Genomic DNA, 72,089 nt, shown 5'->3' on the forward strand with positions numbered 1-72,089 from the left:
CTTTGGGCAATGTTAGCTTATTTTGCAAAAAAACAAAACAACAAATAGGCACTGCATCTCAATATATAGGTTGTAAGAAAAAAGCCCAAAAGGGTTTACAGGTTGTCTCACTTAATAATGTGTGATAAAAAAGTTAAGGTAATTTGTCATTTCAACCATAAACAAATACAGCTGAATGAATTATTGTTTCTCTCAGGACCAGGATTTGAAAACCAACAAAACATTAAACAGACATCAAAAAGTCAACCAAATAACCTGCAGAAAAACGAAACATAAAATATTTTCTTATTTTCCAACAAAAAATCTTAAAAACACACTTATACTCAAAATGAGATAAATTTATTTTACAGTAACTACGACTGATGTGCTTCTCTCCAAAAAATCTTGCGCATGTCGCAGTCTTTACGGTAACCAAGAAGGAAATCCCAACACGTGATTGGATGAGCGGCCAAGTTCTTTTACACTGCGTGAGAGTCTCCTCTCCTCACCACCAGTCCCTGCTACATCTGTGGCGACGAACCAAGAGGTCAAACAACAGCAGTTTTACAGCCAGATCAAGGAGAAACATGCTTTAAAAACAGTAACCTGTCCAAAGGAACTAAACGCAGTATTATAATATTCAATAGAAGGTAAGCCGAGCCGTTATTCTCTAGAAAATGGAAAGTCTGTGTGTCATCTAAGAACTTCCCCTATCTGAACCAAGAATTAGCAAGCAGGGGAGGTCTGAATGAATGACAGCATGTAACTCATCAGTCTAAAAATTTTCGTGTTGGAGTGCTGTGTTCAGTTTAACAAACATTGGGGCTGTGGGCCTTTCTGTCGTTGACACGTTTGCTGAAACCGGCGCTCAAATAACGACACAACTTGGTCTATTTTAACCTTAGTTGTAAGCTAGCCAAATGTTAGCTTGTAGCAGTTGTTAGCTGCAATTTGTTTGCGAGATAGCTAGGCTAACAATTTAGCTTACCACTGTAACGAGTTGCAGTTGTTTTGACATGTCCATCATATTTTTCTGTGTAAATGTAGTTGTTATATGTTCACAATTAGCAGTAGCATTCCTTCCCTCCACTTACATCTCCAAATAGAAGATGGAGGCAGAAATAGTGTGTGTGTGTGTGTGTGTGTGGGGGGGGGGAAATATCTCTTCAATGTATTCATTGCGCATTAAGTACATAAAGACATAACTGATGTGACCAAAGCTTTTACTTTTCCTACTGTGGTTATTACCACATTTACAGCATATGTTAGTATGCAGCACAGCAGCATACTAATAACAACAATATTCCACATTTTCTTTACTAAATAATCAGTTCAAATGTCACTCAATGTCAGGTTTTGCATATATCTAACTGCTACAGATGAGCTTTGGCATTCAGTGGCCAGACACTGTTACTAATGAAGATACAAGCGGGGCAAGTCTTTGTGTGTCAGAGAAAAGGAGAATAATAACACCTGTCAACAAAGTCACATATAGCTGTGTAATAACTAAGATTAATGTCAATTAGCGGTAACATAATTATACTAATACTCTGTTTAAATTGCTTTTGCTTTATGCCATTGTACTTTGATCTCTGTAAAATTCACCTCTAAGACCATAAAGCGTTTACACATAAAAGTGTGGGTGTGTGTGGGTGTGATTGATTGCTTGTTAGACTAACAGAGGATGCATAGTCAGTACATAACAGTACATAAGACAGCACTGGCTTCGTATTGGTAACTTATTTCCGGAATGAAACCTTTTGTTATTACATTATGCCTACTTCAGTCAATACAGTCATTGTTTGCACAAATTATTTCTATATTAAGAGTACTTCCAGACGCAGTAATGCAAGACTTAATAGTCTAGCTAGGTTGTACTGTGTATCCTGTTTGCCTCATCTGTTTAGACTTTAAAAAAGTCAATTTCAAATGGCATTGAGTTATACATTTCTGAGCAGTGGCCGTTAAACCTAAAGTTTATTAAGTCGCGTGCAGTACTTGTGAGTACTTAGATTGGTCAAATTCCAGCCTTGCCAATATACTGTATTTGTGTGGAGATCTCAGCACAAGCTTAGAATAACTTGTTCACTATAATTTTTATTAATGTTGAACAAATCCAAATGCACAGTTCTAGGTGGGTTGGTTGCCTGCTTCTATGAGCTATTTGTATACAAACAATTATAGTTACAAACAGTCCAGGCCAGCTTCTGGCTGTAGAAAGTTTCCAGCTAGTGCATTCACACTAATTATGGTTTCTGTGCCAGAATTACCTTGCTACTTGGCAGACACAAAAAGTATGAAATAAGCAAGACACAGACAATCTCAGCATGTTTGATATAACATGACACGCTGATAAAGTCTGGGAGGAAATTAAATGAAAAAGGATTCAGTATCTCCACTGTATCAAATACTGACCTAATCAGGTGTTCAGGCTTTATATGTTCTAGAAACAGATGGGAAGCAAAAGTAGATGTGGATAACCAGAAAATATTTTTGTACAGTGTACAACACAAAGACTGGACTTCACAGGCTGCATCAAGGCTGTTTCCCCTCTGAATATCAAATCAATAGAGCATTAAAATGTCTGCAGATTGTTGGTGCAGCTTGTACAGTCTGCCACTTTGGCCCTGGCTTTAATGCTGCTTTCTAGGCAATGTTTCCTGGATATGTAGTTGTAAGCCAAGACTCCACCACCTGGCTATGCTTGTAAATTATTTCATCAGATATTTTGTTCAAAGAGAAAGAGGGGCACAGGATCAGACCATAGTGCTTCATCTGAGTCTGTTCTTTAACAACAGGCTAATGGAAAATCACACCCATTGTTTTCTAACACATTTTTAAGTTCAGTGGTAATTTATAAACTGGCTTAGTTGCCCATCAAAAGTAAACCAGCATAAAGAACTGTTGCAAGCACTATTTGATGTAGCATGTGAGTGGCATCCTGTTTGAATGTTTTTGTGTATATATGTGTTTATCTTATCTCCACTGATATTTTCTTGTGGTTTTATGTGGGTGATTATTGCCATGATAACATGGGTGGGTAAGCAAGATTAGTGAGGTGAGGAATGGAGGAACGCAGGAAAATGTTGACAGCACAGATGAGTGCTGTTTGTCAGATTAATTTGCCCTAGGTTTGCTCTTTAGCCACCTGAGCTCAGCTGCATGTTGTTCCACGCCATGAAATCATTCAAAGGAGTTAGACTGCAGTTGACTGTAGTTTCTTCATGTAGGCTCTCTTGTATATCAAAGCAATATTTTATTACTTATTTTAGAGATCTACTAACCTGGGTTACTAAACTCCAAGAAACTAAAATTGAAACTGCATGCAATAATGCTCACGTTGCTGTTCCCCAAATAACTTGCTTACATGTCCAGTTGCATTTCCTTTGGGTCAGGTCTTGACATTAAGGAAGGCCAAAAGGAATTTGAGCTGGATAATAAAATGAATAAAAACATGAGAAAATAGTTAAAATTAAGCAAAAGGTAGCCTGTGTAACAATTGGGTGGAGAAATTATTTTGGTTCCATCTCCTTTGTGGTCTGCTTTGCTCTTTTTGTAACACAGTGATGCTTGAGCAATCTACCCTCATTGATATTAACATTTAAAGCACAAGATAGCATTGTAGTCTACAATCTATCATATGGGCAATTTTAAAGTTGATCTTTCAGTATGTTGGCTCTGCAAGTTTGGTGGAAAGGCAGCATTTACTTTTATGGTTTCATATAGGGCTGCACAGTTAATCAAAATATGATGACGCAATACGACAATGCAATATTCAAATCGCAGAAGCTGCAATTTGTTTATAAAGGTAAAGTGTGTGTGATAAAGCAGCATTATAATGAAGTACTGTAGTGCTACAGAGATGCCCCGGCCTACAAATCTTGTTCTCCAGATGTAAGAAAACAAGTTTGTTTGGTTTTGTTTGGTGTTTAGTCGGAATGCCCTTATTCTACAATAATTATCACGAGGGGATGCAAAGCTGCTCTTAATTGTTTACAACTTACAAAGGTATATCAGAGTAGCTTTAACTGGCCTTTTACTGCACAGTACAACACAATATAGCGGCAGATCACAGGTCACGTGCATGACATAGCTCTTACAATGACAATACTATTCCAGGCCACCAACAGCTGAAAGTAGGGTAGGCCCCCATGTAAAGTGAGTATGCTGTAAAGGTTGTTGATGTGGCATCATTTTAGGAAATTCGGTCATCAGACGCTGTTTTGTGTATGAGCTTGTTGTATTTTCTTCACTCCAAGAATAGTAGAAATAATTTATTTCCTCATGTATGCTCTGCAGATGCCACTCATGATTTCTGTGATTGTTAGTTGGAGTCTTGCTTCCAACTAAGCATGTCACTCTGATTTAGCTTGTTCCCTGCCTTCATGTGGATCTCATTGTGAAAAGGATTATGACAATCTTTCAAAGCTTTGTTTTTAAATCACTTCTGTCCACATCCAGATTAATGACTGGCCACTGCTGTCAGCATTTGTAATCCTCGAGTGTGGGACTGTCTATACACACCAAGTGCATTCATAGGCTTCTGTGATTAAGTGTGTGTCAGTAGGCTGACAGTCTTCACTGCTGATAGCTTAATGTCATACCAAGGTGCAATAAGGGTCTGATGATGTCATATGTCCAAAGGTTGTGGTAGCGGTGCAGTTAAGGTCTTGACTGTCAAAAGCAAGAATAGCTTAACCTTAAAGCAATAACTCTTAACTACGGAAGCCCTGAGAGGCAAGTGAGAAAAAAATAATTCTGGTGATCCATTTTGTCTGATCGAAATTGTTTTCTCTCCTGTGTTTATGACTTAAGAAAAGGATAATCTTTCTTTTTTTTAAGTTCCTTAAATTTAGTTTTCTTCTGTGAAACAGGCGGGGGGGAAAAGTTTTGCCAGGATAATTTTTCTAAGTTACTTTTTTCTTTTTTTCCATCTGTGAAAACATGTGACAGGGGCTGTTTATTTATTTATTTTTGTCACGATCTTTTTGTTTCAAGTGTTTGTTGTTGTAATACTCATTTCAACCACAAGAGGCTGAAGTGTGCCTCGTGGACTAAAAGCATCCATGTTTTCTTCCAGGTAGTAGCTTTTAGTCCTATTTAGAACATGAGGTAGTTGTGCACTTTCACCTGCCAAAACTCAAGCCAAAAGAATTTGTGTTTGTCCATGGTAATATGAACTACTGTACATAAGTATTTTTGCCAGGAGACCTGCTAGTAATAATGAGCATCCCAGAACAGCTGCTTACTACGGCCAACTTTTGCGAATCAGTTGTGATTCTCCTAAGCAGGAAGATGAAGATGGAAATAGGTCGTCATTGTCTCCAGAAATTAACAACAGTTTATTTTATCAACTTTGTTTCTCTTTCCTGCCTCAGCAGCTTTCCAACAGTGGACCTTCCAGACCAGTGACTCTCCACCATGTTGTCCAGGTTGAGAACAACCTGGTCCCTGAGGCCCTGTGTCTCTGTTTGCAGATGGGCACACACCAAAGAGAAGGGCAAGCCCCTCATGCTCAACCCTCGCACCAACAAAGTGAGTGAATTACTGACATTGTGTGTACGTGTCAGCATTTAAAAAGACAAGGTAATTTAAATATTTAAATATTTTATTATATTTCTAAATGACTTGAGTTTTGGAATTGGTCCAGTAGATTGTCTCAGCCGGCTGAGGCTATTAGTCATTTAGACCGCAAAATATGTAAAAATAGGGCCCAGGTTAAAAATACCGGAATTACCCTGCATGTCAGAATTTCATAATTAATCTATAATTGATCAATTAAAACCAAGAAATCATAACTGTAGCATACACAATATAAAATGTTGTCTATTTAAAAACCGTCTCCTTTTGACCAAGGTTTTGGCTTTTAATCCTCTGACACTCCTCCATCTCCTAGCAGTTGTCAATGTTTCTGTTATGCCTGGAGAAAAATAGCAGAGAGCTGTGTTGTAGTATGACGGACAGGAATTGACTTGAACGTTCTGACATGTTTGACAGTCTTTTATTAGACTATGTTTTTCTATATCTTAATGAAATATATGTAAATTTCTGCAGGCTGGTAGAAATTGTTATTGAATGAATATTAAACATTTCTGCAAGAAGTAGAATATGTCAGCATTGCATGTAACAAGCACCAAATACAGAGTAACCTGAAAATTTGAGCCTATCATGCAAGCACAAGCAGTTACAGAGAACAGTGTGAATTGTTTTACAGTACGTACAACATGGCACTGCATTAGATAATCTTCTCCCTAGGCCAGTGAGTGGGATCACTGAAAAACTAGAAAAACTTGCCTGTCAGAGCTAAAGGTTTTTGGTAATTTTCCTCTGCTGTCTGACTTGGCCTAGCTTCTAGCACTTGGTTTAAAGTGAGATGCTGGGGGGATGGTTTTCATGGTTTTCACCCAACAGGGATGTTACTTCTGTATTACTGCAGCAAAAAAAAACAAAACAACACGATTTTTCAGCTGGTCTAAGTCGCTCTGTAATGTATATTTTAATACCTGTTGCAGATATGTATTTCACATTGTGGTGTCTGTCTTGTCTGTTTTTTCCAACTACTGAAAGTTAGAAATGACATTTGTAACATGAGACTGTAGCTGCTTGACGGGACATGATCGCACTCTCTGCAGGTTATGCTAAACTTAGCCTAGACTGCACTTGTGCTAAATATAGACATTCCTACATGTAAACTGGTCACAGGCTAACTGACTGATGGTCCCAGAAATACTGTACACACAGCAGCTCCATTCACATTGCACTTCTGGCCTGATTCCTCATTGTGTTAATTTTATCTATTTGGTTCAAGTTTAGAAACTGATATCTGACCAAAACCAACTCAAGTTTGAAAAAGCTTTAAGAAGAATGTTTAAGGCTTTTTAATGCTCTTTGAGCAATATTGCTGTCTGGTTGCGGTTGTGGTTGATTTTATATTTAGATGGCAGTGAAACTCTTGAATTTCCTCTAGCATTAAAAGTCACTGAGGTCATTGTGTCTTGCATCTAAAAAACCTTAAAACAAGACAAAAACAGCAGCATGCTGGTTACTCATAGGAAGACTATATTTGCCAGAGCAGAAGTGACTTGCATCAGCAGACGTCATGACTCTCATGAATCATCATACCCCAACAGTAAAGGTTATAGTGTTATAGCAATGCATCACACTGTTAGCAAGATTAAATCAAAGAATTAAAATATATTTTGTAAGATGATGCTGTATGTGCTTAAAGGGCTGGGATCCTACATTCATCTACCCCAATTTAATGTATTAGTTATACAATACACATTTTCAACATGTAGACTCAAAACAAATGAGAGTCGTTTAGGTAAAATTTGTAAGCAGGGTGGGTGATCTCTGTTGGGCAATTTCATTAACACATTATAAATGATGAACCAAAAAACCTGAAATGATTACTTGTCCAATGTACACTTAGCAATTTTGAAATTCAGTTTTGAAACGGCATTTAACTATTCAAAACCATGTCAATTTTATGTGCTTAAGTGTAAACATATTCAATGTATATTAGCACATAGTCAAATACATATACAGATAAATATAATTACACACACAAAGAGTACAAATATCAGGTTTTCAGGAAATGCATTATTTTATAGATTAGGCTACTTTTTTCAGACCTGCTAGAATCACTCAGAGCACTCAAAATAAATGTTAAACAGCAATTTGAACAAACCAAGAAATGTTTAAACTTTCAATTCCAGGTTAAAAAGAGAAAAACAAAAACTAGATATTAGAGGTTTGCAGCATGTTGTATTATGTTGAGTGGAATTGAGTACTAGAGCTGAGTGAAGTGAAATGCTCTGTCAGCATGACTCAGCGGTTTGCCAGGGGAGCCCCCAGCATTTGTGATTCTTCCCCATCCCCAGATATCATGGCTGCCATGTGTTACACCCATATTTCATTCAGAGATGGGTGTGTAAACCTACATACACGCTCACATGCACTGCAGGAACATGAAAACACTTTGTACCCCTCCCCCCATCCCCTCTTTTATACGTGGGGTGTTTCTGCCCAGAGTCCTCTTTATTGGCTCCTTTGAGGCTACTCCCCTCTCTTACCTCCTTTTCCTTCCTTTCCCCAACTGTAAAATTGCTTTCACCTGGTCTCCCCCCTTTCACTCCGCTGTCCTCCTTCTCCAGTCAAGAGTCAATAGGTCATCCCGGTCTAAGGACTCATATGTAATGCAATGCACCCTGTGCGCCAGTTTTGAAAAGCGATTAATTTTCTATTTTTATGAGGGATGTTTATTCATTTTAAGTATGACACTTAAAAGCAGCACATGTTGGTAGGAGAACACCATGCAGCAAAGAGTGGTGTTATTTAACCTTCAATACTTGGAAACATGTGAAGTGGTCTATAAAATCATACTCATTTTTTACCTTTCCAGACAATCTGTAAATAAATAATACCACAACAAATGTCAGGGGCAAAGTATTTAACATTTGCAAGACCAACTGTCAATGGAGGAACTGCTCTTTTGCCATTGTCCAACAGAGACTGCATTTCACTCATAAATGTTGATTAGTCATTTCTTGTAGGCAGTGATGTCTACATATCAAATACCATAATTAAATGTAGTCAAATATGTGGCATTAACAGGAGTTTTAATTAGAAATAATAGGATAGGGCACTTATCCTTTACAAGAAGAGTTCAGAAGTTCACAGTTGAAACTGTTAGTGTGAAAGCAAAACATCCAAACGGGCCATCTTTACATATTTGCACAACCACAGTATACCATTTTAAAACAATGCTGCCTGTTGAACTCTTAAGTCACTTAAGTTACTGTAACTTGACTTTTTCTCTTTTCCAACAATAAGTAGTTGACACAAGGTAGGTACCTTCATTCTCTTTGTTTCACTCCTCTATTTTCTGTGTGTTTCTCCCCAGGGCATGGCCTTCTCTCTACAGGAGCGACAGATTTTGGGGATACACGGTCTGTTGCCTCCCAAAGTGGAGACCCAGGACATTCAGGCCATGCGCTTTCAGAATAACCTCAAGAAGATGGCTGATCCCCTAGAGAAGTAAGAACAAAATTTGCTTAAAGCACTGGAAAGTATGGCTACAGTATGATCTGTTTTGCTTTTAAACATTTTTAATTAATCATATATTTATCTTAAATGTCTCCCTCTATACTGTTTTAACTTTTCCCCTGTCTTTCCTCATTTTTCCTCCTTTTCCGTACAGGTACGTCTACTTGATGGGCATTCAGGAAAGGAATGAGAGGCTTTTCTATAGGGTGTTGATGGAAGACATCGAGGAATTGATGCCAATTGTCTACACTCCCACTGTAGGCCTGGCCTGCACACAGTATGGACACATCTTTAGAAGACCCAAGTAAGCATGCGGTAAAGTTATCAAGAATCAACTACTAAAAGAAAAAAAAGAATAAACTGCAAGAAATTTTGTGCTATAGGTTGTACTTTGGTGGCAGAAATACTGTACTTGTTGCACTCTCAGGAATTAATATTTAAGACAAAGCAGAAAAAATTGAACTTCATCTATACAGCAGGCCTGCAGCTGGTAGCAATGTAGGCACATTGTAGGCCGGATGTGCACAAAATTAGCCTCCTGTTCAGGAGTTCCATAAAGGTGATATAACTGGAAACATTTTAAAGGATTCTTCTGATAAAATATAGGCTTTGACTAGAGCTGTAGACATTTTATTTTGTATTATTTTTAACTGTCTGATTGTACTTGCCTCATTGCAGTCCTGAAATGTTTTAATCTTGGTTCAACCATGTAAAGCACTTTGTAACTTTCTTTTGAAAAGTGCTATATGAATAAAGTTATTATTATTATTTTCTTATAATGGTGAATGGGTGTTAAATTTGTGTCAACACCTTGACTAAGGATGTTATTGTAGTGGTGACATGTTTTCTTTTCCTATTTTGAAGTAGACAGAATCTTACCATGATCGTTAAAGTAAAAGTATAAAGTAAAGTTATTTTTAAAGTAGTCCACTATCGTCTTGTTCTTCTCACCAGAGGCTTGTTCATCTCCATTCGGGACAAAGGACACATCCGTTCCATCCTGGACAACTGGCCAGAGACAAATGTTTCAGTGAGTACCTGAAAACCTCATCAAAGTAATACATTTTCAGCTAATAAATATATCGCAGTGTAAAAGAGACCCTTAGTTGTATCACATATCACAGTAAGTCTAGCGAAGGCTTGTTAATTGACCCATTACTGTCCACATTTTCTACATTCACTTGGCAAAGGTCCAGTTTAGTATTGCTCACAGTTGTATGCTTGTAAAATGTTAATCAGCAATTTTGCTGACTAATGTACTTCTTTTCCACCTCCTCTCTCTTTCTTTCTTTAGGCAGTTGTAGTAACTGATGGAGAGCGTATTTTAGGATTAGGGGACCTCGGTGTTTATGGAATGGGCATCCCTGTCGGAAAACTTTGCCTGTACACTGCCTGTGCCGGCATTAGACCTGAGAAATGTCTGCCTGTGGTGATAGATGTTGGCACAGACAATGAGGTAGGAAGGCTATGTGTATGTTTTCTGTATACTGTATGTGTGAACATGCTTTGGGGAAAGTAGGAAAACCTCATCATCCTTCATATGTTTGTCCTTGCCCTCCAATCAGACTCTCCTCAAGGATCCGCTGTACATGGGCCTGTACCAGAAGCGAGATCGCTCGCAAGCCTACGATGATCTGATTGATGAGTTCATGGAAGCTGTGGTGGACAAATACGGGCAGGACACACTGATCCAATTTGAGGACTTTGGGAACCACAACGCCTTCCGCTTCCTCAGGAAGTACAGGGAGAAGTACTGCACCTTCAACGATGACATCCAAGGTTCACATATAACTCTTCACACAACACCTTGAAGTTGTACTTTGCCATAATGCCAGTTACCTATTCAGTTAAAATCAGCAATTGAATTAAGTTTAGTTGGTTCAGTTGGTGTTGCTTAAAGAACCATTCTGGAGGTTTTGCATATGTACATATTGCCTATCCTTTAATTATTTAATTCTTGGGGGATCTTTTAAAAAGTTTTTAGATTGATTTTCTATCTTCCAGCCAACTGTTGGTTTCATTTCACAATGAAAATAAAACTGCAGAAACCTGAAACTTGCTTTGATGAAATAATCCATTACAGTGAACATATTGTAATCTTTAAGTCACAGTACTGCTGGAGGGTAGTGCAGTTGCAAGCAGGGACCATTTTGAAAACTCACCTGTGGTGAGTTCAAGGAACCAATGGCAGCTGTGATTTGAGATTTGGGTGCTGAAACACAATGCATTCATCAGCTATGAATATCAAACCATGAAGACTGAACAACAAACACTACATAACTTGTAAAAAAAATGTTTGTTTGTTTTTAAATTAAGTTAATGGAGACTGATCCCACCCTCCTACTGTAAAACAAATATTGAGTCATCTGTTCTCTTCAATGTAGAGACTTCATTGTTTATTTTGTGTTTTTCTGCATGTTTCCAGGCACTGCGTCTGTAGCCCTTGCTGGTCTTTTAGCAGCTCAGAGAGCCATTGGCAAACCCATCACTCAACACCGGGTGCTTTTCCTGGGAGCAGGAGAGGTAAGATAATATTTATCCATTAATCAGTCAGTTTGTCCCATACATAAAAATAAGAAGGCCCATTTGTAAGAGCCATACTGCCCCCTACTGACCAGACATTATTTAAGAACCTAAAAGAATCACAACTGTGCTTAATATTGACCAGAACTTTTCTGGGAAATAGCTGGATTTGCTTAGTCATTCTCTTGTTTGATAGTAACGGTTAAAGATTCACTAGGGATGCACTGTCTTAGTACTTTGAATGTTTAAGTTGAGGTTATTTTCTCTTTAGGCTGCCCTTGGTATTGCCAATCTGATTGTCATGGCCATGATGGAGACAGGGATGACCCAAGCTGAGGCCAGAAAAAAGATCTGGATGTACGATAAACATGGCTTACTAGTAAAGGTCAGTGTGTGTGACACAGACATTAACAACCAGAACATACATTATACTGTATGTCTGTGTGGCTTCCTGTCTAGCTCACTGTTGATATACTGTATAATTGGTTAACAGTGGGTTTACTATATTTTTATTGATTTTATTGTTGCCAACAATGTACTTTATGTGACTCCAGGGAAGACCGCAGGAAACAGACACTAACCAGGAGGCATTTATCCATGACAGTCCAGGGAATGCACAGAGCTTCCTAGATGCTGTCAACACCATCAAACCCACAGCTATCATTGGTAAGGAACGTCTCATTTTCTGTATTTGTGTAACAGTGAAGCCTCACCGTACAGTTTTGAATATGCATTTTTAAGTTTGAGCCATTTTATCAAAAAACAGCAACTGAATAAAATAATTAATATGTTCTTGTTTGTAATGTTGTTATGATTTATTACATGTTATCCAATTGGATCAGGTCAACTGACAAAGTTTATTTTATATTTATGCTATTTATTATTTATCCAATCAGCTTTGCAAAATAGTCTTAAATCATCCTGTCAAGGCTCAGTGTAATAGCGGGCTCCGCTTGAGCAGTAATGATGGATCATAAGCACAGGGTGACCAACATTTCTCTTTCCTTCTTCCAGGTGTGGCAGGAGCTGGACGTCTGTTCACCCACGATGTCATCAAGGCCATGGGAACCCTGAATGAACGACCAATCATCTTTGCCCTGAGTAACCCAACCACTAAAGCAGAGTGCACAGCAGAGGACGCCTACGCACTCACTGATGTACACAGTTTTTTCTACTTTCCATTCCTTTTTTTTCTTTTTGACTAACTCTGAAATTAAGCATTAGAGTTCCTGTGCTGTCCAATCACTCTTCCTGTTATTGTCTTTTATTTTTTCCCATCATCCATCATCACTCTTTCATCCTTTGTTTCTTCGTCCCACAGGGTAGATGTCTTTTTGCCAGTGGCAGTCCATTTGGTCCAGTAACTCTGAATGATGGCCGCGTCTTCACTCCTGGACAAGGGAACAACGCTTACATCTTCCCAGGTGAAAAAAAAAAGAAAATTAATATCTATAATTTATATTAATGACCAGAAGAGAGTATGTATGTACATATCCTGGACATAAAAATTATGTGTTTGCACTAGAGGGAAAAAATCATTGGGTGATAAACAAAATGCAAGAGGTAAATGCAGTCTGTTTATAAAACACATGCTGTATGTGCATTGCAGGTGTGGCCTTGGCTGTGATCCTGAGTGGAGTGAGACACATCAGTGACACCGTATTCTTAGAGGCTGCCAAGGTCTGAAGTCATCACTAAGTATTTCTCAGTCTATCTCTTCTTTAAACTTGCTGAAGTTCGTCCTTACCTCGCCCTCACCCCATCCTGCCCTTTCTTGCTGACTCTTGTCATGTATGCATATGCTGTATATGGTAATGTATATTTTTGCATGAAGTAGTCACTGTCATATGCATGTTGGTAGTCTGAGTAGTAGTGGTTTGGTCATTTCTGTCACTTGACCACTTGAACATTTTATTAACATTTATTTTTCCTATTCAAAATCATTTATATTTAGATGGCAAACAAAAGAGAAATATGCTGTAGGCAAATAATAGTAGTAGTTTTTATGTTTCTGCTTTTTTGGACCCTAGAAATTCATCTACACCCTAAAATTATTTTTATACTCCTTCCAGACCCTTGCAGAGCAGCTTACAGATAAAGAGCTGGAAGAAGGCCGACTTTATCCTCCTCTGTCCAACATCAGAGAGGTCTCCATCCAGATGGCTGTCAAGGCAAGTCTCCTGAAAATGACAATTTACAACTTTGGCTGAATGTTTCAGCTATTGACAAACCTGTCAATGGTATTCCAAACCTTAACTGTTCCTGCCTAAATAGCCTAACTTAGTAAGCCATAACATTAAGCTAGTTAGTTTGAACAACTTCTCAAGATGACATTTTGATGACACAACATTGCAACAGATTTGGTCGTAGTTGTCCAGAAACTGTTGTCCAGGAACACTCTTAGACGAATGAGGGACTACACCGCCTTGTCCAGTAACGTTTAGCCAGTTTAACTTCCATTACTGTTTGTCTGTGTAGTACTTGTGTCTGTCCTTTCTATTTGCATCTGCCTCTCATCATTAGTCAATGCTAAACTTTCTCTTTCTTGCTATAGGTGATGGAGTATGTCTATGCTAAAGGCATGGCATTCCGCTACCCTGAGCCTGTTGACAAGAACGGCCTTGTACGTGCTACTGTGTGGAACACCCACTACGACTCCTTCCTGCCAGACACCTACGATTGGCCAGGTGTCAGCTTCAGCCCCAAGACTAACGAGAAGTAGAACAGACCCTCACTGTGCCCCATGTCACAATGTCACTCTTCCTTTGTTTTCCACTTAACTCTCAATCACAGATCTTTTGAGATTATCGTAGTTACCTTAGTGCAAACTTCTGCTTATGAAAAAAGGCAGTAGAAGGCCCTTACTGCTGCCATGTTACTGCATTTGCACTAAACCAGTCTTATTAGATCTGTCAAAAGGTAGAGTGGAAAGTGGCATTTGAAAGAGGACATTTGAATAGAAGTGGCCATTTTCACTTCACATCCCAGTTCTCGATCCCCTTTGCATCACGTGTAAACCTGCACAGCACCTGGAGGGCCACCTGGTGGTGGAAAAAGGCAGTGTGGAAATCTTATTTCATTGTTGAAACCTTGAGATACATCTTAATTATCTATACTATGTTTAAAAAAAATATATATATATCAGAATTCGGTATATTACAGTAAATTACCACTAGACATTCTGTGTGATTGACATATACTCTAGCAAGCAGAAACCAAAACACCGAACTTGCATCAGACAATTTGAACGTTAAAATGGGTTTTTACAAGACAGTAGAAATGACTATGATTTTTTTGAATGTGTGTTATCAGCCACTATCTTTTTAGTCATAAATTACCTGGGAATGTTAGGAAATGCCATTTGTTGATGCAGAGATTTATTTTTTAAGTAGTCCAGTTACTACTATTCTGACTATGTGTAGCTGCCTAGAGATTGCCAAACTTAATGCACAGGTTTTAACATGTGGTTTGGACATTGCCTTTTTTCACATCAAGTGGGCCTCTGGTGGCTTTACTGATCTAACCAATGCCTGGTGTAAGACATATGGTTAAAGACTCCTTTTTAACCTATGCTGAAATCAGGCTACATTGGTTATCAGAGAAGGTCTAGTAGAGCAGAGAGTTATAAACTATCCAGCCTTTGTGTTCAAACTAGGAGAGAAAGAGAGGAAACAGTGTAACTCAGGAGAAATGGAGTGAGTATTTAAAGGAAATGATGCTTATATGAAATGAAGTTTATATCTAAAAACACTTGAGAAACAAATGTCCACTCCAGCATTTTATTTGTACAATTGCTTTTGTCACATTGTCTTTATTTCTCTGAATTTATTTTATTTTTGGGGGGTTGTATTTAGATGTTCTGTAAATTCATTAGAAATCATGGTATCAACACTCCTTTAATGAGTTGCGGTAAGAAGAATCCATCCCTAAAATGAATCCTCTTGCTTGTGATCAAATTGAATATAAACTATACCCTAAATATTAAATGTATAGAGTTGTGTTAAGGACATCCGTGTGTGTGTTGGCAGGTGGGTGTGTGGGTTTATATAACAAGAGAACAAACTTATCGGCTAGGCTCTGTTCACTGCTCTGATCTACCATGATCATTAATGATACATTATAACACAGTCACATGATCTCAGATTAACACAAGAAAGAGGTAAAGCTTTGCTCATGTAATAAATCTGTTTTACCTATATTTAGGGATGGAAATTTAGGTCGGAACAGAGCAAGTTTTCTGGGAGTTTGTTCCAGATATGTGGTGCATGATGCAATTTACTCATAATTTATTAAAAATTCACATTGTTGGCATAAAAAGATAGTGACCAAATAGCACTGCACACAAACATCTTGACATTTGATCTTTTCATCCTCACCACATTCTGAAAAAACAGTTTCTGCTCATGTTCATGTCCCAAAAAGATCATTACTGGCACTGTTAATGAACAGTACTTGATGCTAAAGAGAAATGGTGCCTACAAAATAATCAGATAGATTGTTACTGGCAGTATATATTTGTGATGAAGAAACAGTAATGCTATCAAGTTAGCTTTAAGTGTCACTAGAGTGTGATGTTGACACAAACATTTGTTGTACTTTTTGATGTGGCAGGTCTTAAGTTTTGTATACATTGAACAGCTGAGTCAAATCCAATAAATAGTCACAGTTATAGCAGACTACAACTTCCTCAAGGTCATGACATTTCTCAGAGATACTATTATATTGTCCTAATATTTCACATCTATATGTAAATTTGATGTTTGCACTTATCTCAGTGAGACGTAGTACTGACAGTCAACCTGCCAAGGTTGTCTATAAGATCGCTATATTTGTGCTCTGACCGTCTGCTACAGTCTACTATAGTGAGTAAACTAAAGATCTAAAATTGTGTTTAATGTAAAATGTGAGAATTGAGTAACCCTGAACACAAACACATACACACACCCTCACAGCTAAAATGTGTCTGAAAAATGAACCAGTTAAATTAAAACTACCAATTAGTCTATTTCATTTGTAGTATTATCTTACACACTGTTGTCAAGGGCATTGGAAGTATCATGCATTAGTTTTAAAATATGTTTAAATATATATACTAGGCCATTGTGTAAATTTTAATCTCAGGATTTTGTATTAGGACCATCTAACCACCTGCATTAAAGTGCCTGCATGATGCTTAGTGTCTATTCATAATCAGTTCATGTTCCATGATATAGACCTCACAGTATGCTGCAGACAGAGCTGAGAAACAACTCAACAGCACTATGAATATAAAAAAATGCTGTTTGTTTTGTACAAAATGTGTAGTATTCAATGTGCAGCTTTTTCTCTGACAGACTGTGCAGCTTCAGGTTGTGAACATTTAATATAATGTTAAAGGCAAAGTTACCTACACATACATTTTGGAATAGTATTATTTAAAAGAAACTATTTAGAAACAGTTTACCCCATTAAGTGTTGGCTTGTGTGTCTGTCCAGTTGTATTTGTTACTGACTACTCGTCCACTATGAATTTTTGTGTTGTGGAAGGCTTTGGTTTCTCATGTGATTCTTGTCGTCCCCATAAGGAAAATTTACTCCATATGTAATTGAAGTGTGCATTCATATAGTGCTGTGTCAGTAATATTGCCTCAGCGTTTGTATGCAGATAGCAGCACGTTTGTGCTGCCTCTTAATACCTATGTGCTGTTAAAAGTGCAGAATAAAACCTGTTTTATACTGGCTCCTCTGGCTGCTGATTTTACATTTTTAAATGTTTCTTTATTTATCCAAATTTAGTTTTGTTTCCCTGCAGATTTGGGCACTGTTATGATTTATTTGTTTTAATCAATTTCTAGTCTTTGAATGGTATTATGTTAAGTGCCATGCATTTAATTGAACCTACCGTTTCATTTACGAGAAATCCGACTTGAACGCCGCACCGTCGCTCGTGTTACGTCATCACCATGTGACTGTTTACAGTCCTTTCAGTTTCCTTGTGATTTTGGGAGGATGAGCATGGATATGACTTTCCTCGGGACCGGCTCGGCCTACCCGTCTCCTCACCGCGGTGCCTCGGCTCTGGTGCTGCGGACAGACGGGGAGTGCTGGCTGTTTGACTGCGGGGAGGGAACCCAGACCCAAATGATGAAGAGCCAACTCAGAGCCGGTGAGTCACTGCAGCTCCTCGCGCAGCCTGCCTCGCCTTTAAAAGTTTCGGGGAAACTTAACAAGGTCTTAAAAGTTCTTGAAAACCAACCTTGAATAAACTTTTATTCAAATGTACCTACCACCACCCACACTCTGTCTCTGTATCGTAAATTCTTCCTCTCCAAAAGTAGAGTGCAGTATTTAAGTTAAAACGAAGTCCACTTGATTTTAGAATGTACTTAAAACACATGAAAAATGTTCAAAACTATACTCATTTGAGTACTTGTAAATAGTTTCTTTTTACTCTTGACACTGGAAAATAAAATATTTTGCTATGACTTGACTTTGACGTGTTTTCTCATTCCCATTATAGCACCTGTAGTGTGTAATAATGTCATGTTTTCTACCCAGGTCGAATCACAAAGGTTTTCATCTCCCACCTGCATGGAGATCACCTGTTTGGTCTCCCTGGTCTCCTTTGCACTGTGAGCCTAAACACCAACCCCGACCCCCAGCAGAACCTGAGCTGTGTGGATATCTATGGGCCCCGGGGCCTCCGTCATTTTCTAAGGGTGACACTTGGCCTCACAGGATCACAGCTGCTCTTCCCTTATGCAGGCAGGTGCAAAATGTACAACCTGAGCTCTAATGTGTCCACACTACTGCAGTCTTGAAAAAAAAAAACTGATCTAGGAGTTTCAGCACAAACGACCAATGTAAACACCCCAGCTGTCTGCTATTGTGTTCTCAGGGAAACACTAGCTATTCAACTGTTATATATAATTGTGAGTATGACTGCCACTTTCAGGATAGCTTACAAATCTGCTGCCTCGGTGTGATATTGTGTGAAAGAAACCTCAAAGGTAAAATCAGTTGTGCATACAGAAGATATTACACTTCATTCAGATGTAGATTTTTTCTAACTCTCCATACTAGTTATTAAATGTTGTCACTGTTGTGTCAAAATTAGTATATCCACAACTTTTTTGATACAAAGAAAATGGACTTTACATAGCAGACAAGTATAGTATATAGTATATGGAAAGACATTTTGAGCAGCAGGGCAAAACCTCTCCTTCAGGTTGAGTGTGCATGCTAGACAATGGGCTGCTACACATAGTAAGAAAAAATGCCTTGATATATATCTTGAACACCTAGCATGTCCACGCTTTCTTCAATTCATACAACAGCATGTAATCTTTGCAATAAAGATGATATTTTGCAAAACTTTTTCACCTGTAAATCACAGGTTTACCTGTGTACAGCTGTCTGGTTCACTATTTCTTTATATGAAAACTTATATATACAAACACTTTTTCAGCCACCTTTATTTGCGGTATTTTACACAGCAAACGAAGAAGTTCGTACTTCTAGTCTAATTTACTTTGTTCATTCTTATCTTTGTTGTTTTATTGTACTTAATTCTAATGTACTCTGCTCTCATCTCATCTATGATATATATGTTGCTGTAGTACATGAGCTGGAGCCCACAGCTGACCAGAGTCCAGAAGAGGGACAGCTCAGCCTCGAGGTAAGTGACTGATTTTGGTGTTATTCCTGTGTGGTGATAAATCACACCTTAACTCTCTGTATAGTGCAAAGCACAATACAGCGCACTTTCAATAGGGCTGGACCGATTTATATAGATAAATCATGCCAATATTAGTCTTTTTGCAAATACCAGGTCTGGATCTAGACTTCATTTCTTTTAACTATGATATAAAAGAGGTCAGTCTTTATGGTTCCCTTATGAAAAAATGTTGCACTTATTTGCCTACTGGCTTATAGTTTTGGTCAAGCCCGAAAAATTAGGCCCGGCTCGACTCAAACTGGTGTGGATTCTGTTTTAACTCTACCCCAAACTACCAAAGCATGTAATGAGCTTCAACCTGTCATACCACAGCAGAGTTTTGGATTGAAGACATTTAATGTGTACCTTGTCAGCATGCATTAAACTTAAGACTTTCCTTTCTGTGAGGTCAACGTATAATCTTAAACTTTATCTGCATCCAATTTTCAATGTTAATATGTGCCATTTAAAACTTCCATGTCCAAATGTCAACTACGAAAATCATCTTTATTTTGAGCTTGACTTCCATTCATTTATTTAAATTCATTTGAAAATATTTCCTCAGCCCAAGAGTCGTGACAGTGTTCCCCACCCGCACAGGAGCGTGTAATCTTCAATGTTTTGTGTTTTGTGTCTCTTCAGATGACAGCGGAGTGCGGCCCTCTGCATCCACAGGAGCAGCCGGGCAGGACGATCTCCCTGGATGTTTCCAGTGACTGTTACCTCCTCTTTGAAGACAAGAAGTTTGTGGTCAAGGCCTTTAGGTTGTTTCACCGCATCCCATCCTTTGGTTTTTGCATTCAGGAGCATGATCGACCCGGAAGACTGAAGACTGAACTCCTGAAGGAACTAGGTAAATGCACTTTGTACTTTTGAGATTTCTATATTTCTTTATTTGAACAGCTGTAGTGAAAAAAGGCAGAAATGTGGAGAGAGTTACATATTGTAGGTGATTCCACAGCTAAGTGTCCCTAGTCTTGTGTTTCTAATTGGACATAGTAAGCACAACATTTTTATTAAGAAAACAAGGGATTTGTGGTTAACAGAATATGATGTGAGGGTGGATAGGCAGGTCAGAAACGGTTAAAAAATCCTTGATAACAATTTTTACCTGTACAAAATGCTAAAAATACAGACAAGTGAAAAACCAAAGATCTTAATCCTTTTTGCATTTTTGGCATTTATTGAGTAGTAGTATACAATATAAATGCATAAAGTTAAATTTCATGTATTTATTTATTCACTTACTCTTTGTTGTAATTCTATTAGGAAATCATTTGTAGGTATTGTATTTGTTGGCCAGAATATGGCACTAACATACCCAGATGTCAACCAATACTTGTGGCACAATAAGGTATTTCAGAAAGTGTCCTCCAAATGCAACTTGTGGACTATTTTGAAAGGTCTCATTATGTGTCTCCCAGGCCTGAAACCAGGGGCGCTTTATGGGCGGCTGAAAGCTGGAGAGTCTGTAACTCTGGAGAGCGGGCGTGTTGTTCTGCCTAGTGAGGTCCTGGAAGAAGCCATTCCTGGAAGGAAAGTCTGCATTTTAGGGGACTGCAGCTCTGTTCTCGGGGAAGGACAAGTGAGGTTGTGCAATGGAGCGGACATTCTGGTTCACGAGGCCACCCTTGGGAACGAGCACCGAGAGAAAGCAGTAGACCACGGACACAGTACACCTGAAATGGCGGCGGCGGTGGCTCGGGCTTTCTGTGCACGGAGGCTGGTGCTGTACCACTTCAGTCAGAGGTACAAACCCTGCTCACTGCAGAAGGAAGGGGACGAGGATGATGTCTCAGAGCTCAAGAGACAGGCTGAAGATGCTCTACAGGACAGTGGTGTAGAAGTGACTCTGGCTGAGGACTTTCTGACTCTGCCCATTCCTCTCAGAAGATCAAGGTAAAGAACTACTAATTTAGTTTTTACATTGTCTGTAGTAGATCTGAATAAAAACAGCAGTTCTGTCTGTTTGCACTGTCCTTATATGGTATAAATAGAAGTTACGTATTAAAAAGTATTTACTTGGTAGTTGTTAACTTGTTGCCATTACAAGCATAATTTGTTTTATTATTCAGTGATTTGGAAATTATGGATGATGTTAGCTCTTTTCTTAACCAAAACTGCAAAAAAATAGATACATGTAAAGTATCAAATGACAAAACAATCTCAGCTCAAGGTCCACTGACTTGCTGGTTCTACCTTTCAACCATATCACATGGCCTTCATCAGCATGTGTAGTTAAGATCAACTTTTAAGCCAACATGGACAAGATGTCAGAGGGATGTTCGGTAAATTGGTGTTTTAAAGATTGAAGATCTACCTGGGATTCCATGACAACTGAGCAAACTCCTACTGCTGATGAAGACTGGGTTTAATGCTTGAAGACTCCGGAACAAGCAAGTGGACCTTGAGCTCCCCCCCCCCTTTGGTTTCAGTTTTACTGGTATTTCCTTTCAGTTTGTAATGTTAACACTTATCGATACTAAAACCATCATCTTTCCATATGAATCAGTAAAATCTGTTTACATTTTCTGTGATAAAGAACATGCAACCATCTCCAAACCTTTTCCAGAGCTTTATTTCTGGATCTGTACACAAGGTATTAAAGTACAACAGAAAATACAAAATAATGTTTAACAAAAGAAAAAAAACAACTCAATGTTATGTACAATTCTTATAAACAATAAAGATAGCTTCTTGAACATTTCTCATAGTGAAGTTTTTGATTGTCTATATTTCTGGATATACATTTTTAAGTTTGTTTTCATCAAAGGACTCTTTCCTTTTTCAAAACCACAACTGCTATAATTTTTCCTTTTAAACTTCAAAACACAATACAAAATATAAAATAAATTTGTTTAGTGCTTCCTTGCACACACAAGTCTCATACCAGAGATATCAATAAAATATCACATTTTCGAGAGTTCACAGGGTGGTGAAAAACCTACTTCTACTACTTAATGGCCTTTACATTCTGACAGTTTTTCTGAGTTTTTGTACAAACCACAGGTGAAATAAATATCACTGCACTGCTAAAGCTAGAGGAGCTTGGAGGACCTACTGCATTATGCACATTGCATTAAAAGAGAAACTAGCTCTCCACACATTTAGAGCAGCAGCCATCCCTTTACCATCAAGACAAATATAGACGACATGTAAAAAGATTTTTTTTTCGAGGAAAGAAAGATGAGCGTCTTTTACACATGGCTGCAAGTTTTGAATGCAAATTTGCAACACAGTAATATCAATACGTCTTCAGGTAAAGCCGTTTTCAGTGGTACACTTGAGAAACAGACACAGCTGGCATGCGTGGTTTCAGCTGTGTCCTGCGCGTCTGGGTATCATGACTTTCCAAAGAGAAAAATAAAAAATTCAAACACCAAGTCAACTGGTAAAATGCAAAACCCAAAATATCTGTACATATGTACAAATTATTGCCTTTTGACAAGGAATCAAATCAAAACCTTTGTATCAACACAGATTAATAAGTGTAAGAGGTCAGTTAATAGACTTTTTAAAGGCTATTTGCTAATTATTTACATGAAATGCAGAAGTGAAGATCTTCTCTGATGCTGGGCTTGGAAAATGAATTACGTAAATCAAACTTAATGATGGGTTCAGGCATGAATCCTGTCTGTACACAACATGGTGAATTACTAGATTAATGGACACGACAAACATGATGTACCCCTGAAACAAACTAATTATTCATAGCACAATGCATAGATAAATTAAGTAAACACTACTGCATCCAATCAACTGACGATGACCCGCTAAACATTTTACAATTCAAAATTACGGACTTCAGTCAAGAGAAAACGGCCTCATTTCTGCTACTAGAACTCCAAGAAAATTGTCAAACAGATTGCTCAAGGCATTCTCTAGTCAGTACAGGTTAGGCAGAGGTTGAATACAAAATCAGAGTGGCTTTAAATACAGAGATAATACTGCTAGCAGGTTTACCCAAGCTTGCTAAGTAGTCTGAAAATGGCGTTACTTGATTTAGGAACATATTTTTACTACAACTAAAAAAGGACATATACAGTTAAACTTGCTTAAGAGTAGCATGAGTGAAAGCATGAGTTGAATAAAATCTCGCCAAGGTAAAAGTATATGCAATAAATAATTACTTTACAGTGCCTGATGAGATCTATGTTTAACCCAACCAACCCAATATCTTTGCATTGCAATATTGCTGTTATGGTTTGCTTGCCTGACTGAGAGCCTCTAAGAAAGAAGCAGCATTTAAAAAAAAAAGAAAGTTTAAAATAACTTAATATCCAACTGTAAAACAAGGTGACTCCCATTATGTTACGCTGCACAGGTGTTCTTCATCACCTGTTTAAAATTTGATAGAAAAACTATGAATCAGGGACTATGATTTGGGTTTGACTACATGGGGTGAAAAAAAATTAACTGTTGCAAATTCACATGTTCCAGTTTGGCAACTTTGAACAATTTAAAAGTAAATAATCAGACAAACTACAGACAAGCTTCCACAGGAGAAAAGAAAAAAGAAAACTGGAAGGCCTTAGCAGCTGAAGCCACGACACTTACTGGTCTCCAAGCTAATCTCCATGCTAGTGTTGCTCTTCATACAATGTCTAGCCAGGTTTATCTGAGGGCAAATAAAACTATTTGCACCAGCCTGGTTACTAAAAAGTACCTGTAAACCAAACACTAATTTTTAAAAAAGTACCACTTCAAACAACAAAGATGAGTAACTAAATACTAACACTAGAGGCAGAAAACTAAGCCAACTTTGGCAGCTGGAAAGAATGGCAGGATAACATACTGTAGCTCTGAAGATGTTGTGTGTAGATGTGAGGGAGGAAGATACACAACTCTCCTACTGCAGCCTCTGGGCCCCACTGTACATGGACGTTACACATCTCAAGACTGCAAAAAATAAAATAAATGGCTATATAAACTCTTGAGAGAAATCAAGATTTTAGTTCTATATGATAGACATCACTGATGTCATATTACACAAAAAATGAAAACAAAAAAGTATAATATATATATAGAATTTAAACAAATCAGATTCTCCAGTGAGTTCAGTCTTATGTACAAGCGGGATAAGAAGTTTCAAAAGGTAAGAAGAAGGGAAGAAGACGAGGAAGATCACTCTGACTGAAGTGCCGCAGTGTGCTGTGTGTGGTGCCGTGCATGTGCTCCCAGAAACCCGTTGGACTCGCCGCTGCCAGCCAAGCTCCCAAAGTCTGTGACAGACACTGCCATTTTGGCGCCGGTGATTCGGTGGTGGTGTGTCGCTGTCCGTCGCGCTTCGAAGTCCACTCCAAGGCTACCCACAGACACGTCATTGATAAAGGAGTCAGGCAGGGCCATCTTGAGTCTCTTGGAGGGCCGCTCGCAGTCCTTGCTGACGCACACTCCTCCTAGTTGGCCCAGGTCAGAGTGGTAGAAGCCGGCGTCGAGCATGTTGAGGCAGTCGGGGTCTGAGCCATTAGAAGGGAATCCAAGGGATTCGTCGTGGTTCAGGGACCCACGATGGAGACTTTCCAGTGGAGGAAAGCTGTAGGAGTCCAGGCAACTAACTTCTGCAGGGCTGCACACTGTGGCTACACTGTTACTCAAAACTGTAAGGAGACAGGACACTAAATTAACATTGAATGGCTGGAAGCAATAAGAGACTCAGGTCAAGAAACATGTTGATGGGGGGGGGGAGAGTATCCATAACTGCAGAACTAAGTCCCATGACTGACCTGTGAGGTCGCTGGCAGTGATGGAGTTGAGCAGGCTGAGCTGTTGGTCTGTGGTGGTCTCCAGCCTTCCTCCTCCACCTGCTCCTGAACACACAGAGGATGAACTGTCCACTGCCAGTCCCTCTGCTTCATCCACTAGCCTGTCCATCAGGTCCCTGGATACAAAGAAACATGTTTAATTGTAAGTTTCGTCCAAATTATGTGCACACAGATCTTTTCAGAGCTCATTGTATTAAACATTAGCAAGAACAGAAGAGGAATGCAAACAGATATAATGAATCTTCTTCTGCCACTTACGTTACACCAGGATAGCTGCTGTACTTTTTCTTCCCAAAACGATTCTGCTGCACAAAGAAGTCAAAGCGCTCCGACTTTTTCCACATGTAGTAAAACGCCACACATTCTGCTACTGTTCGTGTTGTGACCTGGCGGGGGAAGCAAAGTCATTAAAAAGGGATGAGAAACGTTCACAGCTTTATATGTGTACCTTTTCATGCTTGTATAGAAAGGGAAATCTCATCAAATCATGAAATAAGACTCACTTTGTGTTTCTGTATGAGGTGAAAATTCTTGTCATACATCTGTAGTGCGTGTTCAAAGTTCTTGCATTCCTCTTCTGACCACGAAGGTGATTTTTCTGAAATGAAACCAGAAATACATTGTTGGTGCGCAATCAAAGAATCCATGCGTAAACAAAAGGGTAGATTGTGTATAAGGCTGGCTACACTTTTTCTCCTCCCTGGGTTAATTAGGTGGACAAATATTAGAAACACCTTTCAGTTTGGGTTGGAGACTCTGTATATCCAGTATAAACAGCACAACGGGTACAGATATACACCACAATATGGTTTGTCTATACCGTTTGTTCCTGTCAGAATGGATTTTAACTGCCACATAAAATTCACCATGAGCATCAGTGCAGCTCATTGCATGCTAATGAGTGAGTTAATGCTTCTATTTACACAAAAACAAGTGCATACTTGCATGATATGAGAAGGTAAGCAAATAATGGACAAGGCTGCAGGTGGAATCAAATAATGAAAATGTCAGGGAGAAAGAAAACGGATTCACCATTAGTGAAAAGCAGTAAAAACACTGAGCTGGAATCCAAGGCGACACAGAGGAACCTCTTACAACATCAAAGGATGACTAATGTTAGAGAATGTGCTTAGATTGTATCACAAATTACTGTGGGATTGTTAAAACAGGGATTATTTTGGCCTCCAATGGGATGGGATATTCATACTGATGTAAAAACTCCACCAACTCTGATGTTACGATTCAGACTGCATTCACATTGCCATGGACCAATTATGTGTCAGATTCAGGGACACACATTAAAAAAGGTGGGGTATGCGATTCTAATCAAATACACATCTATTTGTCAAATTCAGCGATTATCTCCTTATGGTCCGGTGCTGAAAAAAAAATAAAAAACTCTGGTGTTTGTACACAGTCTTGGCTCTGTAAATGGGACAGTGGCTCGAACCAAGCCACACAACAATATTCCAGCCATGATTTGTGTGTCAGGTAGGGGTGTAACGGTACGTGTATTTCATCACACTCCGACTCTTTATCACCATCAGAGATGGCGTTGGCTGACAAAATAATAAACAACACATTAATACCCTGACATGCACTGAATTCCAATGGCACCCAAACTGACACCTGGTACCAAACGCGGTGTCAGTTTTGGTACTATAATACGTAATCGAAATCTCCAACATACTTAATAAATAACTTCACCTAAATCTCTTATGCACACAGAACTGTTTCAACACCTGGCCATATAGTACAACGACAACATGTTGTATGTCACAGTGCTAAAACAATCTATTAATCAGATAGACAGAAAATTAATCACCAACAATTGCACAATTTTTATAAATCGAATAATCATACGAGTTATTTATCAAGCAAAAATGCCAAACATTCTCTGGTTCCAGTTTCTCAAACTGAAATTTTTGCTGGTTTTCTTTAATCCATATCATTGTTAATTCAGTATATTTTGATTTTAGACTGTTGGTCAGAAAAAACAAGTAATTTAAAATATTGTATTGGGTTCTGGGAAGTTGTGATGGCCATTTATTTTACTATTTGACATTTTATATACTAAAGGATTAATCAAAAAATAATTTACTTAAATCAATAATGAAAACAATCAGTTGCACATTTAACCTAACGTAGTACTCTGTGCTCAACTGTAAAAAAAGCACTGTACCTTTTGTATTTGTCCCGAATCCGTTCGGTACAGGACATTCGGTATGCGACTTCCTCGGATCAGTACACCCTGTGACCCCAACTATTACTGTCAAAATAGTCTGTTTATGTCGACTAATCGCACTCGCAGAACAGAAATTTTAGAGCAGCAGTTTTACCAGGAACCTTTTGGCAAAGCACCAGTTGCTGTCTATCAGCTGTAGCATGGTAGTCGGCTTAGCCCGGTTAGTCAAACTCCTGTAGTGTCACTGCCTCTGAATGGTAAACACAAAGCTGGAGGATCCTCCCGTGAAATTTAGATCCACTGTATGTGAGCATTATGGTTTCCCGGTTACTTACGATGGGCAACTATGAGTGTCAAACTGTATGCCAACATTGTACAACTGAAGTCGGGTATGTCTGTGGAAACACTTCAAACATGTCATTTACGACGGCATCACTCAAATGTGTTTATTAGCGTAACGAGACAAAACCAGACTGGAAGTTGAGTCCTTCTCCCCACAGCATTCAGGCAGCCTCTCACTGCAGATTCAGACTGTACCAAATCAATAACTAATGCTATAGGAGTATTTATCGCTGCTATGATGTTTGCTATAGTACCAGGAGAGTTGTGAGTATCGCTGTCTGGAGGTGGTGTGCTGCTCTGGGAAACAGTCTCATCCTCTCTGCTTGTTACCTTCCCAGCAGCAAATGTAGCAACTGTTTGCTAACCCACAGCCTAGCTAATGTTAGTTACATTACTTGTTGTGTTGTTGTTTGCTCTATGTCATGGTATTGGCAAACCCCACCTTTAATGTGATCCAAATAAGAATAGAAATAATCTAAAATTAGAAATGAAAAGATTAGTACATTACACTGCATTTACTAAATGGGATTGTCATATAGGTCTCACATTTAACTTCCTTTCTGAATTTTAACATTCCTTTCTAAATGTACTTTACTTGCATTTAGTTATTTTTCCTTTTAGCTGTGCTTTAATAAAGAATGTGTAATAGAAATGCTTTCTATTTAAAAAAAAAAAAAAAAAGGTTATCTGATTTCCTCCATCTGCATGCTCATGTGCGACTAACAAGCCTTGAATACTAAAAGCTGGATGGGTATAATGTTTGCTGTGGACATTCATGATCTTACAGAAGGAAAATATTGAATTTGAAATATAATACCATAAACTTCACCCAGTGGCTATCTTTATGTACCTACCCAGTACAATGTTGACTGTCAAGCAATTTTGGAGCATATTATGAGGCGTAGGTGGAGGTCTGTACTTTGTTGAGTATTTTATTCTTTGTTTGCAAGACCTTTGGAGAAAACCTTTCAGACAGTGCATATGGGTTGGTAAAAACTATATAAATGCCATAGCACCCTTGAAAACCTTTTACTCCGTGACTATAGATAGTCTGGCTGGCACAACAAAGCTACAACAGTAATACCAGAGAATCTTATTAGGCAATTTTAACTTGTCAATTTTGTTAATTATTCCTACTGCTTACATGTAGAACCTGTTTCCTTAGCTTACCTTTTGAGGACTTGACATGGCTGCAGTATCTCTCTAGTGCTTCACGGGTGTTGTAGTTGCACTTGACAAGCTCACACAAAGCCTATGTGGAAAGAGTGGAGTGGTCAAGACTGGAATATTTGTTTCTAAAAAGGTACATGTGATTAATTTGGCTAATAATCTGAAGAATCGCCATCATTTAATCTGAAGAAAAAAAAATTACGCAGACTGCATGAGATCACATACATTGCTAATACCATGCTCATGATTGTGTTACAACATGAAAGGATTGATAAATAAAGACATGACTGACCTGCTCATTGTCTCGAACATGCATCCCTGGTTTGTCACATCCTGTCTTTTCATCTGTTGTCCGTATCAACACTTCAGACAGGAAACTTCTAACCTTGGTTTCTGGCAATGTACCTGGGCTCCATAATAACTCGTCTTCATCTTCATAAACTGCATAACAAAATACATTATAATAAGATTAGTCACCTTGTGTATATTATCTTGTCTTTATTGTATGGATAGAAACATTACGTTAGCAATCAGAAGCCCTTTTTAAACAGAGATCCCACAATACTGCCGTAAAGAAAACCCATCATTACGGTGGCTTTAGTTTTTTTTACACTGAACCAAACAAAGCCAGCATAATGCTGCCCAGGTGTATGATTTTTAGATAGCATACCGACGTTCCGGGAGCAAGAGCGGCGTGACATGTAACACAACAACATAGGCATCTAGTGTGTGTGCCGTCCTGCGAGCTCACCCATTTACACAGACGTTGATTCGGCTGCGTCACTACCTCCGCTGTTTGTATTTTTTATACAGAACAGCAAGGCGGAATACCGGCGTAACATTCCCGCCTTGAACAGGCTGTGTAAAAGGGGCTACAGTAAAGAACATGTCAAGTACACATGCTAAAAACAAAAAAGGCAACAGTCACCTTTCTCCCCATCTTTGTAGTGACAGAGGCAAGAAGGAACCTCTGCTTGGTACTGTGTTCCCACCATTATTTCCTATGATAAAAATCAAACAAAAGACAATACAGAGCATGTTTAGAAAACCAGTGTTGATTCAACTTGAAACATAAAGTTAAATTTCTTTATCCATAATGTGTTCCAAAATAAGATGTATCATTTACCTTTCTGGAGTCCTCTGGGCTCGGGCCATCTTCATCACACTCCGACTCTTTATCACCATCAGAGATGGCGTTGGCTGACAAAATAATAAACAACACATTAATACCCTGACATGCACTGAATTCCAATGGCACCCAAACTGACACCTGGTACCAAACGCGGTGTCAGTTTTGGTACTATAATACGTAATCGAAATCTCCAACATACTTAATAAATAACTTCACCTAAATCTCTTATGCACACAGAACTGTTTCAACACCTGGCCATATAGTACAACGACAACATGTTGTATGTCACAGTGCTAAAACAATCTATTAATCAGATAGACAGAAAATTAATCACCAACAATTGCACAATTTTTATAAATCGAATAATCATACGAGTTATTTATCAAGCAAAAATGCCAAACATTCTCTGGTTCCAGTTTCTCAAACTGAAATTTTTGCTGGTTTTCTTTAATCCATATCATTGTTAATTCAGTATATTTTGATTTTAGACTGTTGGTCAGAAAAAACAAGTAATTTAAAATATTGTATTGGGTTCTGGGAAGTTGTGATGGCCATTTATTTTACTATTTGACATTTTATATACTAAAGGATTAATCAAAAAATAATTTACTTAATCAATAATGAAAACAATCAGTTGCACATTTAACCTAATGTAGTACTCTGTGCTCAACTGTAAAAAAAGCACTGTACCTTTTGTGAGTGCAGCAAAACAATTAACTGGCAAACTTCTTTTTACCATACACATACACACACACACACACACACACACACACACACACACCTATTTGGGAATATTCAATATTGTGGAGATAGTTATAAATGTGAAGCGCGGCTGATATCTTTCAAAATTTTTTAAATTTTGACATTTGGGTTAACTACACAATTTTAGATTGTATTACTTGTGTTAATGTCTTGTAGAGCTGAAACGATTTGTCGATCAACAGAAAAATAATGGGCAACTAAATTAATAATCGATTCATTGTTAGTTTTTTTTTTTGTTTCAATATATTCTGACATTTAATAGACCAAACAATTAATGGATTAATCGAGAAATAAATCTGCAGCTTAATCGATAATGATAGTAATTGTTTCTTCTTTGATTATTGCATGATATTGATATTATATTGCATTACATGACGAGCTTTCCTTCTGCAAAGGTACAGCTAAGAAGTACTTTTTTAGAAGGTGTAATCTGTCACTTACATCGAAGTGTTCTTGGGAAGAAATCGGTAGCCTCATGGGAGGTGACTGAAGGGGTCAGATCATCAGCTGAGGACTGGGTCTCCTCCTCATAGTCACCAGACAGCAGGTCTTTAGCTATTTCCTCCTAGGGAGAAACAATAATATCCATTATTTACTGGGGCTGACGGAGGGTGATCAACAGAATATCTGAATCTCCACATAACAGCAGTTACTTACCTTGTCCAAAGTCATGTCAGGCAGCTCATCAGTCAGGTCTCCAGAGGAGCTGTCTATACTGGAGCCTGCCGAGGCCTCATAGCGATAGATGGCCAAAAGTTCCTCCAAAGGCATGTTCCCCTCCTGGTAGAAAAGAGGAAAGACAAACTTAGCACTTCATAAATTACGTAACGCTATTATACATTTTCCCTGTATCATCCAAATTACACTAAAACATTCAGAATGAAAAAACATATGCATTGCACTTAATTGTAGATCTTTATATATATGGGTTTTCTTTTTAAAAATGTAAACTCAGTCACAGAGTTTAAAGCCACTTTGTGAACGTAGTAATGATGCACTCTAATTCACTGTCACCAAGAGACAATTTCTGAATAAAATTAACAGAATGTAAATGTACTTAAACTTTATTAATTGTAGCATTTGCAGCTATGAATCAGACAGCTTCCCCTTATAATCATAAAAGGTCACACCAGTAACTGTCATTGTTACAATACTAATACTTTTCCAGTAACATCACTGTCAATATTGGCAGCCCTACTGCATTAAGACTACGGTGCCCTCTTGTTTTTTCGGATTAATAATACATACAAATCTTATATATGCACAAATGCAGATTTGACTATTTAAAATCACTGACTTAATTAGATTTACACAGGTAAATCCTGTTTTATGGAATTTTGTGCATTTAATAGTTTACCTTTTCCAGATCTGCAATTTCAGAGCGGAAATTCCTCCCTCCCTCCAATGACTCTTCCTCCTCCAGAGTCCTCTCATCATCATACTCATGGACTAACATTTCTGCCGTTGGGTCAAAGTCATGGTCCTCTGAAGATAATGAGCCAACTGAGAGAGAGAGAGAGAGAGAGAGAGAGAGAGAGAGAGAGAGAGAAAGAAAAAAACAATCATAAATGTATCAGTCAAACTAGCTTGTTTACTCACACCTAAAAGATACATTCACATTTTTACTATATTAGAAAAGCACTACATTTGGTCAACTTTTATGTCATATTTCTCTGACAAAGTTTTATATATATAAATATAAATTAAATAAAATATAAAATTTAATCTTGATATTTCAGTTATGCAAAACTATTTATTATATATTTCAACATATAGATGAATTTAATTAAGTAAATCATAAACTGTAGATACTAATACTCAATTTACGGCGGAGGTTTTCTTACCTGGACTTGAACTCCCTAAGGAAGCCTGCAAAAGAACAGAACCAGAGAATTAATGAGTGCAGTTACTTGAAACATGGGTTCAACAATTATGCTAGCGCTTTCGCCTCAAATATTCAATCATGCGGAGTAAGAAAAAATGCCCAAAACGGTCTGTATTATGACCACCGAAAATAAGTATGAAAGCTGCATTTACCGCTAATGTTACCTGAAATAGGTGGCTAATACAACGTTAGCCGCGGATGAACGCTACACACTGAGGACAATTGTAAAGAAAAATGAAGTCTTAAACCATGGAATTAAAATGATTCTTTTCGTAATGGACGACCAAAGTAAAAATGAGAAATATATTGAGGGGGACAGCACAATTTACGCAGTGTCGGCTCCTGTAACAGTTAGCTAGTCGGCAAGCTAATCCCAGAGCCTAACGTTTATGTTAACGTTATGCATCGAAAAATGTAAACACTAATTTCGTTTGCGCGGTACTACAATCGACAGAGTTGGATTATCTTTACGATATAGGTGCCGCTAATTTAGCCTAAATGGAAAAAATGTATTTCCATTCATAACAAACAAGATATAATCTGTTATTTTCTTTAACCAGCAAGCTAACGTTAAATTTACGTATCAATTTACACAGCCGCTACACCAAAGCAGCTGAGAGAGCGAAGGCGCAGCGGCCTTGTAGTGAAGGATGAGTCCAGACATTCAAGCATATTTTAGAGGAATAAAAATGACAATTATTACACGAAACACGCTATACATAAGGCAAAAACTATTGTTTCTCCAATCGATAACATAAAAATGAAAAATACAACACACAAAATTTAAAAATATCGATTTAAGTTCGATTGCTTCTCCCATGTTTTCCCTCTTACCTCCGCCATATTGGTACCTTTAGCTAATGGGCTCGTTCTAGCTCAGTACCCGGATCAGCGCTCTGAGCCAATCAGAGATCCAGGTGACCGTTCTAGTCGTGACGCCGTTCAAACCAACCGCTGATCAGACTAACGGTAATCATTTATAAACGGTAAATCTACGGTATGAAAATATAAGAAATAAAAATATAAGAAAGCAAATCACAAATACAAATCCAACTTATATCAATAACATGGCGATGAGCATGTTAATACCTCACACAATGACATTTTACTAGAACATTCCTAGAATGTTCTCGGAACATTCCAGCTGATTTCCTGTTCTCCTCAGTACTGTTTATCGCAGCTATGACATTTTAAAAGCTCTGTGTTATCTTTAACATTTTTGTCACTATATGTTCCTGTAAGAACTTTTAATTGTGGCCACAACGTCTTCAAATGGAACTAGTGAGGTTTTCAGTTGTATCATTCCATAGGATAATTTTAGCAATTTGTTGTATCACTTCGTTTATTTAGCTGTCATTTTCATATATAGCCTTATATACTACTATAATACCAATACATACCACTGTCATACTAATACTAATACTTACTACTATAATACTAATTATTGGAGTGTCTTTTAAGAAAAGTAATAAAAGTGACAGATTATCTATATAGTGGTTACTCAGTTACTCAGTTTATGGTCTACTTCTTATTGAATTATTCATACTTGACACAAATCAAAAAATTTGATCTCTGACAAATGCACCCATAAAACTGCATACAGCCTATCACTCTTCTTGGAATACCATGGCCTAAGGTTGTCTCATATTGTTGTAACAGCAGTTTTTCTATCTTATTCAGATGTCAACACACTTACTAGCTTAAGAGGCAGTGGTTAGTCTAAAGATCAAAACAGTAAGCTATTGGTTATTCAAATATTGAATGAACTATAAGTTATTTCTAACAGGTGCTTTATTCTATCATTCCAGTTTTTCTCGACTTTGTCAATCAATTTGTTTCTAATGACTTCATATTGTTTTCTGTTTCAGTTTTTTTTTTTAAATACCAATGCATTGGCATGCAATGGGGACCCCAGTCAAAAGCACCCAATTCAGCCTATGCAGTTTTAATAGATGGAACTATTTATTGAGTTCATGTTTGTCATGGGTCGTAATTATTTATCACACACTATCAGGGGGACACTCTGAAGGAGACAGACACAGATGCAGCAGACAGATGTCCTCATGTATCTGTTTACAACCCTAAATACTGCTCTTCCTAAGATAAGATGATGTTCAAAGTCACAAATACAACACATAATTTCATCGAAAAAATGTTTTATGAATATCAAATTAAATGTTAATGTTCTATTTTACAAGATACAACTGTGAAATAGTGCATATGATTGACATGTAGCCAGAGCATGATCAGGACATGGTGTGAGTGTGGGGCAAAGTACAAATGTAAAGACTTTTGAAGCTGCAGAGGGAGAGGGTGAGAAGGAGGGGTATGCAAGGAGAAGGATTTGAGGAGGTTTGCTCTATTTCTCATAGCTCAGATGACATTAATTACATAACTAATAATGTTTTAAGTCAACATTTTGCTATGATGGTGGTTTATTCTTGGGATCCCCAGTCGGTAGTCCTTGTCTGTTAAATATGTTGGTAGGATGAGGGCAAGGGTTGGACATACCAAATAATGGCTTTGACTAAATACTAAAACAATCATGTACAGTTATCTTTTTCAGAAATACATTTTAAATGTATTGGTTTTTAGTGTACAGGCCAGCAGGGGGCAAAAGTACCCTTTACCTAGTATGGCTACACTCTTCTCACCACTGTGATCCACTCCATCTTTCCCTCCTCCTCCCTTCCTTCCTGTTTTGGATGACTGTGAAACCTCATCATATTTGATCATATAGTAACATGTAAAAACAGCTTGACTGTTTGGGCAGGCAGGGGTAAAGGTGGACTGCACTCATAAATACCAGCAATAGACAATTTTACTTAACTGTCTGTTGTTTAGTTGTTTGGTTGTGTACATGAGGCTCTTGAAATAGTTCCACAGTATTATATTGTGGACAGCAGAAGCTGAAAACACTTAAAGGCTACTACTAGTTCACAGCCGCTGCAGACGTTTGTACACAGGGCGCTGTCGAAAAACTACTTCCTGGCACATCCAGATCCAGGACGGGAGGTGGGCGTCCTTCCTGCAGCATAACAGAAAGTTATTCATGTGTTTTTGCTGTGACGAATGATTACATTTGTTTTGAACTCAGGCTGTCAATTAAGTTTTATGTTTTACAGGCAGGTAAAGGCTTTTTTTTTTTTTGGTGTCAGGAGCATCATTCTGGTTTGTCTTTAAAAAGGCAGTCTACATGCAGCTGCATTTTCTCTTTGTCCGGTTTGGGCATTCAACTAACATGACAAAAATATGATGAGACCTGTAGTTAGAAGAGAGAAATTATGTCTAATTTATTGGACCTTACACTGCAAAATTTGCATCAGAGGTAGTAGAGGGTCTGACAGCTTGACTGTGCTTATGAGTGCTGCCAGCATTGTATTGGATGCCACATTTGGGAGGTTGTATAGGCGATATAAGTTACTTTTGTTTGACTAAAAACCTCATACTCACAAGTATACATTCACATTCAAAAGCAACCACACCAATGCATTAACATAAGCATGCAGCAAGTGGTACTGTTGAATCTATAGGCTCTTCTTGCATAAACACATCTTTATCTTGTGATGTAGACTAGACAGAATATATAACTATCAGCCATGCTGACTCATGGGTTGCAAGTGATGGATGTCAAACTCTTCAGTTAAACTATAGCAAAGAGTCACAGGCTATTGTTGTTTACATATCGGCCCCATTTAATTTGTCATTGGGATCATATTTGTTTTTAAACTTGTCGCAGCAAGTAAACACTTCTGTCTTTGGAAAACAGAATCCCCCGTAAGGCGTAGGAAGGGCAGCGTGGGCTTCGTTTGGAGGGCTCTGCAAACAAATGAGTCACTGTGTTCAGACAGTTCAGAAGTACATCCCTCTACAGGCCACATCTGTTTACCTAACTTTCTTACCTGAGCTAAGTTGGACTATAATAAGGACCCGAAGTTGGACCAGATAAGTTAAACAACCTTTCATGCATAATATTGTATAGATAATTAATATCTAAGTTAAATGGTTGCTCAAACAAAACTATTGTTTCTACTTCTCCTTCTCCTTCTCCTTCTTCTTTGTCTGGTTCTTCTGCATCTTCTCATAAGTAGTCGTAGTGGTACCTTTTTACTGTTTGTGTTTCCCTGTGCACAGGTGGCCATGTTTGCATGTATAAGTAGTGTCAAATAAGAACAGCTATTACTATCTACTATTTTCTCTGTGGCTAATTTATGATTAACATAATCATTTGAAAGCCCATTTGAAGCCTACTTTTACAGAACAATATAGTCAGGAAGACGTGGGCCCTCACTTAATGAGTGAAATTGTCAGGTCAACAAGTTATCCTCTGACGTAGGTTATGGAGAGGTGGGTGACAAAGGGTCACAATCCATTGTTACAGTGTAAAATGGATGTGGCTGATTAACACTGGCCCACACCTACACTGGTTTTGTGATTGTCCAGCAACTGCCCACTCAGCTGATGCACCATTTTAGGGACTGAGGAACAGGAAACCCATTCTGATAATAATAACTTCCTCATAATTATCAATTATAGCCTATTTTCTGGCCAAATGGATACATCATCTGCACATTTATCGATTATAATTTGTATTTGTACTGGAGGATAACGCACTGAGTGAATTGTAAGTCTTAAATATTCTGTATTGATGGTATTTATTGTGGATGAACATGAATAAAATATTATTTACCCCCCCTGCATCCCTGCACATATAAGGAGGTGGAAACCAAGTCAACTTGTCTTGAGAAACACTTTAACGTATAGGGGTATTCACTGTCTTTGTGCACACTAAGACTTGATGGAAAAATAAATCAAATGCTCTTGTACGATGCTGAGTATCAGATATTTCTTCAAGCCGGACATATAGTATAAAAACCCAAATAACAGGTTTATAATAACAATCACATTATCAATAAAAAAAAATGTTTTAATAAAAATGTTTTACTATGTACACTTGTAAGACACGTGTCTAATCTAATGAAAAACTAGTGGACAAGATGTCAGCACAAAATCTATTAAGCAGCAATGTTTAATCACAGAGCTTTATCAGGCATTTGAAAAACTAAATCTCAAATGTAGTTTATTTTAAATAATCATGCTGGCAAATAAATAAATAAAGACTGGTAAACCAAATACATCATATCTACGTGTTCTTACTATATACTGTGTCATCATGAAGTCAAGGCAGCATTGTGAAATAATTCACTGTGTACTTTACATAGACAATTTGAGACAGTTCCTTTATAATGTACACAAGCCACCAGGTGGCAATGTGTGACAGCTTTGGGTTCTTCATGACTCAGCTTTAGCATTTCCATTTCCTCTATGCTCCAAACACCACCCTCAGTCAGGCTGAGGGTGGTGTGAACACAGACTGCCTGTTGTGTTGATATTCTTGGATGACTTAAAACTCCAACATGTACAGTGACAGTACAGTACAGTATTTATCCCCACACGCGGCTCACTAAACAGTCAGCAGCTGCAGAGCAAGTCCTGCAGTGTCAACAAACCTTTCTGAAGGACTTAGTCAGTTTGAAGTTTATATTACTGATGAGTAATATAAACAAGCTGCTTTTTCTGTAGGACAATGCAATTTCCATGAAATCCTCAAAAAATGATTGCACCTATCTACATTTATATTATACTGTGACGTGCAGTGGCTAGAGATGCAAGTAAACAATTGGCAGCTGTAAAGTAAATTCAGCTCCATCAACAATCCCTTTCTGTGAGCATAAATCCAGTTTTATGAGCAACAAATGCAAGCTGCTGTGGTGAATGGGAATTTCAAGAAATTCTCAAGAGCTATTGCAACGCATCTACAAATTTCTATCTTTTCTAAGGAAGAATGAAGGATGGGGATTTTGCATTACAAGTCTTTGCAATAAAGCATTAAATCACATCATCTAATCATCAGCAGATCTTTTGATAATGCAAGTTACAGCACATACATCAGCAAAGAGTACATTATAATAAAACAGGTCAATTATGGCATGTTTAAAGTTAGCTCTTTGTTGCACGTACTCCTAACATCCACATCCAACTCAGACATAAACATGTTTACTGATAGATACTCTGAGAAGACAATATCAGAAATCCTGGTCAGTGGGGAGAGAAGCATGAATTATGGTGTGTTTCATACATAGCAAATGTACTATGTTGCACACATTGATTTGTGCATGTGCCATGGTAACTGTGCATTACATATAACATCTAGAAGTGTGTTACAGTCACAAAACAGGTATTGACTGTGAAACCCAGAGGCTTCTTAGGCAAAAACATTTCTTGCTTCTCGTTTGGTGATTTATTCTTAGGCATAAAACGGAGACAGTGCTGCTGTAATATAACAACATGTATCAAGTACCAAGATTTGAAGATGTTTATTACAAAAAAAGTGTACCACCTTCCTGTCACCACTGTTCCAGCCCTCAAAAGCTCAGGCTGCAACCTCAACCATCAACCATCTAACATATTTTGAAATGGGATGCAACACAAAAATCACCTCATTAACATGCGGTTTGGCTTACCATTTTCCTCCATCTCACATTTGTCTCCAAACTTAACATAAAAATAAAGATGGTTTGTGTAAAACTAGAAGTGCTAAGTGAAAAAGGTCTATTTGTTTAATTTTAAATGCAAGCATTCAGTCCCTGAAGAGGTTTTTCTGGTGTATTAAGGGCACATTAGTAACAGGAGGTATATACATGGAGGCTATTACTGCTGCAGTGGAAGTGTAGTTCAGTCAATCTAGTGTAGTGTAGTCAGTTGTCTTTTAAAGCGATCCAATGTTGCTTCGATTTTTATACATTCAGAATGTGGTTGGTCTAGCAGCTGCAGGCCTTGGATGATACACAACCTGAAAATGCACTGTGAGTCTGGACTGGACTTACAATAAAAGAGTTCAGAAATAGTGTGATTTTCTTGCTAATGGCAGCTTGCAGCTATATTCCTTTTATTATTATTTACATTAACTCAATCAACCATAGAACATTTGTGAAAATAGGGACTTTTCATTCAACGTTAAGTACGCTTACCCAGAGTGTAGCATGATTGAGAGGTTATTCATTAAATCAGCCCATAAAACACCCATCACCATTACTTTAATGCAGCCATTATGAGCTGGTACATGAACTTCGGTCTGTTGGGGATCTGTCATGTCTCCTCAGGTAATGCTTGTGTTGGTGAGTTTGAGGGCATGCAATAACCAAGACTCTGAGTATTAGCAGTGCTCCTTCTCTCCTCGACCCCATACTGAGCTCTACAGCACAGCACAGCAGAGTCCACCTTTCACTGTCTGCCTTAATGTAACACAGATAGGTAGGTAAGTAGGTAGATAGATAGATAGATAGATAGATAGATAGATAGATAGATAGATAGATAGATAGATAGATAGATAGATAGATAGATAGATAGATAGATAGATAGATAGATAGATAGATAGATAGATAGATAGATAGATAGATAGATAGATAGATAGATAGATAGATAGATAGATAGATAGATGTGTTTTAATCCATCCTACTACACTGTTTATCAGTGCATAGCCAGTGTAAGAGGTCGGAAATGTTGCATAAATCCTGTAGTAAAAACTTGGCAGTTCAGCCTGTGCTCTGTTCATTTCTCTAAATGCTTGGAACACTGAGCAGCGAGAGCTCACTTCAAGGCGACGTGATAGTGAGTGGGCACTGCAATTTCCTCTCTTTCCACGGTCAGACGCAGTATCTACTTGTGTAGGTGTTTGTATATATCCGTAACTTGCGTCATGCTGTGAACTCACATGTTTATATGAGATTACCTCTTTGAATGACTTGTTTTCAACAGCAGCTGTGGAAATACCCATATTTGTGAAGATGATACAAAGTAAACGCTTAAAAGATGTTTTTGAAAAATTTCCAATCCCAACAAAAATCTAATTCTCATTAATTTGTCCCCCACAAACTAACTCTGTGTAGGTATGGGCTTGAAGACCTGTTTAACGTACATAAAGGTACAAAATTAAGATCCAGAGGTGTTGGTCCCTGTAGCAATAGACCTATATGATGTCTCTTTTCTCATATTTAATGCTGCTTTTGAAAGTATTCTTTCCGATGCATCTCTCCAAAAGCCCAACCACATGTGAGGCTACCAGCAAAAGGCTGTGAGTATGTAGTTATATCGCACAGAAATGACTTAACACCAGTGAGAATTCTCAGAACCACTTGTCATGGCAGCAATTGTGAAGGTCTTTAGGAGTTTAGACTGTTTAGATGTTCTGCTCTAAAGCTCATTTGATTGAAGTACTGTGCAGAATATGCAAAGTGATGAGCAACGTACCAAATGTGAGGGACTGAGGAAACAGCTGTGTTGTCATGGTTAAGAGGCTCCTTATGACGAGACATGTGGGTGATTCTGTCTCCATGGTAACCGAAGATTCTACCACAAGAACAGTTTGTGAAAAGAAGAGAACAGAAGATGTAGAGGCTGAAAACTTGGGAAATTCTCACTTTTTTGAGTACGCATGAATTCGGATGTCACACATCTAACTCCCATTCTCACAGTTGCCAAATTACAAAGGAGTGCTGTCGCTCTTAGACACCTACACATTGGCTCCCAGAACGATTCAAGAAAAAGAGACTGTCGTTTTTAATGAGTTCATACAACAGTTAGGCCATCAAAAATTAGACAATCATCTCTTGTTTAAGGAAAATGTCTTCTGACTGAGGTGACAAGTTAAATGATTTGAATTATTAACTGTCATGGCGCTATAGAACATTTGATGAACATGACTTGTACAGTTTGTCTTTGCTGACCTCTTTAATTTTTACCTTTGTTAATACCACCTATAATGGCTAATAATGTCACTATGTTTGGATTCATTTAAATATAAAAGCCACGTGGGTACACCCTCTATAGAGAAATACTTGTAGGGGACATTTCCATTCTTGTTTGGTCAAAGTCCTTTAGAGTCTTTAGACTGAGCCTGAAAGTTGTGAAGTTGTGTAAATGAAGAGAACTAACACCAAACTCAATGAACTCCTTTTTTAGCACTTCAACACTCAAAGCTTCCCTAATCAATATTTTTATATTAACAGAGGATAAACTGACTATGTAATGTGAAAGGGGTCGCTTATAGTGATAAACACACAGAGAATTACCACCCAGCTCTGCAGTTCCCCTCAGCTCTACAAAGCTTTTTAGCATCTTTCAGCTCATCGTTTTGTTTTCTTTTCTCTAGTGAGGTTTCTTTTTAGCAGTATTAGGAAGCTGTTTTCAGCAAAAAAGCTCTGATAAACCCACTGTAGACTACCAGCCCAGTACCAAACGGTAGACAGACAATGTGACTAGCTGGTGAACACGGTGAAACATTTAGGAAGCTAAAGAGCTTCCAGGAATTGGTGGAGTGAAAATTGGACTTCGAAAACAAACACACTCAAATGAGTGCTAATGTTGCTCCGTATTTGCTGGATGTGTAAATAAGCAACTGTTTGCATGTTCGACAAAAACAACTCGAAAAGGTGATAATATGTCATTTTGGTGTTTACATCTTGTTGCGCTGGCCAAAAAATTATTTAATGCAGTTTTAATGATGACGAGTATTTGATCAGAACTACAAATCAAACAGGATAACATTGGTCATCATAAGAAAATCTAAGAAAAGCAGCACAGTTTGTACCTTTTGTTTAATTCCTTATGTGAGTCACACCATGCTTATATTTATTTGCTCTATTGTAGGATACACCCGCAGTGTCTGACATTTCTCTTCCAAGACAGAGCGGTTGTGGCCGATGAACTGTTGGAAACCTGTACACAGAATGTTTGTCATGAGGCTGAAGTGACAGGGCTGTTCAAGTCAAAGTCAGAGAATGGAGACCAGCTGTGCAGGCCCTCTTGTTCTTTCACCGCTCCCCCAGAATATATTCTTACCTGCATGCACACATAATTACACACAGAAGTGGGTGATTTTGTTCAGTACACAAAAGTGTGCCGTACTTGCCACTTTAACAAACACACATTGTATCCAGAGTCATCAAATGTTTTCATCAGTTTGCTGTTCTATTCAGTCAATGTGAGTTCATGCACAGAGTGTTCTCATTACAAACTCTTATCCTAATTTCTGTTTGGGACATGCTGTCCCTTCCCTCACATTGCCCATCAGCATCATAAGCCACAAAAAAGAAAATAGGAGGTTTACAGCGATTACAGCGATTCATGTTCATGACTGGGTTAAACTTATAACATAAAAATCTTTCCACATAAAGCTTCTTTGGGTTTATACTGTACTGTATGTGGATGCTTACCATGACATTTCAAAGTCAGAATATTAGTACACTGAGACATTAGATAATGATATAAAACTATTGTGATATTCCATAATTCTGATTAAAAACACCATGAAACGAATTTAGGATGGAGTTACACAAGTTGAACAGTGGAAGAGAACATTAGGATCTAATTTTAGCCCAATAATTAGTTCTGGCTGAGTGTAACTTTTGATGCTCTCGCTCTGGTTCTCTGTGCAAGTTAAGCTATGATTTAAAGCTGGAGTGCGGGACTTTTACACATAAATGAACATCCATTACATTCAAGCCCTTGCCAAATGAGTTCACACAATGCTGATTAACCTATCGCTGCCAGGTAAATCTCTCTGTATTTCGCAGTATACTGGAGTTTTTAAATTTGCTGGTGTCTGTGGCGACAATCCTGCACTGGCGCACCGGTAATGATGCGTTTTACACCAACCAACAATGATTTGTTTCCCTGAGCTGAAGGAGAGAGCAACCCAGAGCCATGTAGAGAGCTCCATGATCCGCTATTGCTGTAAAGAAAAAGGTCCATTAGAGAGAAAGCTTATTACTGAGAATTGTTTAATGTTTATTTTGTTTTTGTTTATTATGATTGTATAGTTTGTGTTAGTATGCTTTGGCAATGTTGCCTTGTGTGCAATCATGCCAATAAAGCCACTTGAATTGAAATTGAACGGTGATGACGCAACTCTGTCTCTGCATGGCTCTGGAGCAACCGTAGCAACGGAGTAGGCTACAGCAACTAGGAGTAAAACCTAAGAAGTGTCCAAGAAAAGTTTCTGATGCTCCAGAAAAAAAAGAAACTCAGCAACTGCATTCAGAGGAAGGATTACATTCAAAAAAAGAAAGCGATTGAGGTCAAACAGATAACCATTGGTGTAGCTTTTCCTCATTGGACAGCCTGAAAGAATTACATTTAGCCTACTCTACCTAAATAATGGATTATTGTCTTGGAACTGGGGGCGAGCTCACCTGTATCCAAACGTCATAAGCACACCTCGACAGTGATTGTGTAATTACTCTCACTGCCAGAAGGGGAGACAAAAGTTCCGCACTGCATGTTTAAGGATGAAAGCCAAGCTGCTAGAGGACCTTTACTTAAAAATAAACTTACATGATTGTCATTATAGTTCATTAAAACTAATAATGTCTTATATTGCTGGCAGTTGAACTGATATGAATTTATTGTGTTGCGTGATGAATTTGAAAAAATTGATGAAACTGACTTTAAAAGAACCAGAAATTATTTTTCCTATCTTCACAGTGACACATTCTATTACATTCTACATTCAAATCACACTTATATATACTTAAGGGGCTGCCTTTCATCATTATCTTTTCTGGACTGAATAGGAGGCCAGTTATGTAAAGGGAAAGTTCAGATGTATTCACAGGTGTGTGTCTGTAAAAGCCATCTGTGAACTGCGATAAGGGGATGACAAAGTTTCTATAACTATTTCCTCACCTGGAAAATTTGATCCCCTCGGCTTCTCAGGGGGAGACAGTGCAGCAGTCTTGTGTGCTGGTTCATTATTTCACTCACAAAGATGTCTATTGGGGGGGGCGATTCTGCAGTGCAGATATCAGATTGTTATATGACAAAATATCTCTATGTCCCTGTCACTTTTTGAAGGAGTTTGATATTGTGTTTTAAATTTGGTACAACTTCAAAGAGGAAGACAGAGTGAAGAAATGACTGGAAAGTTTTTTGCAACACTGACTCCCAGGACAATAGCTCCAAATGTGTGAGAATATAACCAGTCGAATATCTTGGAACTCAAACTGTAGTGAACCAAGAGAGACTCTATCAAAGAGACAATCAGAAAATATATCCAGCATTACAATTCTATTTTGCAACTCATTGATAACTCTCAAGAATGGAGTGTTTGAAGTTAGACACAATGTTCCAAATGTGTGACCTCCCCCTGAGTTTTCTAATCCTGCCTTTATCACACCTCTAGTTTCGAGGGCGTTATCAGGAGACCGTACGTGGTTAGATTGGAAAAGGGAAAAAAAGTGTACGGAAAACTCTGGTGGAGTAGTATTTAGTGTTACATTACATAATAGCTCCGTTTTCTAAGCTGTGCAGTAACTTGGCCTACATATTTCCATTGTCTAAAATTCCTCACTGCCTTCATCTCTTCCTCTACTCTTCCAACTTCCAACTCTTTTCCAGTTTCTATTAATGTCAATTATTTGAGAACAATGCTCCAGCCACAGAAAAGTGGCAGATAGAAAAGACAGTTCCTTATCCACAAAGGACACAAAACAGGCACAAAGCGGATTATTATATCTCTAGGAGACTAAATATAGCGCCTGTGTAACATCCTGAAAACAAAGACGCAGCTGTAAACTTCCATCCTCCTTGTTAATCTGATCAGTTTTGAAACGTGACAATGTGCATGACAAAAGTCTTTTTGGCAGAGAGCCTGAATTCTCTGTGATATAAAGTGGTTGTGAGAGGAAACTCAGTAAATGTATGTGATTGTTTTCTGTTTGCTTCATTATTTTGTTGGCTGTAATTGTTTTTTAAACATAGTTTTGCTTTAATGTAATCTTACAGACATGTGCACTGTGCTTTAGACAATATACCTATACTTGATTTTCACTGTGTATTTATTGCACCTCAGGAAGAGCAGCTGTTGCATTAGCAATGGCAGATGAGGATCTAAATAATATTTAAATACGCAAACATCAATTACCTTTACATTTTGTGTCTCTTAGTGAACATGTGGTTTGATGTTTACATTATTTTCCAACATTTAACAACAAAATGTCTAGAAACTGGTGTTTTAGCTCATGTTCAAAAGTGATCTGTGTTGTTTTACTTTCACCTGCCATGGAAATAAACTGCTTTGAATTCTACACAAAGGCCATAGGAGGGAAGGTGTTCCAACACATGGTTCCTGCAGCAGTAATGGGACGTGCTCTGCTCACCTCTCTGCCCTCTGATTCACAAGCACCTCGCTCCCTAACCTGGGTGGTGGCTGACTTTCACAGCATTGTTCCAGACCTCCCATACTCCGCCATTTTGTTTCCTGTGCAGAACAGGAAGTCCTGCCTGCAGCTGTTCCCAGCACTGTGAACTAAAGAGCTTTTGCAGGCACACACACACACACACACACACACACACACACACACACACACACATAAACACACACAACAGTGTATACACACATCCTCTTCCTTCGTGCTTCCCTTCAGCCTGAGCTCAGGATGCCCCTCTCTGATGTGAAGATGACCCCCAGGGATGATGGGATGAAGCCAAAAGCACATCTGCTTTCCTTTTCAAGACAAAACCCCTGCCTGTATCTAAGATTCACATGTGCAAAAGTATTCCTGAAAGGATATTGCAACATACAGGTCATTTTGTACAGGCTCAAACACAAGAAACATTTACAGTTACACTAATTAGACAGAATAAGTGTAACATAAACACATTCTTGTACTGAGTAATTAAATTAAAGTCTTCAGGGTTTGTAGGGTTATATAGGTTGTGTGGTTTTCAGGTTAATTTTCAGGTTTCATCAACCCCTTGTTTTGCTTTGTTTTGCATGCAGGTAGCCTTGTCTATTTGTTCCCATGCTCACCTAGTGGGAATGTAAGTGAACCTGTCCAAAGCATGTAGGCAATTATACAACCGTGGGAGAACACCTAATGACCCCATTCTTATTGAGGGACTGATGCCCTCATGTCTGCACGTTGAAAGGGTTCTTGAGAATGGATGTTGATATTATTTGGGCATCAACAATTACATCACAGATAATACAATTGGTGAGACATCTTATCTGCGCCGGTTATTGTTTCTGTGCAGTGATCCTGATAATCCCTGGGCCTTTAGCAGATTTGAAGTCAGCTAAATATCCATGTAGTCTGCAGGGACTCACAGGGGGTTGTAAAGACATACAGCACACACAGATCATGTATATTATTTGATGCCAATGAATGTTAACCTTTCACAAAGGACAAATGCATCTTTTTTTGCATTAGAGAAGCTAAAAGCAAAAGGCCAGTGCCAGAGCAGCTGGAAGTTTTCCAGACACTTGAACAGACCGAATGCTTGATATGCCATCCTGTTGACAATCTGCTGCATATTATCAATCATGTAACAAATGCTCCAGCAACAAATCAGTTGGAAATGCTAACAGTTTGCTGCAGCCTAGTAGAACTAATTTCCATGATTAAATGTCATATTGATAATTACACTGTAATTGGTCCTCACTTGGCCCATTTTTCCTAAGGTCACAGTCGACTGGAGCTTATCCCTGAATACATTGTGTGGGACGCAGGAAAATACCCTGGACATCTTGCCAGTCCATCAGGCCAAACATACACCCTCTCATTTACCTATGGGCAATTTAAACTGCAGTCCATCTGATTTGGAGTGTGGGAGGAAACAGAAAGATTTGGAGGGAACCCATTAAAACACAAGGTTTCTGATTTTTACATAATTTTAATGATCCCTGTTGGACATTTCCGTAGGAGTTTTGATGTTAATTAACACTGTCATTATTCTGTCCTTGAAGAACATGTTTGATTACTCATGGGCTAAGTAAAAGCTGTAGAAAATATATTTTTATATGTTGGCAATTGGAAGATGGTATGATGTACTGCATATTTAAAGAACATTTACAATGTAACTATATGTGGAACACTAAATTGAAGGTTGGTCTGTGGGATTGATCACTCACATTCTGTTCCCCTCTGCCCACATTCGTTTTTCCAAAATCCGACAAAATACAACTAACCTAATTAAACAGAAACCATCACGACTGGAAAAAACAACAACTATTTTCCTCAGATTAATTATTTAAACTGCAACAAAGATTCTCTTTCCCTAAGCAAATAACATAATGGTTTAGTACATTTTCCAAATTAATCAGCCCTCACAGGCGATATTAGATGAGGAGCAATATACTTTTCTGTTTCGTATCTGAGAGAAAACTCTCCTCAAGGCATTTAATATTCCTCTTCCAAAAAGACACAGAAATGCAGTGTCTTTATGATACTCCCTTACCCAAAGAATGCAACTAAATCTCTCACATTCCTGTAATTAATTAGACTTCCTCTCCATATCCTTTGCTTTACCCTCTGGAGGAGCTGGTTTCCTCTCTAGAACCATCCATATGCTTCCTTTAAGGAAGGATGCCATCACACCTCCTCCGCTCTGAAGGTTCCACCCTTTCCTCACTTTAAGCCCATGGCCCAGTCAAGTTCAACAGTGAAGTCTAGATTGGGTGTGCAGTATCAATGCACTGTTTTGCACATTAAGTCCTGATCACATCTCAGTGTGGAGTACAAAGGGGCGTATATGTACATTATGGGTGTGCACTTATACATTTCTTGTGTACATGGATACTGTATGTGCTTGTGTGTGTAAGGGACTGTGGAAAGAGTAAAGCAGCCTCAGAATTGTTAAAAGCAAATTATCTGTGAGACAAAGTCTCAATATTGCTACCAGCTATATCAAATTCTCCTGTAAACTTAGTCTTAAGAAACATAATCTGACATTTATGTTGTGTCACTAAGCTGTCATAGTCCAGAGACAGGACATGTTTTTTAAGGGATTGAATCTGTGCATTGGTATGTGTTGATTCCATTTAAACTTCACATGGCAGACAATTCATAGTAAACATGATTTCAGTTAAAATGAGGACAATGTGGGGGAGCTGACTTTTTTAGTCTCTTGGAGACTGGATGAGCCTCATAGTTGCATTAACAGCAGTTGGGCACGGGGGGCACCATCCACCCACACAGGACATCTATATCTGTGCATTCGTTTGTGACTCACTGAGAAAAAAGCGCCGGCTCTCTGGCAAAGGGGGCAGAGGAGGAGGAGTGTGAAATGTTGGTCGGCTCAGGCAGAGAGAGGAGAGAATAACTTGCTTGAGAGCAAGCAAGCTCAGTGAATCATCGTTGGGATCCCATGAACACACAGGGTGGTGAAGCCTCCCCCTTAACAGCTCCAGAGGAAGCCTCTCCCACAGGGTGAATAGGTGAGAGCCAGGGAACTTCCTCCTGCAGGGTAACATTCACCAAAGTTGAGGTCACTCATGTCAAGCAACATTAGAATCCCTAATTGCTGTAAATCACCTGAAGGCTGTAGCCCATTGACAGTTCAGAGGCATTAAAAATTAATGCAGGGAGCTTTATCTGATACTTGATCTGACTTTCACTGACTTACAAGTGAAAAGCCATTTGAATTTTAGTGGAAGAAAAACACTGGTCTAAAGTCCTACCTTGCAAGCATGTGTTGCTTTCTGCAAAAAACAAAAAACAATGCATACACACATTTTCCCCATTTTTCAATAGCTACATAACAACATTTCTGGCATATTTTAAACATTACTCCATATTCTCTTTGAGGCTTATGCTGATTTGTCACACTTGTTCGGGAATGTCTCTGTGAATGTGCCTTGGCTTGCACAACAACCATATGTGTGAATGCGTAGTTTTCACACACCTGTGTATGTCTATGTAGCAAGCCAGAATTTGTAAAACCTTTTATGTCATAACCAGCTTTAGTGAAATGTGACAGCAGAGGATATCAGTGGGAGAGTGAAGACGTCTTAAAATATCAAGAACATAATTGCAAATAGATTATTCAAGAGGAACATACAGCAAGAAACACCAACAGAGAAGTAAATGCAATAAAAGTACTGATATGTCCTACAAAAACACAATAAAGTCACTAGTGTGGCATGTAGGGTTGTGCAAGGTGATTCTGCATTCAAACTAAAAAATGCCATTCTGCTTTTTGAATGAGCGTAAGGTGTTACAAGTTAACCAGAATTGCATTTCATAGAAGGAGGAGGGGAAGTCACCTTTGTATTGCATGATGATTGTGTCACACTGGCATGGATACTGTCAGTGGTGTCACATTCTTAAGGTTGCAGAATGTTGAACCGCCTGTTTTAACAGCAAGTGTGCACCCTCCTCTGATTCATAAGCACAGCTTCACAATTTTCATCAAAGCTTACAGTAGGATTTAAAGAGGGTGGGACGTAGTACATGAGGTATCAGAATGAGAATCAGAATCAGAATCAGAAATACTTTATTGATCCCTGAGGGGAAACTCTTTCGTTACAGCTGCACACTATCACATCAATGCACACAGGAATAGTACTAATAGAAGAGAAATAGAAATAATAATAAAATAAGTCCAACCGAGACAATTATTTCTAGTAAGAAATAAGAAATGTGCAAATCAAAATATAATACACTATAATACAGCTAAGTTAAATTAAGTACAAAGTGGATTTACAGGTTGATAAGTATAGTACGGTATAATACAATGTAATAATATAAGTAATAGTGCAATAATGAGTACTGTCAAGTTAAATGTAGCAGCTTACCAAGATTATTAGACAGTGGATACTGCACAGCAGTAATAGAAGTATTAATAAATATCAATAAACAAGAAATATTAAACTGAAAACACAGTATATTGCACCGGAGTATTAAACAGAGAATATTGCACAATATTTCAAGTATTGCAGTGATGTTAATGATCCAATGTCCAGTTTAGTGACTTAGGGTTATATAGACTGACACTTAGAGGGAGGAGTTAAAGTTTGAAGGCCACAGGCAGGAGTGACTTCCTGTGGCGCACTGTGGTGCATTTTGGGGGGATGAGTCTTCCGCTGAAGGTACTCCTTTGTTTGACCAGCAAGTCATGGAGTGGGTGGGAGACACTGTCCAAGATGGCATGTAGTTTGGCCAGCATCCTCCTCTCTGACACCATTGACAGAGAGTCCAGCTCCACCCCCACAATGTCACTGGCCTTACAGATCAGTTTGTTGAGTCTCCGCTACCCTCAACCTGCTGCCCCAGCATGCAACAGCATACAGGATAGCACTGGCCACCACAGACTCATAAAACATCTTCAGCATTGTCCGGCAGATGTTGAAGGACCTCAGCCGCCTCAGAAAACAGAAGCGGCTCTGGCCCTTCCTGTAAAGAGCTTGAATGTTCTTAGCCCAGTCCAGTTTATTGTCCATGTGTACTCCCAGGTACTTGTAATCCTCTACAATGTCCACACTGACCCCCTGGATGGAAACCGGGGTCACTGGTGCCTTGGCCCTTCGTAGGTCTACAACCAGCTCCTTAGACTTTGTCGCATTGAGCTGCAGATGGTTCTGCTCACACCATGAGACAAAGTTCCCCACCACAGCCCTGTACTCAGTCTCATCACCACCGCTGATACATCCCACCACAGCAGAGTCATCAGAATACTTCTGAAGGTGGCAGGACTCTGTGTGGTGGCTGAAGTTTGTGGTGTAGATGGTGAAGAGGAATGGAGAGAGGACAGTCCCTTGAGGGGCCCCAGTGTTGCTGACCACGCTGTCCGACACACAGTACTGCAGACATGCTGTGGTCTGCCAGTCAGGTTGTCAACAATCCAGGATACGAGGGGGGCATCCACCTGCATCGCTGCCAGCTTCGCACCCAGCAAGGTTGGCCAGATGGTGTTGAAAGCACTGGAGAAGTCAAAAAACATGATCCTCACCATACTTGCCGGCTTGTCCAGGTGGGTGTGGATGCGGTTCAGCAGGAATATGATGGCATCCTCAACTTCCAGCCAGGGCTGGTAGGCGAACTGAAGGGGGTCCAGGAGGGGTCTGACCATGGGCTGCAGCTGTTCCAGCACCAGTCTCTCCAGGGTCTTCATTATGTGGGAGGTCAGTGCCACCGGTCTGTAGTCCTTGGAGCCACTGGGACGCGCCGTCTTCGGCACAGGAAGTAGAAGCACTGGAAGACAGCTTTACAAATGTGTTGATATAAATGTAATACACAGAGTCCTCAAAGTAGGACTCTTGCAAGATTTTAATATATTTTTAGTTTGTTGTTGCTAAGACATTGTTCTGTATTACAACAGAGACTATTTACTAAATGTCTGTTGTGTCTTAATTATTCCTGTATTTCCTCTGCAAGGCATGGTTACCATTCAGGATATGCGGGAGGGATATGAGGATATGATATATCTTAAAGTTCCTGTCCTCATTGTGAGGTTCCTAGCTTTGTGAAACCCCTCTATGAACCTTAGTGTGGTATGCAACTGAAAGCTTTGCCTTAGGAATACCAAAAAGTGGCTGAATTGATGACTTGATGGCAGGTAAGATGGGAGAAATGTCCCCACTGTAGTAACTGGGAATGGGGAGAATCTTGCATCCACTAATTTTTATTCAGGCTTTATGGGCTTAGGTCTATGCCAGCATGCATTGGGTGGAAGGCTTGGATAGGTAGCCAGTCCATCATACAGTAAGGAAGTACAAATCTCAGTCAGATTCACATTTACACCTTTGGGCAATTCAAAGTCTGCAACATGAGAGCATGCAAATTCCTGACTACAAACCAGAGACTAATCATTTTACAAACTGTATTTATTTATCTGTTGTTGTAAGTTATGTCAGTCAGTCCATAAATACTGCTCTTACCAGGAAATTTAATATGATAGGCATGTCAGGACAGTTGCTGAATTACAAATCCTTCTGTGACACTGACTTCCCTCAGGCTCTCCGAGGTCTTATTCATGTATCATGTATAAAAAGTCCTGAAACAAAACAGGATGAGGATTTCTTGAATAGGATTTTTTTTTCTCATGACAGCTATTTTGGAAAATAAAACTGTACACAGCTAATCCAGATGTTGACCTACAGCCTTATTAAATGTATATATATACATTGCTCTGGATCATCTCCACATTTTTTAAATTCACAACTCCTGATACTTTTAATTCCTGTAGGCCTATATGTATTCAAGCACAGTTTGGTTCAACATACAGTGTCCAGAGCTAAAATGATAATAATTAGTAGGTTGATGGTATACTGTGATGCAGTGTAGTGTTTTCTATCAACAAACTTTTTCTGGCTGTTTACAAGCTACAGTCTAAGGTAGACATAATCCAGTGTGTCAATGTTTAGCAGGGTTGCAGCATTAAGCCCGGAAAACAATGGATGAGGTAATACTCAGAGGCAAAAATTGCCTTTCTTCTAGGGATGTTTTGAACACAGAGGAAGGGGGTTGGAGGTGGTAAAAAGAGGAGAGGAAGGGGAGGACCTTTCAGGCCTTGGTTCCCACTGACTGTGCAGCTGGAAGAGCAAAACAATAATGTGAAGCAAACAGTGAAAGGAATAAGACCACTCCCTTGGAAAAGTCCCCAGATAATATGATAGCCTGTGTTTAAGCAAAACCATGACAGAAACTTTGTATTAGCACATTACATATGTAAGAGCACAGGTTACTGAATGGCCAAATGCCATTTTAACTATTGGATGGATTGCCATGGAATTTTGTAGAGACCCTCATGGTCCCCAGAGGATGAGTCCTACTGACTTTGGTCATCCCCTGACTTTTCCTCTAGTGCCACCATAAGTTTGATAGTTGCGGTTTTAAGTGAAATATCTCAACAACTATTGGAAGGAATGCTATGAAATTTGGTACAGACATTCATCCTCCCTCAAGATGAATTGTAATAACTTTGGTTATCCCTTGACTTTCTATATAAAAGGTACAAGGTACAAGGTAATTTATTTATCATTGTACAACACAAGGTTGTACAACAAAATTAAGTTAGTAGTTCCTTCATGCTACACACATACTATATATATATATATATATATATATATATATATATATAAAAACACAGAGTCCGCCTCCACTCATCCCGCCGGAGTCTGCTCCTTCAGCTCAGAACAAGGTCTGCCCATTGAGTGCTTGATCCAGGACGAATACATAATACGTGTTTCAGCAATAAAGCCGAAAAAAATAAACAGTTCAAAACAAAAATGTAGCAAGTTTGAAGGAGCTACCAGCCGCTGCATCCACATGTGCAGCATCATCACCAGGTCAAAATTTTAAATTGTACAACACGTTTTTTTTAACCAAAATACCTGAAAAATTAATGACATTCCCATCAGCCTCAGCTGTGTTTAATGCTAATTAGCAAATGTTAGCATGCTAACGTATTTAGCAAAGATGATAAACATCAGCATGTTAGCATTGTCATTAAGAGCATGCTAACTTGTTAGCATTTAGTTCAAAGCTCCGCTGTACCAATAGTAAGTACAGCCTCACAAAGCCGCTAGCATGGCTGGAGACTCTTAGCCTGTTAGACATCATGAATACATTCAGTTGTATGAATTGGCAGACAGGATCAATGCTACATTATGGTATATTATAACAAAGAACCTTTTAAATCATAATGAATATGCTTACTTATGTGCAATAATGATCAAACAATCTAGGTATCCACAGATATTCTGTGAGGTCCTTTTACTGACATCATCAGTGAAATCATCAGCAGCTGAAGCAAAGCTTATTAACAGTCATTGTTGTCATAATTGTCCCTCAGTATCTGAGCTTCCGGTGTGTGAGTCATCAGCGGTAACTATCACGGAGAGAAGGAGAGAGGGAGGCAGAGAGAGAGAGAGAGGAGGGGAGAGGATGCAATGTTCTTGGCGTCCAACACTGAAGTGTGGTTATTTTCACTTTGTCACAACCTGTTACTTCTCTACAGTCTATCATGCTTAGTCATGGGCTGTAACTGGTTAAAACTGTCTTTAAAGGCATTTTTGTCACCACAGATTGATTTAATTTTGTTCACAGCATGCAAAATTAAATTATAAAAGATTTCTGCACTCCAACACCTAGATGCAATGTGGAATCACCTTTGTGATGACTGATTAGCCAGTGTGAGAGGAAAAAGTAAAAAGATAGTATCAGGATACTCTTACATACAGGTTTCTTAAAATGATGGCAAAAATCTAACATACGTTGCATCATCTATTCAGATGCCTCTAATTTACATGTCGAATCCAACACTCAGTGATTGCAGCATGCGAGCATCTGAACAGCTGCTGACATAATGCCTCATACAACACAAAACACAGTAGTTCTTAACAAGTTTTGCAAGATATCCCCACAATGGATTACACATAGCTGTGTTATTTTACCATGCTATTGGAAGCAAATTTCTTTGATTAATGAGTGAGCTTGGCTTTGTAAATATTTGTCTCCTATTATGCTTGATGTAGCCAGCATTATCCAGGCCTGCTCCCCATCGTGTTTACCCACGCACTAGAGAGAAAGAGCCGCCTCTGTACCCTCAACCCATCATCTGGCTCCCACCTCTGTTTACCGAGCTACACGTGTCCTCATTAAAACATAGAGTGCAGCTGGCTAGACAACACACAGGGGGTTGTTGTCCTGAACTCTGTGGTTAGTGGAGGAAAGTTCACCACATCAGAAAGCCCCTGATTCAGTTAAGGACCACTGATGGTCAACCACACAGCAGTTTGCTGGCAAAGACACATGTGCAAGTTGTAGGAAGTTGTCTGTTAAGCAATAACTATTTGGCAGTGGTACTCAAGATGATGGAAAAAGTCCACTTGGATGTACTGAAAAAAACATGATTTGATTCTACCTACAAAAAAGGTCAGTCTTCAAACAGTCTTCTGTGTTGTTACTATGCAGGAAGAGTGCTGCAGAAAGGTATCCAGGAGAAAGAAAAAGAACAAAGATGGGGGAGAGAGAGAAGACAAAGAACAGAGTGGGTGACCTTTAGTAGACAGACTGTAGATTGGAAAGAGCAGCACAATCTTTTCAAGCTCTCTGAAGAGTCAGAGAGGATTCTGGACAGCTTAACTGGTTGTAATTACATGTTACTCCATCTGGATGAGGACAGAGCAGTCAGCTAGGGCAGGGGGTAGGAGCATCTGGCACTGTGTGTATAGTAGAAGAAAAGTACTCAAGACTGCAATCTCATTTTTGGCAGTAAAATGTGCTTAAAGTGTTCATTCTGACAAATGCTCCGTTTGAGAATGTTATATTATTGCTGCAATAACCTGGAAGTATTTTGTTTGTTCTCATTGGTGCATTTGTGATCTTTGTGTTTAATGCCATGCTGCAAACCAAATTTCCTCCAAGATCATAGTAAAGTAAAAAAGTAAATGCAATAAAAATACTATGTCCTGCAAAAATACAATTAAATTGTTCATATTTTATGAACCAAATGTATGTTTTTCATGTAAAACTAACCTGTAAAAGTCCTGTAAACTAACCATCAGATTAATATAATGTCAGATGTACAATATTTCAACCTGAAATGTAGTTGAGTGAAAGAGCCAGTGCCTCAGAACTATGCTGAGTACTTGAGTAAATGCACTTTGTTACTTTCTACCTCTGTGTGAATGTATAAAGTGTGTGTGAGAGTGTGTCTGTGTGTGGGTGCAAGAGTAAGAAAGAGAGAGGGAGAAGGACATGCTGTGAATGTGTGTGTAGCATGCATCTGTGAACTTACAATCTGTTTGTGCATGTATCTGTGTGTGTGTGTGTGTGTGTGTGTGTGTGTGTGTGTGTGTTAACCAAAAGTGTTAAGTAACGGCCACATGGGGCAAGGGTGGCTAGTGTTGCTGGGTGGTTGAACATGATGACTCTTGACAAAGTGTCTGTGTGTGTGTGTGTGTGTGTGTGTGTGTGTGTGTGTGTGTGCTTGCAACTGCAAGCTTCTTAGACTGAACTTTACCCCCAGCATTAATAGAGGCTTTGCACAAACATGTACATTTTTAAAAGAAAATGTTCACTTTCTGTGCAGCATTGAAGGAGGTGAAATATTTGAGCAGCAGGATATTACTGACGTTAGTTTACTGGCTTTAGATTGTATATTTCTCATTTATGAACACAAACAACCAGCGTTTGGCGTAGTTTCCACAGCTTCCACAATGAAAAGAAATAGGCATAGAAGAATGTTCTCTCATCATCAACATCATCATAATCATCTTTATAACCATTGTCATTTATCATTATCATTGTCTTTATTACTTTTATCACAACATTAAATTACATAATTACATCATCATATTCATCAGCCATCACAGCATAGACTGAGTCTGTCATTGTCATTATCATATTACATTTCCACAGCATTATCATTTTTGTCGAGCAAGGTTTTTAAAAAATGTCATTTTATTTCAGTGTTGAAATGCTGCAGTGCCAGCACAAGCAGTGACTCATGTAAGCAGGGGAGGCTGCAGTTGACAGAGGTGACCTTAAGAATAAATGGCTCCTTGATACATCATCTTTGCTTGTGTGTCACCATGGATACGGCAACAGGAACCAAGCCAAACATGAGTTATGATGATCTAAAGCAGACGCACTGTGATGCAACTTACATTGGCAGAGTTCGTCATGGTAACAAGCTTTGCAGTAATGCACGGTGAGACAGGATAGCATTGTTTGATAAAGTGTTAGATAAGACCTTTAGCCTTTTAGCCTAATAACAGTGAACAGTGATGCAGCTGTGACAAGTTAGGTAGGATTTCTAGGTAATGTTGCCCTGTGTTCTCAAAGTTTTCTCTTCGCTTGTAAGTGATTCCTCTGACCATTATAAATGTAAATTTTTACACTGTAAAATGAGACTTGCGCTTCTTATTTCTCTGGACAACTGTCTAAACATAGGCTGTGACTTCATGGTAGATATTTTAAGTGAAACTGCAGCCCCTCAGAATCAAAGAGCAAAGTTTTTTTTCTAGAATCACCCTTGAGCAGCAATATTCAACAGTCATATGTGAACAAATCCATTATAGCAGAAACAGAGTTACAAATTTCTCCACTGATTATAGCCTCAATCATCCTTAATGCCCTCTTAGCATGGATTACTGACAAGGCCTACAAGGCACAGGCCCAGAAGCCCAACTGGCCCCAAAGCCAGAGCCTCTGTTTCAAGTGTCTGTTAACACTTCTTGTTCACATTTTTTGCTTTTGATGAGTTTTCAATGAGTATCGAGTCTGATCGAATTACTAATCTTTTTTTGTTCATTTTCCCCCACAAAATACAGCTGCACAGCACACACTTGGGCTACAGTAACCTTACAATAAATGGTCCAGGGACCCATTGTCTCATAATGCAGCCATGCCTTTTAACATACCTTGATGTATGTGTTTCAGCAAACATACACTGGAAGCACCTGATGAACATTTTCACCAACCATCATTTTGATTGAGTTATAGTCTGTGGTATTCTAACTAAAGATGAAACCCTTGTAGTTCAAGTGGTTAAAATTAATTTGAATTTCAAAGCTTCAGCTAGACCTTGGGAAAGACCTCAAACAGATTAAGAGGAAAAGGGAAGATTGTTTTACAGTGCTCCCTTGGGGTTGCATAATGTGTGCCACAGCAATGTAACCTGGGGGGCACTGATTGTCACAGGGGTTTCTACGCAATTCAGACAAAGGTCAGAAAGCAGAGATGAAAGGTGTATCTAGCAGCACAAATTCAATCACAGACATCTTAATGAAAACTGAATGGCTGTATTTGGTAATAGGGCATAAAATGTCAAGGTAGCCAGAGAACATACTCATCCATGATGTGGAAATGTCACACCATGTAAACTCCCTGCTTGAGAATGGTGGTCATGTTTGGAATCAGTGAACAACAGAAAGTACCTACTTTGGTATTCGGGGAATGCAACGCAACAACTTCACACTGTAGTGATCAGTGTTTAAATGACATCTTAAAAATGAATGGCATGCTAATGTTCCTTAAATATCATGTGGCATGATGTCATGCCATCTTTGTTACTTACCCTATTGGAAATGACTTGAACAATCCATCATTTTGTTTTGTTAGTGAATTGTATTCAGTGGTCGTCCGTAGAGAGAGGGTAAATGGTGCAGACAGTGAAAAGTGAGATAGCACCAGGATTTGTATTCAGCACATTGCCCCTGGCTGCTTCTGTTCTCAGACTTTCATTGTAATATATTTTTGTAATACTTCAGCTACTTTCATGATTCATACCCAGCTATTCTACAAACCCCTACATGTTGTCATTTGCCATGGCAGCTTTTGTAGAGGAAGCATTTAAATCCTAAAATTTGTCCATGACATATTCCGTAAATCTCCAGGTGCAAACTGAATACGGAATCTAAATCAAAAAGACAGAACGTGTGTCAACCAACCATGTTGGCTTCACAGAGAGCCTAAAAACTCTATATAACTTGTACATATCCGATTCTGTTTGATGTAGTTCCTGTTATGATTAGTCAAGCAGGGAAACAGGGAACACCAGGAAACAGGACCCAAACGCAGACTAGCAGGTAGAGCTGGTGGCATTCAATAATTCTATTCACAAAAAAAAACAAAAAAAAAACAACTTTGCACTGAATTGGCCATCCCAAGCAAGGTAAGCAGTCCAAAACAGAAACACAAGTACAATGGTGAACGGGCAAAATCCACAGACAGGCAAGGTATGATGAAAATAAAGACTCCAGAACTGACAGATACAAGAAATCAGAGTGCTTGACAGAAATACAACAACGATCTGACACAGAACAAAGGCAGAACACAGGTGGAACCAATTGACACAGGTGAAAATGATTAAAGCAATCAAAGACAGGAAGCAAAACTATCAGACACAAGAGGGAGGGAGGGGAATATTACAAAATAAAACAGGAAATAACAGGACAAAAACCCCAAACCATGACAGTTTTTGCTCACAAACTCCATTATGGTTACATTAGCTGATTGCAATACTGTAATATGTCACTGATATTGCTGAAAAGACGTGGTCTTTGTGAGCACATCTCATAATTATATGTCACATCTCTGCATGATGCTCTGATCATTCCTGAGCTCACTCATGTTTCATGCATTTTATCTATTTTATGATTCATGATTTACCTCCATGACCCCTGCACTTCACCATTTCCTTTCTTCACTCCCTTCATGGTCTTTAAAGCTTTTGTGGATTTCTTTTGCACACAGTCTTTAACGCCCCTCCCTGTGTTTTTCCTCTTACACTAGCTTCCTCTTCCTCCCTCTCTGCTCCCTTCATCACTCTGTCTCTTCTATCTCTCCCTCTCTCTTTGCCTCCTGGGTACATTAGTATTCTGTTCAGTCCCAGTCAGTCTAAGCAGGGAGGCTGTGGCTGTCTGCTCCTCTGGTTTGAACCCACTGGAGTGAGGCACCCAAGCACGGCAGAGCGCTTTATTCATCAGTGTGTAATTACTCAAACAGACAGACACACACAGACTCACACATAAACTCGCTAAATCTCTGCCTATCTCTGTACCACCCCCCCCCCCCCTTCCTATCCTGTGTGGTGGTAAGTAGTGCTGCTGCAGTGCGAGCTGCCTCTGAGTGCAGTGCAGGACATCACAGACCCAAGACATCACGACACAGCACAACACAGCGTTCAACAGCACGACACACCACTGCATGATAAAGCAAAAAAAGAAGGGAAAAAAGGGAAAACACAGCACGACACATCATCATGACAACACATTGAAATTACAATATACCCAGTCACAACAGCTTTATTTACCAAAAATAAATGATGAATGTGTGGCAAGCAAGTACTCCGGCCTAACTATTCCACTGTGAATTTCCTGTGAAATCCACATTTACTATAAACACTGCATCCTGGAGAATTGAGCTGCTCTGTAACATTGTTTTTTTCACTGAATATCTGCTGTATCTTAGTAACCCAGATGGCATTTGTAAAGACATTCAAATGTTCAGTGGAGCAGAATATGCTAATTCTCATTCCATTGCCAACTCAAGCAAAGCAGGATGCTTCAGCTCCTGCTAGGGAAATGTGATAATATCAGTGCTGCTGCTGCAGGAGCCCATGTTTTTCACTCTCTTGCAGTCAGGCCATCTACGGCAAACAAGGGCAGCTTGGAGAAAGGAAAGCAGAGATCTAACCCTCAGGTCATCGCTGAAGAGTATAGTTTGATGTTGTCACTGAGATCTGTCGTAGGTCTTGATAATGTGTGGATGTGCAGTACAAACATGGAACACACACACCACTGTTCTCTGTCCCTGTCGTCCCATGAGGCACCAGTCCACAGCTCAAGGGTCAGTTTTTCAGGTTTTGAGCTGTCATCACACGAACTGTGAAAAAATGTTGTCCTTAAATTGTTAGGCTTGATTTCATGAAAATCTTAAGGATTATAACTTTGAATATCTTTTTGTAGACTTTCATTTTACTCTTCATGTACATACAGGGCCATTATGAGACCCACCACATCACTTATACCTTACTCGCCAAACATCATTCTATGCTATCCAGATGAATCAATATGATGAACCCGGTAAACTGCTTAGCTACTCAGCAATATTTTCACTTCTCTGCATTCAGTATTTGACATTGAGTTCAAGTGGTGCTTCTGTGTATGTAATGTGCATGTTGTACTTTTCTATTATCAAGTTGTCTGGTTGGAAAGGTTGATCCATATCACACAAACAGATGGTTGGAACACTCACGTCCCCAGCAAAATCACACTGGCTGTCTCCATGAATTCTATGACCCATCTTTGAGATTTTTTTTCTTCCCGCATGAAAGTCATTGTATTCCCACAAAGCCTTCCAAGCACTGTGACAAAGTAATTTCAAGCTGTGGTCCTCTGAGAGCACAGTGACGTTGTAGGACAAATCAGACACCCAAATTGTCCACTGCATGAAGCCTGGGGTGTAAGCAACACTTCTGGCATGTCGAATTAACTTGTTATTTGTAGGAAAAATTCAGAATATACTGTAGGTCGTTGGAGGGTTTGAATTTTATTGTTTGTAGAAGCTGTTAAGCAGATATTTTACTTTTAAAAAGCTAACATGCTACAAGTAAAGTTTGGCGCAGCCTCACCTTAATTCTCATTTCTCTGCCTGCCATAAACAAGTGAGTCAGCCATGGTATTGTTGGTATGCCACTGAGAAACTGATGACTGGTATGAACAAGCTAAAGGCATTCAAAGCCATGATGATGCTACAGGCAACACAATGAAATGTTATGTGTGTGGAAGTGTGTTATCTTCTCTTTTGCTTCAGTAATACATCTGGAGCTTGTCTCAAAAGCATTTTTTTTTTCGTTTCGTTTGTCAATTAAATGCATTCAATGTTCGTTTTTTTGGATTTTCAATTTGAACCTGCAGTATTTTTAACTCTGACAGTATAAAGGAGAGGTAATCAGAATAGTAATACAGAAAACTTTGGAGCTGCCTGACAAACAGTTTGGGAATTCATTCTTGCTGTCATTCTGACTTTTATTCAAGCACAGCATGTCAGACATGCCTGGACATTTTCTGTAGCTGCAGATCAAAATTAAGCCTTAACAGAGAAGTCAACAGATCCTGTTACAACACTGGAACAAACACTGAGCTTTACACTTTTAACTATCATATCACAAACAACCAGATAGCTCCCGATGTGCTGAAACAGAACTTAGAGTAATAGACACCTCCATAATTAAGACAAATAACCTCAACAACCTTAGTTCATGATCTGCTATTAAAACCATAACATTTGGCAACTTGTCTTATCAATTTTTTCAGTCAGCAGGTCCTAAAGGGAACCAATATTTTCTCATTTTTATGGCCAAGGGCAGTCTAGTGAAAATAAGTTAAAATGAACACAAATTATTCACTCTTAAATCTCCAAAACAGAAAACTACAGGGAATCACTGACATATGTTATCATGTGGATGTGTACCCTCAATGTACTCTATTTTTTATTAAAATATTTATATAATATTTATTCAAAACACAAACAGGTAGTAAAACAATATTAACCTTCAAGTCTGAATAAAATATCAAATAAATTTGTCAGTGACTACAACTGCGTGATCAAATAGAAATCTCTCTTTCGCACTGCACAAGGAGTACAAAATGCTAAATACCATCATAAAATGATATTGTCAATGTGAGTGCTACAACCTTAAAAGCACAGTCTCCTTTATGACTTTTATTATTTACTCGTCCTCTGCATGTTATGTTTTTTACTATTGTGAAGCACTTTGTGACGTCTGCTCTTGAAAGTTGCTACATAAATAAACATAATTACTTACTACACTGATGATGGTGTCTATTGGTCAATTTATAATTGACAGCAACATAGAAATTCTCAATAATCTGCACAGATAACTACAACATATATTTCAGTACTGAAATTTCACAATACTTTCTTGGATGATAGCATAAATTCAACCTCTTGCAAGTGCAAAACTAGCTAACATTAGTGACCTTGCGGTAAATGAGTGTTTTTTAGAACTAATTTACTAATTCCCGATTTGCACCTGTGAGATGACCTTCTCAGCATGAGTGACTGTTTGCTGTATTGATCAGTTAATGTAATTAGGTTAATGGTAGGGTTTGAGCATGCACAGTAGTTAGTGATTGGTTTTAAATTGTGAAAAGATATATAGTAGTATAGTAGCAGTACACAGTATTTGCAGTACTGTTTCATGTTCCTTCACCATTGCTTCCCTGTCATATTTAATGGTAATGGAGAGATTGCAGTTTTGTTGCAGAGAAACTCTCAGATGCACAATTTTATGTGGATAGCTGCACTATATGTCAAACCAACAAAACCCTTCCACAACAAAATAATGTCTAATCTTTTGAAAACAAGCAGAAAAGCCACTAAACTGTTTTTGTTATCCTGCTAAAGTGCACCTGTCGAGGAAAGGAGAGACAATAGGGTAAAACGAGCTCATCCATCAACTCCTCTGAGCCCTTCCCATCTCTCTCGCCCTGTTCTCTGTTTCCTGTTGTGCAGGAAGCGCAGCTAAATCCGCTCCACCCACTGGTCGGAGGGTAAACACTGCGTGGGACAGAGAGATAGAGAGCAAGGGCGAATGAGTGAGTGAGGTAAAGAGTGAGTAAATGAGTGAGTGAGTGAGTTGTTAATAAATAGCCAAGACTGATTACAACCAAGTGGGGCTCATTGAACAGATGAACTAAAGTCAAAGTTGAGTCATTAAAGGAAGGTGAAATTAAAATTCAGTGCATCCAAAACCAAACAATTTTGCATAGCAAACATAATTCTCTGCAGCTGTACATTTCCATTGTAAGAGGCTAGCAAGGGCTGATTAACTCAGGAAAAGTCTGGCAGGAGAAGAACTATCGAGTTAATTTAGGCTGCAGGAAGCCTTGTGCTCAGACAGCCAAGTCTTTCCTGCTGGAAGGAAAGGTGTGATCGCTTACGCACTCACTGATCTGCAGCTGCAGACCCTTTTATGTACCACCAACAATCCACAGTCCACAGTTACAGATATTGGATACTTAGTGTGGGTAAGGTTTATATATATATATATATATATATATATTCTTTGTAACAAGGGTAAAACTTCACATAATACATACATTGTAAGGGTAAGTTGTCAGTTAAGACTTATGGCTAGTAAATCTCGAATCAATGCTTTAAAGATTAGAAATAAGCCTTTATGTATGAATATAACAAACTTTTGGGTTTCCAAGATGTGAGCCAAAGTGACAGCAGGGCTGAGATCGAAAAGTGGCTAATAGTATGCCGCTCTTAGGTTAGTGGTGTATGCTGATTCTTGGTGCTATGCTACAGTTGACGGTCGGTATGCTGCTGCTGTTCTACTTGCATAGGGACTTATAAACAGCATGTCACTGGAAGATACCACTTCCCACCAGCATATATCGATTCCTCCTAGCATATATAACTACTGATTATGGTATGGCATTGCAGTGTGCAACTTATGAATACTTGTTACTTGTGTTCCACTGACAGATACCACTCTCTACTGGCATGTATTGATGGTGTGTCACTCTTGTTTTAATACCATATGCCAATTCTTCATGGATACCATTCTGACTGGTGGTATGCCGTTGCTTTTTGATTGGCATTTGGCCCAAAAAACAGCATGTCGATCATGTTCCACATCATCTGCAACAGCTTCCTGCAGGTTATCTTCCAGTATAACATTATAACATAATCTCCCATTTTATACGGTTACCTGCCTGTAGTGGTGTCGATCTGTGGAACAAAAGTGCTATGCTGCTTTTAAGTGGCACATAACAGCAGCACACCATAACTCAGCAGTGGCATATGCCAGAACCACCTGAACTAAGAGTGGCAAACCATTAGTCACTTTTCAATTTTGGTATCATTCCCAAGTTAAGGATCCTTTTGGTTTATGTACATAATTAGCTAGCTTTTTTTGTATAGCCCTTAAATTAATCAAGGACCCCTTCCCTATATTCTGAAGAGGAGTATGTGGGGATCTTGCAGCTGAGTCATCATGGTCAGGTTTGCAGTGATGTTAGGCCAGATATTTCTTGTAGGAAAACATTTTGGTAACACCTTTATACTAATACTATAACATTCATCTTGATGTTGGCCAGAATGAGCTCTCATTCAACAATTCACAGCAGAAGACAATAAGCAAATGTCAAGCATGTTTGAGGGACCGGCACATCCCAGAACCACACCAGCATGGGGGTGCATGACATTTACATTGTCTAGTGGGTGCCTGGCCAACTTAAAAGTATATAATTATATTTTACTTATTGTTAAGTGGTAATTTTTACACATGCTTGGGATAGTGATGCAGAAAATGTGCTTATCAGTTAGCTGTCTATTCAGCTCTCATCCCATTCCTGGGATGAGAGCTGAATAGTAGTCCCACAGCTGAATAATGAGCTGTCATTTCTGCTGACGTCTATCAGAGCCTTGAAAAAGCTGCTCAGAGCTGCACTTTTTGTGCACTTATATCTCCGCAGTCTATTCCCACAAACAAAAGGAACCCTCTTAACACCCTTAGTTAATATCCACAAGGTCCCTTCTGATTTAAAAACCTTATTATGTAATATTACATAATGAGGTTGCATTGTCATTTGGTTGTATTTACCTATCAGCACTGGGCATCTCAATTTGCCATTTGTGAGGTCAAGTGCAGTGTAGTTCTTAGGACTACCACTTCCTTTTCTGAGTAATTTTGTACCTTTTCAGATGTCACATGAAAGCATTTCATTTACTGAATATTGACAACTCTGGCAAGAGCTTGTTTGGTCTCGTGTAGCTCTTTATATTCTCTCTCTCCTATCCTTAGAGAAACACAATCATTGAACAGAGTGACACACATGCATGCACACATACACACCAACCATACACACGCTTTACCCTAATTGGCTTGCTATATAGCGTGCAGTTTTCCCCAGTGCTATGACAGTTGATTGCAAATAGACTGAATCACTTGCTGTGAAGCTCCCGCGTCACCTCATCGTCATTCCAGTCCTCTACTCAGTCGCAACAATCCCTTTTGCTACAGTAGAAAGCACCTTAGTACACAGTTTTAAAATATAACTATTGTTAAGTTCATATTGATTAGGTTCATATCATTCAATTATTATTTTTCTATAAATGTTCTTAATAATAACAAAAAACATTGGTCTTATTGCTCTTTTCATCCATCTCACTTTTTGTCAGAGCAGCTCAAATGCTGGTGGTATAGTATTACAGCTTGTGGGCATAGACGATACAGAACAATACAGTTACTAAACACAACACGTCTCCTCTGTGTTACATAATATTTGAGAAGTAAAAGCCTAATGTATTTTTAAAGACATCAGTCCCCTGAGGCCCCTGGCAGTAAAATGTCTCCAGTTGAAGCTATGACACAAACGCTGGTGCTGAATTCAGACTTAGTCGTAGAACGTTGTCCACCCAATGCATCAGAGGAGAGATTTCATTTATTTTGAGTAACAAAGAGGGAGAGAAAGAGAAGAGAGGGACATACGTTAGCGACAAACTGTCATATGGCTACAGTTTCAAGTTTGAGTTTTACTGCCAGCTGGAAAATAGTCTGCCTATGAGTGGACATGCAAACATGTGATCAGATTTTGTGTGTCCTATGACTGGTGAGTAATGTCATCATCTTTATGCAGGGATCTAGATGAGAGACGCTTCCAGTTTTATCGTGGCATCAAACTTTCTGAGACAAGTGCATGAGGGCTGACTCAAAGCCTAGACAAGGATAGAAGGACAAAAATACCTGACAGGAACTTTTAGTGAACAGAATGGAAATATGCACCGTGACAGCCTTCATTCCCAGGTGTTGAATCCGAGATTACATCACTGAGAATCCTCTACCTGAATTACCTTCTATTCTTAGTAATCTGCTTGAATTTCAGTGACAACGACAAAAATAAAATGACGATAATTACGGTGCTCATTCCATTGCTTTTTGCAGCACTTCCTGGGTGGCGAAAATACATCCATAGCGTTTGGAAAGGCCTTGACGTATGTGTGTGTGTGTGTGTTTCTGTGTGCATATCTTTCTTTCACTGTGTGTATTCCCATTGGAGATCTCTGGACGTTGAGACAAATGCATAAGATATCTAATCCCCATGTCTCAAGGAAGACAGCTGGCGCCCACCTCATGACATCAGACACACACATATCTCTACATGGTATCTGGGTATCATTATCTTCCTGTGGTTTTGGACAATGGATTCTCACATTAAGAAACATAAGGAACAATGAACAACAGCATCTTACACTCAGAGATGGCTGAAGCAGATTGCAGATCGCAACTACATAAACAATCTTCCTCATTCTTGATATGGAAGGTTTGAGGGTTGGACTCTGAGACGTGTCTGGATTTGTTCATACTGTTGCAAAAGATTGCTTCTGGAAATGATTTCCTACGCAGAACATATTTATGCTTTTGAAGGGTAATCAAGGAGAATGTTTTCTACTACTCTCATCCAATTATCAATGGCTGAGAGAGCTGGAATTGTTCATGTAAGGTGCTGTAGGCTGTATGCAACAAAAACCACAAGCTGATAATGAACATAAATCCATTCTACAGTTGTTTATTCCTATTTACAGGCCATAGGGAGTCCAACACAGCATGTGTGTATATAGTGAAAGAACGCAGAGAGGTGAGTTGTCCCTCCGAAACTGTCTTTCAACACACCCAGTTTTCCAGAAACACCCACCTCTCTCAGCAGTCATTCCTGTGTGGATACACAGTAGTTATTATACCTATACTTAGTGGTGGATGAAGTACAGGTACACGTAACAGACATGCCTTTTAAATTTTACTTTAGTAAATACACTTAGCATTTTAATGTTTTAGCTGGTTGAGGTGGAGTTATTTGGAAGTACTTTATGTACTGCTGAGTTTAATTACAATAGCTCATCTTATATGAAATGAAATCATATATGAAATTATAATCTGAAAAGTAACACATAACTACAGCTGTCAAATAAATGTAGTGGATTAAAAACTAAAAGACTTCTCTCTAGTGGAGTGGAAGGATAAAGGAATGGAAATATTCAAGAACTGCAAAACTGTACTTGATCACAGCACTTGAGTAAATGTGCTTTATTTTTCACAACTTAGTATATATAAGGAATCATCCTTAAGAGAGTTCTCTTGCTATTACAGGATATTTACTCTCACATCCATAGTTTGGAGTCTTTTGTTTGCATGAGCTGCAACCTGGAGATTTCCACAAACATTCCTGCCAATGTACATGACATTGCAGATACAATTAAAAGGTGTTCAAGCCTAGATATGGGTCTACAGGTGGGCTTTCAGCTGACACACACACAGATGCTGAGACAACACTTACAACAACAGACAGCAATCACATCACTCTGAACTGAGGGTGAGTAATGTTGTTTGTCTGTGTTGCTGCACTTAGCTGGGTAGTCACACAGATGAACTCAGGAGAGTCTCACAGTGCATGATGAAACTCCTCAGCACAGAAGGTAAACTCATCTGGAAGGCAGACAGCAAGATGAAGACGAAGATGTTAAAATAGAACCAGCAAAACCAAAACAAACTCTTGTGTACATTAATTTTAGAAATAGATTATTCTTAGATTATTCAGAAAAATTGTGTCTACGTTGTCTTAGTTCAAAGTATATTTCATGATCCTGGTTGATTGCAGTCTCGAAACTGGGATTGTTTTTGTATCAAAAGGTTTCCATGGTGAGTTGGGCTTTTACATCAGCATTTATTTTCGGAACTTATTTTCAGCTGAAAATGAAATATCGAGTATTTCACAAGAAAAAACCTACCTAAACTACCATGGTTGCAAACCAAATTTCTCTTTGGGGACAATAAAGATAAAAAAGATGAGATTTGTATTCCGTTAACTGTTCATTATGTTGTTACCCTTTGATTTATCTTGGGACTCCTTGAGGGAACCACTGTCTTACACCATCACATCAGACATGACATCTGCTGTATGACATCAGCTGTATAACATCAGCAATGCCACCAGCATGTTAATGGATTTAAATATATTTTTAGTTTGTCAGTACATCTAATAATCATCTGCCGTGTTGTTGTTTTGGCTTTCCTTCTATTTGTCCCACAGGCCATATTTAACTTTAAGGATTTGTAGGGCTGCTTATTAGCTTGTCTTTTCATATCCACTTTCAAACCCTTGTATTATTACACTTATTAGTCCTATAATTACACTAGTGTTCTTAGAGATTGTAGTCCACCTCCTCATTGTCCTTCCAGCACTAAACTCATCTTGCTGATTGTTCCCATCTCATCCACCATGCCAAACAGAGGATATCCAGTAGGATGTGTTCCTGTTCACTTCCCCTGAAAGGAATACAAACAGTGACAACAGCTATTGTCCTGCAGCATAGCTAACAGTAAATGGTATGACAGTTCGTCAACAGTTATTGTGTCACATTTGGCTAGTTGAAGGTTTATTCAGTCATTCTCAATCATTCATTAGAGCCATGGCAGCTGCCCATTATTTCTATAACAAGCAGTAAAACTATGATTTTGCAATGCAAAGCTTGTACCTCTCAAACTGCCCATTTCCACGCTATACTTTGTGAATTCTAGCAACAAAAAAAGGCAAAACTTGAATCTCATAAACAGATGTTTTTAGAGCCACAGTTCACCACTTTGCAAAGGTTTTATGTGGGTATTTGGAGAGTAACAACAAGGGGAGTATAATGGTGGTGCAAAATGAAACGATAGCGATAAAGTAGCTAATTTTTTGTTAAACTAAGACAAAGCAAGTTTGACAGTCTGACAAGTTATGACAGCAAATCGCCTCATCTGAAAGTGGGCAATAAGGCTGGATACCCCCAAACTCTAACAAAACTAAATTCAAAAATGAGGAGCAACCTGTATGTTCAGCACAAAGTTCAGAACATACAGAACAAAATCAAGCTATTCTGCAGACAAATGGATTTAGGCTAATGCTATAACCTCGATTTAAAAAAGATTTTTTTTTCAGCCTGCCAGCAAACATTTTGTAACGACAGGTGTTGAATGATTCAAATGGTGTGCTTGTAAATAGGAAGACCATTCAGTACTGAATAAAATAACCAGTGTTACAAATGTACAGTGTGAGACCACCACACCAATTTTATAAAATCATACGATCACAACGTTTAACCGAGGAAGTGTGCACGCAATACAGGATGACTAACAGAGAGCAGCCGAATAAATTGCAGCTGGATGTTTACGTGCGGGCGAGAATGAGAATGCTAGTTGCCATGGATACAGTAGTGTGTCTCCCATTCAGCTCAATGGGAGAGCAAGTGGAGAGTGCTGATCTATTATCAGAGATGATGCATTGATTGGCTCATTGATGGGGCTGTTAGACGAATCCCCGGAAACGTTGCCCCACCACACTAACCTCGTGCCAGACTCCTGGCATTTTACCTTTTTTTCATGCTGAAGCAGGCAGATATTTTTCATGAATGAGAGGACCTAGCTGCACAAAGAGAGCAGTAATATGTTTGTTAGACAGACTTGATTGCAGTAAAACTGCCATCTGCATTAAAATGAAAGGACTGCTTCAGTCATTCTTGAAGCAGTTTCAGCTGTGTAGTGACGGTGGTGCTTTTTTCTTGCTTTCGGTGAATACAATCAGCCGTTGCCCTGAATGTAACAACATGTGAATAAACAGTAGTTCATGCATCCTCTGTATGGTTAGGTGGTTACGTCACAGAGAAGGCAGAATATGTGTTTGTCTGCCATGCAAAACTTTCAGTTAAACATAAATTGCTCATCTTAGAAAAAAATAACAATGCAATGCTTTGAAAATGTTTTTGTGTGTGTCTGTCCTCAAATGCCATCGCACTGAAGCGTCATCAGTGTTTAAGAGTTGACCCTGTGGAGATTCATCTTGCCCACCCCTGCATCTGTCCTGTGCATGCTGAGAGAATGGCAATTTGGATAACATTACCTTTGGCATTTACCAGACAAAGGCTTGTTTTGTGTGGGATTGCCAAAGGTGCATGGATTCTGTCACAGACCTTTCAGTTACAATCTCTAAACAAACTTTATAATAGTTAGTAGTCCAAACTTCTTGAACTCTATGAAGGCGCAGAATAAATAAATGATTTGTTGGAATAAATGGATAAAACGCACAATCACCAAAGGACAAGAACTTCTGTAGAGCTTCACAAACACACCGTGTTAACTCAGGAGCATTGATAATATGTAGTTTGCCGATTTATTGCCACTAAAGCATGTGTGCAAGTTAAGACATTGTGGAAGATGTAACACTGAATCAATCCATAACCTTGTATCATCAATTTTGCATCTGCTAGCAATGACTTTAATGCACATTTTTATGAAAATAAATGATTTACATATTGTATTATTGTGACATAAAATCTGTATCTAGCAGTGACAATAGAATGTAAAGCTTCTGATCATGAACCCAGAGAGGAACATTAACATTCAAATGTTAACTTATTGAGCAACGCAGCCCCACCTAAATCCAAAGGGAGATGGTGTGTGTGTGTGTGTGTGTGTGTGTGTGTGTGTGTGAGTAGGATTTGCTTTGTCTTTCTATCTCTACTGTGAGTCACAGGATTGAAACGTTGCTTTGAAGCCTCTGGAGTTTCCTCCCTCCACAAGGCAAGGCTGTATTTAAACACTTGCCACACACAGGGATCTTTGCTAAATGCCTTGCTTTCCACATTTAGTGACATCACTACTGCTCAGCTCAATCAGGTGCGTAGCACAAAATTCTGGACTCTGTACATAGGCATTCTCTATGGGCCCCACCCAACATCCATGGCCATTCATTCTAGTATCTCTGTATACTCAGTCCTACGCATTAACTTTGTATATCAAGTTGATTTTTATTTGATATAGTCAACATTTATTCCATTCAATGTTCTGATGCTAATGTATGGCAGTAGCATCAGAGGTGTGCAAAAAACTATTGTATACTTTATAGAGCAGCTTTTGAAAAACATCAACACTAAAGCTGATCTTTACAATTGCAGCTTCCAAGTGATAGTTGTCTAACTCCGTCCCTGATGAGCAGCTAACTCTCAGACAAGTAGAAACTTTGCAAAGAGGAATCTGAGTGTGAGAAAGGAACTTCAGAAAGTCACTGTAGCACACCCTTTCATTTGCTGGTATGGATGGAATGTGATTTCTACTTTGTTGCTGCAAAGGAGAGCTTAAACAGTAATTATCTCCCAACCCAGTGCATTTCAATGATCATCTGTAAAACTACTATGCTATAATGACAGGATGGGGAGGTTGATGCTGCAGGACATTTGGACAAGCTT

The 72,089-nt window shown here is 38.8% G+C and overlaps 3 protein-coding genes across 8 annotated transcripts; 2 read left to right on the plus strand and 1 right to left on the minus strand.

Annotated features, from left to right (window-relative positions):
* The first annotated feature begins 454 nt into the window (after nucleotides 1-454).
* Nucleotides 455-17,270, plus strand: me2 (malic enzyme 2, NAD(+)-dependent, mitochondrial). 2 transcript variants are annotated; one of them, XM_044195688.1, is made up of 15 exons: nucleotides 455-629; nucleotides 5,358-5,514; nucleotides 8,885-9,018; nucleotides 9,182-9,331; nucleotides 9,982-10,057; nucleotides 10,322-10,483; nucleotides 10,593-10,806; nucleotides 11,453-11,550; nucleotides 11,822-11,935; nucleotides 12,105-12,216; nucleotides 12,565-12,707; nucleotides 12,872-12,974; nucleotides 13,160-13,230; nucleotides 13,623-13,721; nucleotides 14,105-17,270. In XM_044195688.1, the coding sequence occupies exons 2-15, from the start codon at nucleotides 5,401-5,403 to the stop codon at nucleotides 14,270-14,272; spliced, it is 1,758 nt and encodes a 585-aa protein (XP_044051623.1). In that variant the 5' UTR covers nucleotides 455-629; nucleotides 5,358-5,400; the 3' UTR covers nucleotides 14,273-17,270. The 2 variants fall into 2 exon arrangements, with proteins under 2 accessions (XP_044051623.1, XP_044051622.1); XM_044195687.1 differs by having other exon boundaries at nucleotides 5,361-5,514.
* Nucleotides 17,271-17,402: 132 nt separating this feature from the next.
* Nucleotides 17,403-21,948, plus strand: elac1 (elaC ribonuclease Z 1). Its single transcript, XM_044195689.1, has 5 exons — nucleotides 17,403-17,695; nucleotides 18,088-18,294; nucleotides 19,149-19,207; nucleotides 19,889-20,099; nucleotides 20,671-21,948. The coding sequence occupies exons 1-5, from the start codon at nucleotides 17,539-17,541 to the stop codon at nucleotides 21,147-21,149; spliced, it is 1,113 nt and encodes a 370-aa protein (XP_044051624.1). The 5' UTR covers nucleotides 17,403-17,538; the 3' UTR covers nucleotides 21,150-21,948.
* mier3b (mesoderm induction early response 1, family member 3 b) lies at nucleotides 21,803-33,453 on the minus strand. 5 transcript variants are annotated; one of them, XM_044195683.1, is made up of 13 exons: nucleotides 33,322-33,453; nucleotides 32,447-32,471; nucleotides 31,960-32,105; nucleotides 31,260-31,382; nucleotides 31,044-31,167; nucleotides 29,835-29,908; nucleotides 29,637-29,709; nucleotides 29,001-29,149; nucleotides 28,709-28,790; nucleotides 25,515-25,609; nucleotides 25,270-25,397; nucleotides 24,973-25,127; nucleotides 21,803-24,846 (listed from the first exon to the last, which is right to left on the minus strand). In XM_044195683.1, the coding sequence occupies exons 1-13, from the start codon at nucleotides 33,328-33,330 to the stop codon at nucleotides 24,371-24,373; spliced, it is 1,659 nt and encodes a 552-aa protein (XP_044051618.1). In that variant the 5' UTR covers nucleotides 33,331-33,453; the 3' UTR covers nucleotides 21,803-24,370. The 5 variants fall into 5 exon arrangements, with proteins under 5 accessions (XP_044051618.1, XP_044051621.1, XP_044051617.1 ...); XM_044195686.1 differs by having other exon boundaries at nucleotides 33,339-33,412; XM_044195682.1 differs by lacking the exon at nucleotides 33,322-33,453 and adding an exon at nucleotides 33,191-33,309.
* Nucleotides 33,454-72,089: the final 38,636 nt, after the last annotated feature.

Source organism: Siniperca chuatsi, linkage group LG5 (genome assembly GCF_020085105.1).
Source record: "Siniperca chuatsi isolate FFG_IHB_CAS linkage group LG5, ASM2008510v1, whole genome shotgun sequence".
Lineage (NCBI taxonomy): Eukaryota > Metazoa > Chordata > Actinopteri > Centrarchiformes > Sinipercidae > Siniperca > Siniperca chuatsi.

What these genes read in the sequence shown, in the direction of transcription:
- me2 (XM_044195688.1), top strand. Translation starts at nt 5,401, where the DNA reads ATGTTGTCCAGGTTGAGAACAACCTGGTCCCTGAGGCCCTGTGTCTCT. An exon ending in ATGTTGGCACAGACAATGAG is followed by an intron (nt 10,484 to 10,592) that starts GTAGGAAGGCTA and finishes CCCTCCAATCAG; the next exon opens with ACTCTCCTCAAGGATCCGCT. An exon ending in CAAACCCACAGCTATCATTG is followed by an intron (nt 12,217 to 12,564) that starts GTAAGGAACGTC and finishes TCCTTCTTCCAG; the next exon opens with GTGTGGCAGGAGCTGGACGT.
- elac1 (XM_044195689.1), top strand. Translation starts at nt 17,539, where the DNA reads ATGAGCATGGATATGACTTTCCTCGGGACCGGCTCGGCCTACCCGTCT. An exon ending in GCTGCTCTTCCCTTATGCAG is followed by an intron (nt 18,295 to 19,148) that starts GCAGGTGCAAAA and finishes ATGTTGCTGTAG; the next exon opens with TACATGAGCTGGAGCCCACA. An exon ending in TGAACTCCTGAAGGAACTAG is followed by an intron (nt 20,100 to 20,670) that starts GTAAATGCACTT and finishes TGTGTCTCCCAG; the next exon opens with GCCTGAAACCAGGGGCGCTT.
- mier3b (XM_044195682.1), bottom strand. Translation starts at nt 33,307, where the DNA reads ATGGGAGAAGCAATCGAACTTAAATCGATATTTTTAAATTTTGTGTGT. An exon ending in CCATGTCAAGTCCTCAAAAG is followed by an intron (nt 25,610 to 28,708) that starts GTAAGCTAAGGA and finishes GTTTCATTTCAG; the next exon opens with AAAAATCACCTTCGTGGTCA. An exon ending in ACCTCATACAGAAACACAAA is followed by an intron (nt 25,398 to 25,514) that starts GTGAGTCTTATT and finishes TTCCCCCGCCAG; the next exon opens with GTCACAACACGAACAGTAGC.